Here is a 67,924-nt window from a genome sequence, read left to right on the forward strand (position 1 = left end):
GCTGGTAGCGAATCACTTTTTAGTGATTTGGTCACTATTTTGACCGTAGTTTAAAAATCAATATTTGTATCCAAAAGTAACTAAAGTCACTATTTTTCGGAAAATGATCACTAAAGTCACTATATTCGCACCACCGATTGTAAGAAAGTTCAAAATAAAAATCAATTGCAGGGGAGTGTATCCTGTTCTGTGCCTTTACTCGAAACTTTTTTTCAATTCAATATTAATTTGAGCCAATGTTGTGTTGATTTTTGACCAATTTTTTTTGTACCCGGCCAGGCCCAAAGATTTCTAAGCTGTATTACCCAGTAAATTTGATATATTCCATTTGTTTTCGTAATTAATCATGGAGAAATGACAAAAGAAAAGTGCTTGATAGATGAGGATGCTAGATGGTTATTATAGAGTGCAGATGAAAGACAGCATGTAGATAAGGCGACCACCGAGAGAGCGATCCAACAGAAAAGGCGAGGTGCGTTAGTGACACTTAATGTGAAGATCGCATTCAAAAGCGCAAGCTGGGATGCCATCGCGCTCTCGTTACACCGGCTTAGCCTTCCGGTGGGCCAGTACCGGATTTTGGAAAGCTATTTCCAGAACCGTGTACTATTTAGGAGACCGATTCCGGTCAGAAAAGCGTTCCTATTACTGCAGGAGTTCCGCAAGGTTCAATACTGGGCTCGGTATTATGGAACCTTATGTATGACGGGGTTCGGAAACTGAAGTTCCCTCCTAGTGTTAGGATCGTCGGATTCGCCGATGAAGTAACCTTGGAGGTCTATGAGGAGTCAATTCCCGAAGTAGAACTGACCACAGTACACGCGATCAGCACGGTGGCGGATTGGATGAGCGATAGAGGTCTGGAGCTCGCTCAGCATAAGACGGAGGTATCGTCAACAACCGCTAGTCGGTTCAACATGCAGTGATTCACGTGGGTGAAGTCGCGATCGGATCAAAGCGGAGTTTGAAGCTCCATGGTCGCAATAGACGACAAGCCATGTCGACTATGCGAGACTTCGACTGCTGTTGCGGCATTATCGAGGATGATGTCCAAGAGTTCCAATGTGTGTGCCAGTAGACGTAGGCTACTGGCAGGCGTTGCCATAATTATTCTTAGGTACGGCGGCCCGTCCTGGACGAGAGCTCTGGGGGTAACCAGTTATCTGCGGAAGCTGGAGAGCACGTACCGCTTGATGTGTCTCAGAGTGATATCTGCCTACCGTACGATATCACACGTTGCAGTATGCGTGAATGCGAGCATGATGCCAGTCGGTCTGGTCATCCGGGAAGACGAGGAGTGTTTCGAGCTACGTGACACCAGAGGAGCCCGCGAACGCATCAGGGTGACTTCGGTTCCCAGATGCCAGCGCTAGTGGAATACTCTTCTAAAAGTAGGTGGACCCACCGGCTGATACCTAACATATACCACTCAGATTGGCTACAGCTTGCAGAGAATCTGGAGCAGCAGTCGACAAGCATGACAAACTTGTGATTGGTTAGTTAGAGCGAAAGCAGGCTGAACGCAGGGAAGTGAATGAGAGGTTTGCACATGTCGAGGTAAGAGTGTCGCAGCATGTGGCAACCGCAGTCGCCACCACGAAGCATAGCAGAAGAGTGAGCGCACAGGTGTTAGTATGGACTGCACATGCCTAGCTAGGAGGGTCGTAGTGTAGAACTGTTGGTACCTATCGCTATCGACACCTCGAGGCATGGCAGAAAAGAGTAGATTAAGCACCCAACTCAGCCTCGCACGGCATGTCAGAAGTGAGAACCTAAGTAAGTTCCACATGGTGTGTCAGATCGTGCGTCAGGAGGAGTGGCAGGGTGTGCTAGAGTGAGCACCCAAATAAGTCTCAAATTGGTGTGCTAGGGCGTGAATTAGGTGGTAGAGTGAGCATTCAAGTTGGTCTCACATGGTGTGTAAAGGGTGAGCACCCAAGTTAAACTCATATGGTGCGTCAGAAAGAGTGTCAGCGTGTAATCAGAGGGTATGTTAGAGAGAGCACCCAAGTAAGCCTCATACGGGATGTGTTAGAGCGGCCATTATGGGTAAATATAATAATTTCTCTCGTTTATCGTCTATATATTATCAATTAATAGAAAAAGAACCATCCCTATCTTTTAAATACATTGTATTGGTAATCCAATTCACATAACACAATTGATCGTCAATCGGGTCGGACGTATTTTTAATTGCTAGCGACCGTAGTCGTTTTTTGTTTTTTTTTGTTTTTATTACTTTTTGCATACGTTTTGATTGTCGCGCGTCGGTGTCGTATAGTGATAATGAGTTGCGAAATTTGCTCGCTAGATTCGTCCGAGGATTCAGTAATGTGGACTTGTGTTGGATGTCCTCGTAATTTCCATGCCGCCTGCGTGGGAGTAGCTGTCCAGCGTAGTTCGTTACGGAGGAAAGATAAAAGGGTGACGGATACATCTTCATATGTGTTGCCGTGTTGTGCCTCATGCCAAAATCTTGTTACTGGTAGCTTTGAATTCAATGCACTAGTGCAACAACAGGAGCAATTGGCAGACCAAATTAATAAAAACACTGAAGTGATTCATCGCGCAGCGGTAAATAATACAAGCGATGGCATAATTCATGAAGCCATTGATCGACTCGAAGCTCACCTGGGCGAAATAAAAATTGCTGACATCCAAGAAGATCAACGATTCTATTGGAAATTCTGTAATTAATCAATCGTTGGATATGTCCATGGCACAAGTGACTATAACAAATTCAGTGGAGTCGATGAGAACTGACATTTCCAAAGAAATGAAAATTTTAAACGAAGAAATGAGGCGAATTAGTAGCCTCACCCTGGATTTATCTTCTACAGTAACCATGTGCTCCAACCCGTGGCTGGGGACTGACATTCTAGATGAATTGAAAACGCTTTCAACCAACATCATGGGATGCCACAACGAGAGCCCACTGCAATCGCTCGAAACGGAATTGGCTGCCGAACCTAAAAACACTAATGGTCTACAGTCCCTCGAATCAAATAATCAACCTGATTTGAATCTGCCTCGCCCCATTCCAGAAAAAGACACGTGACGAATTAAATTTCCACGCAAAGTACAAGGAACCGCGCGATTATGACCCACTATGGCGCTGGAAAGGGAGGTGGATATGGAAACAGGACTGGTCGGAGTTTGATGCATGCATTCGTCGACAGAAGCAGAAAAAACAGACAGATCGCGTGATAAGCAGAAACATAAACGGAATTATTGTAACAATAAGACTGATCAACACCACCATACTACCCACCGTGGCGCAGTGACAAACAAAACAGCCATACACCTATACTTCCGCGCGATAGAGAGCTGCTCGCGGCGGCTAAGGAACACTTTTCGCGACCGCCACCACCATCAAGCCAACACCCGTACCGCCCAACCATCGCTTTTCGGAGAGGAGAGGTGTTAAATCCATACTTTGCTGCTAACCATTCAAGAACAACCAACGCAATATCTCCATCGCCGAGGCCCTGTGTCTGTCAGTGTTTTTGCCAGAATTGACGAACTCCTTAGAGGAAAGCAATGGTTCTTCATGCTCCTGCCAACAGACGGGTTTTTAAAGGAATTGACGCAGTCGGGAGATGCAGAATGTGACCAACAAATAGTACTTCCGATCAACTTAACGCACTCATTGGAGGAAGTCGTAGAAAATTGTAATGGTATTGACGAACTACCAAAAACTTCATCAAACGCACAGGCAACAGAACTACTTGTATACTGTCAGAACTTCAATCGTATGAAAAGTGCTATCAAAATGAACGAAATACATAAACAAATTTTGAGTTCCTCTTTCTCGGTTATTTTAGGAACTGAAACAAGTTGGTCAGAAAGCGTTAAAAGCGAGGAAGTTTTTGGTAGTGATTATAATGTTTTTAGAGATGACCGAGATCTCGTCTTAGCGCAAAGAATGTCTGGCGGAGGTGTTCTCATCGCAATTTCCTCAAAACATAATTCGGAGCTCATTGATTCTACCAAATTTAATGAATTTGAGCATGTGTGGGTAAAACGCATATTGATGGTGAAACTCACATTTTTGCAACAGTGTACTTTCCTCCAGATCAAGCTTGTAAATCCTCATATGAAAAGTTCTTCCATAATGCCGATGAAATTATTTCCCATTTTCCTCCTGAATTCAAAGTTCACATTTACGGCGATTTCAACCAACGTAATGCAGACTTCATTCCAGATTCTGAGAATGAAAGTATTTTGCTGCCAGTTGTCGGTGAAAATGAGACTTTACAATTTATTTTTATAAAACTGCATGTTTAGGCTTGAATCAAATCAATCATGTGAAAAATCGACAAAATTGCTATTTGGACCTTTTATTCACAAACACTCTCGATGATTTCTGTGTAAATGAGTCTCTATCGCCGTTATGGAAAAATGAAGCATTTCACACAGCAATAGAATACTCTGTATTTGTGCATCGGAACCATGATCCTTATGGCTATGATTTCGAAAATATTCTCGATTATAAAAATGCAAATTTTGACAACATTAAACAAAAATTGAACAGAGCTAATTGGCAACAAATTTTACAAAATCAAACTGACATTGAATGTGCTGTTACAGACTTTTATGCAATTTTATTAGACATTGTTCGGAATGAAGTACCATTCGTGAGGAAACGTCGCAATTATAACTCAAAAACCCAATATGGTTCAACAAACAAATCAAAAATTTGAAAAACCGAAAGCAAAAGGCTCATAAACTTTATAAACAATACACAAGTCAAGAAAATTTAGAAAACTATTTGAATATTTGCGATCAACTTAGTTTAGCCATGTCTTCGGCTCTTAAGGAGTATAATGCTAAAACCGAAAATGAAAAATCATGTCCAAAAAACTTTTTCAAGTATGCCAAAACCAAGCTAAAATCCAGCAATTTTCCATCGAAAATGACTTTAGATGAAAAATTAGGAGATAATGCTGATGAAATTTGTACTCTTTTTGCAACCTTTTTTCAAGAGACATATACCGAATTTTCCGAAAGTGATCGTGATTATGAATATTTTTCACATTTTCCTGACTATTTAAGCAGTGTTGGTGTAAACCAAATTAATGCAACGGAGATTTTGGCAGCTCTACAGAATTTAGATGTCTCAAAAGGATCCGGACCAGATGGAATTCCACCTATGTTTTTGAAAAAGTTGGCAAGCGAATTTACGACACCTTTATTTTGGTTATTCAAGTTATCTTTAGAAACCAGTAGCTTTCCAAAAGAATGGAAGAAGTCTTTTCTAATACCAATTTTAAATCAGGGAAAAAATCTGATATTAGAAATTATCGTGGAGTGGCCATTATTTCATGTATTCCTAAACTTTTTGAATCAATCATCAATAGAAGGATGTTCAACCAAATAAAACATATAATAACAGATGCACAACACGGGTTCTTTAAAGGACGTTCGACTACAACCAATCTTTTAGAATTTGTAAATTACTCATTGAATGCTATGGACAAAGGTAGTCATGTTGAGGCGCTTTACACAGACTTTAGCAAAGCATTTGATAGACTCGATATTCCTATGATGATTTTCAAGCTTGAGAAATTGGGAATTGAGATGAGACTCCTTAAATGGATTAAATCGTATTTAACTGACCGCCAACAAATAGTACGATTTGAAGGGAAACAGTCGCTTCCAGTCAATGTAACATCTGGAGTTCCCCAAGGCTCGCATATAGGACCTCTTCTATTCATATTGTTTGTAAACGATATATCACTCATTCTTAAGCATCTTAAAATCCTTATTTATGCGGACGATATGAAACTATTTATGGAAATCAAAAATACTGTTGACAATGACATCTACTTGAACGAAATACGCATATTTGATAACTGGTGTAACAAAAGCTTACTACAACTTAATGTCAAGAAATGTAATTTGATCACTTTCAGTAGAAAACGGAGCACACCATCGATAACTGTAACTCTAGGAAATCAACCAGTACAAAAATGTGAAAGGGTTAGAGATTTGGGTGTAATCTTAGATGCTAAGCTAACCTTTACTGACCACTACAACACTATTATCCATAGAGCAACAAATATGCTCAGTTTTATTAAAAGATTTAGTTATAACTTTCAAGATCCTTATACAATTAAAACTTTGTACGTTGCGTATGTCAGATCAATTATAGAATATTGTAGCATTGTATGGTCTCCGTATATGAAATCACATGATGATCGAATAGAATCAATTCAAAAGCAATTCCTTTTATATGCCTTACGCAAATTAGGGTGGACAACATTCCCACTTCCGTCGTACGAGGCGCGATGTATGCTTATAGATATCCAATCATTAAAAAAGCGTCGTGAATTTGCCATGATCTCATTTGTGAATGATATTGTTTCGCACCGCATTGATTCCACCAAACTATTGTCTTGTTTAAATTTTTACACTCCTACTCGGCAATTGAGAAATCGAAACTTGTTTGCCACCTGTCATCATCGAACAAATTATGCAAAATTTAGTCCAATGAATCAAATGATGTCTGTTTACAATCAGTATTGTGAAGCAATTGATTTAGCCATGCCTCGTATGAGCCTAAGAAAATATTTTAGGAACATTAGTTACAATAGAACATAGTTATAAGTTTTTTAATGTAGTCTACATTATGTTTGACGAAATAAATAAATAAATAAATTCAGGTATGTTCGGAGTGTGTACATGATAATATTTTATTTCACTCCAGATTTATGTATTTTATGCACATGATTTATAATTAAATATAAATATAATGAATAATTTAAAATACGTATTGAATGTTACATTAAAAACAATTAAATATCATTGTAACCTGCTTGCAGCTATTATTGATCTTCAGAAGCATTCCATCGTTATTATAAAATAGTGCAGTAAAAAATGATTGATTCATTCATTCAAGAAGTTCTTCCTCGGATTGCCCATTTTCCATTTCTTCTTGTTTTGCGATTTTTCGTGGATCATATTCTGCAAGCAAAAAAAAAAACATTTCAGTAATTGTTATTCGAGAGAGTTTAAAACAAATCTATTTTGGGTTTGCACTATAATACCTAAGCGATTCTGATATTTAAATCACTAAGGTAGACTGACCATTTTTCAACAAACCTTGATCATACTCCTCCGGGGCTCGTGCTTTTCTTTCTTTCTCCAGCATTTGAAGGAACTCTTGTTCCGCGGCGTCACATGCGGCTGAAATCAAAACCAAATTATTCTGTTACAAACATGTCTATTCAAAAAAAAATATTTTAAGCTCTTTTTAGTGGAATGTATTTAACCGTCTAAGACTAGACTAGACAAGAAAGTACTAAACTCGTCTTATACGGTTGTCTATTCCAAATTAAGATGTCTTTTTGTTTTTGGGTTAGGTAAAAAGGTAAAACAAACAGATTAATGCACATAACATGTAAAACGAAAATTAAATTTTTGTGTAGGATCGAATCATCTGCAATAACTAGTAGCCGCCAGTCTATTATATGTGTATATAGATATTATTATTATTATTTATTGTTACATTCATCGGTCATTTTTTGCCTACATGAACACTTACTTGTTAAAACAAAATGTATATAAATAAAATTAAACATTCGACAGTTGATCTCGAGAAATTTTAGCACTAACGTCAAATAATAATACAAATTAAACAAAGAACACATAGCCTCTTACCCAGCAACTCCTATCCCTACCTCCCCGTGGTGCTGGCCGGGATACGAGCAGCCTTAGGAAAGATCGAGTAACCAACCCCGGTGGTAGCTATGGTCGTATGCTGACAGGGAAGGGGGGGTTTGCTCCTCTCCGGAGGTGCAAATCTCATTGAGCGTCTGTTCTCCATGTCAGGATCGACTCACAACAGTGTCTGTTCTCCTTATTAGGGGCGGCGTCCGAGTGCCAGCGAGGGACTCTTAGTTGAAACTGTGCACTATGGTCCACCGGAAATAAGGAGGAATGGTCCTCCGGAAATTTAGGGGGTTTGGTGTCAGGCCCTGCAAGCCAGCCAAAAAAACTCACGCAACGAACAATCAACAAGAGAGTACGGACCGGAACCATCGGCGAAGACCACTGCAACGAAAAGGGACTAGCGATTGGAAACTCGCTTCGTGGAACTGCAAATCTCTCAACTTCATCGGGAGCACACGCATACTCGCCGATGTGCTCAAGGACCGTGGATTCGGCATCGTAGCGCTGCAGGAGGTTTGTTGGAAGGGATCAATGGTGCGAACGTTTAGAGCAAGATGAATACACCACTAGGTGTTCCAATCTGCCAAATTCACGATTCAGCCATCTTGGATTTCAGTATGGGAGAGCCAGCCGGTTTGTTTATGTTTTGCACCGAAAATAAATTTTTCACCCCCGCCTTCTTCTCGTCCATAAATTGGGCAGGCTGCAACACCTAGCTGTGTATTCATCTTGGTTTAGAGGTAATCATACCATCTACCAGAGCTGCGGAAACACACACGAGCTGGGAACAGCTTTCATAGTGATGGGCGATATGCAAAGGCGCGTGATCGGGTGTTGGCCGATCAATGGAAGAATGTGCAGGTTGAGGATCAAAGGCCGGTTCTTCAACGTCAGCATAATCAACGTCCATAGCCCACACTCCGGAAGCACTGATGATGATAAGGACGCATTCTATGCGCAGCTGGAACGTGAGTACGACAGCTGTCCAAGCCACGACGTCAAAATCATCATAGGAGATTTGAACGCTCAGGTTGGCCAAGAGGAGGAGTTTAGACCGACTATTGGAAAGTTCAGCGCTCACCGGCTGACAAACGGAAACGGCCTACGACTAATTGATTTCGCCGCCTCCAAGAATATGGCCATTCGCAGCACCTACTTCCAACACAGCCTCCCGTATCGGTACACCTGGAGATCACCACTGCAGACAGAATCACAAATCGACCACGTTCTGATTGATGGACGGCACTTCTCCGACATTATCGACGTCAGGACATATCGTGGCGCTAACATCGACTCTGACCACTATCTGGTGATGGTTAAACTGCGCCCAAAACTATCCGTCATCAACAATGTTCGGTACCGACGACCGCCGCGGTACGACCTAGAGCGACTGAAGCAACCTGATGTCGCCACTGCATACGCGCAGCATCTCGAGGCAGCGTTGCCGGAAGAGGGTGAGCTCGATGGGGCCCCTCTTGAGGACTGCTGGAATACAGTCAAAGCAGCCATTAACGACGCAGCGGAGAACAACGTCGGGTATATGGGTCGAAGTCGACGGAACGATTGGTTCGACGAAGAGTGCAGACAGATTCTGGATGAGAAGGACGCAGCGCGGGCGGTCGCGCTGCAGCAAGGTACCCGGCAGAACGTGGAACGTTATAGACGGAAGCGGAGACAGCAGACCCGCCTTTTTCAGGAGAAGAAACGCCGCCTGGAAGAAGCGGAGTGCGAGGAGATGGAACAGCTGTGCCGTTCTCAAGATACACGCAAGTTCTATCAGAAGCACAACGCATCCCGCAAAGGCTTCGTGCCGCGAACCGAAATGTGCCGGGATAAGGATGGGAGCATCTTGACGGACGAACGTGTGGTGATCGAAAGGTGGAAGCAGCACTACGAGGAACATCTGAATGGCGCTGAGAGTACAGGCAGTGAAAGTCAAGGAGGAAATGACTACGTCAGTTCAGCGGACGATGGAAGCCAACCAGCCCCCACCTGGAGGGAAGTTAAGGATGCCATTCAACAGCTAAAAACCAATAAAGCAGCTGGTAAGGATGGTATCGGAGCTGAGCTCATCAAGATGGCCCCGGAAAAGCTGGCCACTTGCCTGCACAAACTGATAGTCAGAATCTGGGAAACCGAACAGCTACCGGAGGAGTGGAAGTAAGGGGTTATATGCCCCATCATGTACAAGACGCTTATAAGACCGGTTGTCCTCTACGGACATGAAACATGGACAATGCTCGAGGAGGACTTGCAAGCACTCGGAGTATTCGAGAGACGGGTGCTTAGGACCATCTTTGGCGGTGTGCAAGAAGACGGTGTGTGGCGGCGAAGAATGAACCATGAGCTCGCCCAACTCTACGGCGAACCCAGTATCCAGAAGGTAGCTAAAGCCGGAAGGGTACGATGGGCAGGACATGTTGCAAGAATGCCGGACAGCAACCCTGCAAAGATGGTGTTCGCTTCCGATCCGGCAGGTACGAGACGGCGTGGAGCGCAGCGAGCGAGATGGGCAGACCAGGTGCAAAACGACTTGGCGAGCGTGGGGCGTATCCAAGGATGGAGAGATGCGGCCTCGAACCGTGTATTGTGGCGTCAAATTGTTGATTCAGTGTTATCTGTTTAGATGTAAACTAAATAAATGAAATGAAAAGAACACATAGATCTGATTGGTTCGTTCTGTGCATAATCTGTCCTGTGTTGTTGAAGCCTAAAAAATCTCCGTTGTCTAAGTGGCCGAGGGACAATATTCATGCCGATTTGAGCAAGAATCCAGAAGAGTTTCGGCAACAAATGTGACTCTCATATCGTTCCGTCTCTTCTGCAGTGTATCCATACCTAATAAACGGCATCGGCTCTCATAAGGTGGCAGATCGTTGGGTGTTTGCCAAGGAAGAAATCTAAGCGCGTACTTTAAGAACTTTGATTGAATTTTCTCAATTCTTTCGATCCAGACGTTATGAACAGGACTCCATACCACAACTGCTGTTTCAAGTATAGACCGAACTAAGCTAAAGTAGAGTGACCTCAGGCAGTATGGATCACGGAACTCCGAAGAAATCCGGAAGATGAACCCTAAATTCCGATTGGCGTGGCTGTAATGTTCACGAAAGTTTAATTCCGAATCTAGCATAACGCCAAGGTCCTTTACGGCGCAGCTCCTTTCTAATGGTTCGTTTCCAATGTGATAGTCCCAGACGATGAGAGATTTTTTCCTGGTAAATGATATGATGGTGCACTTCTTCACACTGATGATCAGGAAATTGCGTTTACACCAATCCACAAATTTGCCCATGAACATTTGCAGCAACCGACATTCGTCTGGTAACTTAACGAGCCAATAGACTTTGAAATCATCGGCATAGATAATTTTGCAATTTTGGGGCATGACAAAACAGACAGAAAAGCAGCGGCCCTAGATTGTTACCTTGTGGTACGTCGGAGTTGTTGCTGAAAGGTTCGGACTCAGTAGTTCCCAAATTCACGGTCAGCTGTCGGGCGATAAGGTATGACTCCATCCACCTTACAAAGTTAGTCGCCACTCCTAAGCGATAATTTAGCCAAGAGAATAAGATGATTCACTCTATCGAAGGCTGATTAAAGATCCGTGTAGACCGAATCTACGTGAATTCCAAGCTCCATAGATTTCAAGCACAGTGAAGTAAATTGCACTAAATTTGTTGCTATTGATCTGCCAGGCAGGAAATAGTCCATGTTGGTCTGGTGAGATATACAACTTTGCAGATCGAAATAACTCGGTGCTCACCAAAATTTCAAAGACTTTGCATCCTGCACTCAGTGAAGTCACACCACGGTAGTTCGATGTGTCTCGCTTGTTTCGTTTTTTAAATGCTGGAAATATGATGGATTTTTTTAACATACCGGAAACATTGCCTGAGCCAAAGATTTATTGTAAATTGCTCTCAGAGGCCCACAGAGAACGGTATGACATTTAGTCAGCTCATCTGGCCCAGGGGCATACGAAGGTTTCATCTTCTTAATGGCTCCCAGCCGATCGGAAGAGAACCATCACCAGAATCAGCGAGACAGAACGTGTGTGACTATCAAACGTGTCGGACGTGATCCGCGGTCGTCAGTAGCGAATCGGTGAAATATTGTATGTGACCATCGGAGTGAATATAATTAGTGTAGTGAAAGTGTTCGTGGTTCTTTTACTAAACTGAGAGAATATCCTTCGGGATCTAACATTTTGCATTACACAAGACATCGGCGAAGACGCCATCTTGTTTCCAATCGAACCGTCAAAAGCGGTTCCAATTCGGGTTGTTTACTTTTTGCATCCATAAGAAGCAGTATCATTTTCTCGATTTCATACCTTTTCATACGTTTCCATTTCGAAAGCTTTTCACTCCGCCGGTCTCTAGTTATAGGGTTGCTAATTTCTACTATTTACAATACTTATGTAAGTAAACATAAGGAAAAAAACCTTTATATCTAGTGCATGCAACAATGTAACATAGTCTTTCAACTACGTAACTGTGTACTATGATTTTGATATTTGTTGCTTATTTTGATGGGCCATACTGTACACGTTCTGTACTCACATTTGCATTGAAACAATTTAGGTTTTTCTTCCACATTATCCTCCTGACGATGCAAGCTCCGAACTTTAAGCTTCATTTCGCGTGATTTCGCTTCCAATATTTTTTCGCGCCTATTTTCACGTTCCAGCATCTACAATGATATTTACTTAAACAGGTGAATTCGAATATGAATACGAAAATTTTACCGCCGTCAACAATGGTTTATCATTTCTGATGGACGTCATATTGTCGGACATTTCCAACAGGAAGGTAGCCCCTTTGTTGCTTCCGGCACCAACCAAATATCCACCCTCGTGGGCACGCAAACACTTCAAGCTCTCGTCACAAACTTTAATGCTGAGAATTGGATCGCTCTGCTGCTGCAGAAGGTCCCAGGCGTCCAATACCCCATCCACACGGCTAACGTAGAAAATAGAGTAGCGTGTGGGATTCCAAACGCCATCTGTTAGCATTACCGAGTGATGCTTCGTCCAGATTATGGAACTTTCTCGGCAATCCTCGGACCAAATGCGAGCAATCCAATCACCAACTGTAAGAAAGTTTTTAACGAACGCTGGGTTGCGGGTAAGCGAATAGATTGGTCCTGTGTGACAAGGCAGCTAAAACAAATAAAATATGACACCATTAAAGCATTATAAAATCCAACCAAATGGTATACCCTGTACACAATTTTCTCTTGTGGAGATTTGCCTTTGCGGTTACAGGAAAACAGCATTCCCTGTTCTGTACCACACATGAATCTAGTTGGAATCGATGTCTCATACTCCAAGCAACTGACTCCGTACGAGCGTGACAAATCCTGGTCATCTGATTTTATCGGATCCATCAGTAGCGTATCGATGGGTTGCGACAGTTTTCGAGTGTCCCACCACATGACCTGGCTATCTGACGATCCGGAGAAGAATTCCGTTCCACTCTTGGAGTTGATCCATAAGGTTGAGTTGACCGATGTCCTATGAGAGTGCTCTCGTTCGCTTATCATCACGGGAGACTTCTCGTTTCTTGTGTCCCATGCGGCTACTTGGCCATTGTACATTCCACTTACCAGCGTGGTGGGGTCCTTTTGATTGTATTCAAAGCAGATCATCGAGCTATGAGGAATGAATCTCAACAACGGTGCGTTCGGATTCTCTATCTCCCAGATATAGGAACAAACGGCTTTACCCGATGTTTCTTGGAAGCCCATATTACAATGAGACACAGCAATTTTTGACCCGCCATCAGGCGACCAAGACAGATGGGTTACAGGCTGTTTGTAAATAGACGGATCTCTGTAAACGTTCAGTGTTCTTGAACTACTTTTCTCCATCAACGGGGCGGGATCCAATCCCTCGAAATAGTTCTCGTAAATATTAACCGCATTGTTCTGGTAGATACAATGCTCCATCGGTCTCATCATAGAGGTCAGCTGACTAACATAATTCTCGTCCTTCTCAATCTTCCGGCGATATCTAACCGTCTGTTCAGGATCCAAGTAGTTAACATCCTTGGGCCAACCGCCCTCCGAATGCAATATTCCTCGATTTTCATATTCAGCGCTTTCAGTATTGATTTCGCTCAACGCCATCTGGTGGCTATATTGTGTTCCGATGTCAACTGGATCCCGGAGGATATACTCTTTGAAGAACTCATGATTGGCTGCTTCCGAGAACTCGACCTTGTTTTTATCGGAAAACAGACACTGCCGACCAAACTCTCGACGTTCCTTCTGATATGCGTATTCGATGTCCATCTTTTTTAAGGTTTTTAAATCTTAATAGTCTAAAATGAAGCTCACTATTTTCATCCACTAAACCGACATGAACCCACAGACAAATCTGAAGAAAATTTTATCTTCTTTTGTCAAGGTTGTTTACTTCGTTTAAACTAGCTTTGGTTGTATCGTAGTAACCGCGAAATGATGGATGGATCACGCTTGTTGATTTGTAGCAACGAAGTGCGCCTGTTCCGCAAGCATATGAACGCACGTGTTACAGGATACTGCATGCTACAGGTGCTTATTCTGTGTTGTTATGATTGAAGGTGTTAAGCGATACCACGACACTGTTATTTATTATTGAAGTCACAACTAATGCAATTGTCGTCGAAGTCCCTCGGTATCGATTCACCTTAACATCTGCTTGCGAGCCCATATAGCACAATTGCTTGACAATAGCAGGCAAATCGGGATAAAGGGGACAAACCAAAACAACAACAGATAGATGTAGGTAGAGGGAAACGCAATGAGTGGTTATTAAAACGTGCAGTTGGTGAGATAGCTCCAATCAGAATTATAATTTGATCTTATACCTATAATCCTAAATTTATTAAAACTTAATGCAATTTCGAATCGAAGGTAAAATTTACTATTCTATACTTACATACAAATCTGGCTTATGGCTAAAACATTAATTCAATCTAGATTCTATGAGTACACTTAACCTATAATTAGTACGGAGAGAAGAAATACGAAGCAGTACGGTTGATTGGGAAAAGGTGAGAAACAATAGAATACCTTAAGTAATAATTATTCATGCAAGTATAATATGACTAGGTTTGAGTGAATAGGCTGAATGCAGTAAACGGTGCTAAACTGAAGGAAGACACAAATGCACTAAAACGTAAGAAATTGAGTACAAACAGTAAAAAATATGCCTTAAACTTATATATGTATACCATGCAGGAATTTAAAACGGCCAAACTTCGTACGAATAAAAAAGGTCGCTACGAATTCGGAAAATATAAGTCGTCTTTTTTGACCGCGTTACGCAAGTAACAGCAATACTTGCCCTAAGCTCGATGGTTAAAAAACCCAGATTAATCCACCTAGCGTTGGTGGTGCCTTTCTCGCATTTAGTTGAGACACCAACCTTATATGGAGTATATATGGTCCGATGTACCATTTTCTTCATAACTTTCAAACGCAATGACCGATCGTTATCAAATTCAATAGTGATCAACAAGGCTTTGTCCCCTGTCGAATGAAACTTGTTGCGAGAAAATCGGTTAAGGATTACTATATGAAAAGTTGTCTAATGTTTTTCATAGCTTTTGTGCACACACATACGCACACACATACACACATACATACACACGGACAGACAGACATGTGCTCAGCTCGTCGAACTGAGTCGATTGGTATATAATACTATGGGTCTCAGAGGCTTCTATCAAAAGTTCGTTTTCGGAGTGAAATGATAGCCTTTCGGTACAACTTAGTTGTACGAGAAAGGCAAAACGTTCAGAGGTTTATTACGGCCTCTGATAATAGCGTCTAATGGTTTTTCCCGAAAATAATCTGTGGGTCGAAGCATTGACTTTCATCATCATCCGTCTGCACTTGAGCGATTATCAGAGATAATTGCTCATTTACTCTGCTATAGTATGTATTCAAGATTTTTTATCGATGTTAGTTGAAAATCTAAAGTTTTATATTTCTTTGAAGCAAGTAAAGTATCAGGGTGATCATGTCCGTTCCAGCGAACAATAGCAAGCAAAGTATCAGGGTGATCATGTCCGTTCCAGCGAACAATATTGTCAGATTTTCTGGATATGATATACTGCGCGGCGTTTGTAATGTTCCCAAATGGGTACTTGCACAAAACTTCACGCGGCGAATGACTGTCGAAAGGTACGGCCGCGCCAGACGATACACCGCAATGCTATTCACCCATAAGAATCAAGTAAACGGGATGCAGAAAGCGCGGCGGTACCTTTCCTGAAGGGTACGCCGCGTGCAATTTTGAGAAAATCAGGCAATATATGATTTACATTGAGAACGTCTGCTGCGTCTCCCTCACTCAATCTTCCTTCGTGTGATCCTTTCCATCACACTCAAGGTTAGGGTGGCTCAAATTAGTATGGGAAAAACTTTTTTCAATTTTTTTGATGGGCCGCCCTCTTATTCGATTCTATTTGATGCCCTGATGCTCTGGACAAATTTTCAGCCAAATCGGTCAACGTTTGGCCGGTGCTAAACTCGTTTGAAGTTTATATGGAAAAATGCATGCAGAAACATCCAAAAACAGTGAATTGCAGTTGGACGGCACAACTTACGATGAAGAACTATGATACTCATTCAGATCTTGGAGAATTTAATACAGAATGTTATGCAAAAAACCGCGAGAAGATTAGAGTTTGCCCGACTAAGTTGTTAGTATTTCTCTGAAGTGGGGTTTGAGCAAATTTCGTTTCTTTTACCTTTGAAAAGAAATAAATTCACCCCTACAACACTCCAGTAAAATGCTAATATCTTTGCCAAACTCTAATCTTCTCGCGGTTTTCAGCATAACATTCTGTATTTAATTCTACAAGAACTGAATGAGTATCATGGTTGTTGAGCGTAAATTGTGCCGTCCAACTGCAAATCACTGTTTTAGGATGTTTCTGCCACATTTTCCATATAAACTTTCAACGAGTCTAGCACCGCCCAAACGTTGACCGATTTGGCTGAAATTTTGTCCAGAGCATCAGGGCACCAAATAGAACTGAATAAGAGGGCGGCCCATCAAAAATTTGAAAAAGTGTTTTTTGAGCCACCCTACTCAAGGCTCGTGGCTCCGTTTTGCTTGTAGGTTTCTAGGTTTCTAGTAAGAGTTCTGCATCCTACAACCAGTCAACAAGTCTATTTTTAAATCGTGGACTAAGTACGGCTCTTTCTCCAGATCTAGGAATTGTTGGGCAATCATTTCTCACACTTGCGAATCACTATTTTCCCAATCTTACTGTTTATTTGCACAATTTGAGTGTATTCCCAGTAGGGCAAGAACGCCAACAACGCTTGTAGCGTCAATAAGCATCTAATTCATATTATAAATACGAGCACTCACAAAAAAACTCCGCATGATATTCATGAGTATACACATGGATTTTTGCAATGGGGGTAGCGAAATAGATTCCATATTTTCGACACATATATTCCATGCGCCCTTATGCATTACATGAGTGCTCACACATACTATCCATATGGGTCATAGTATCTTTGTGTAAATTTGTATTCTGCCCACAAGCATGTACTCTGTTTTCGATGATTTTCACCACCAGTCCAAGTTTTGTAGCTTCACGTTTCAGGCGGGTGTACAGTTCTGCCACTTTTCCAAATGTTTGGCCGACAATGTCCATGTCATCCGCGAAACAAATAAATTGACTGAATTTGTTACAAATCGTACCCCCGCCTGTTTCACCCGGCTGTCCGCATGACACCTTCTAGCGCAATGTTGAACAACAAGCACGAAAGTCTATCACCTTGTCTTAGTCCCCGGCGCGATTCGAACGAACTGGAATGTTCGCTCGAAATCTTCATACAGTTTAGCACACCATCCACCGTTGCTTTGATCAGTCAGGTAAGCTTCCCATGGGAGCTGTTCTCGTGCATAATTTTACATAGCTCTACGCGGTCTATACTGTCGAATGCCACCTTGAAATCAACGAACAGATGGTGCGTTGGGACCTGGTATTCATTTGAAGGATTTGCCGTACAGTAAAGATCAGGTCCGTTGTCGAGCGGCCGTCAACGAAGCCGGCTTGATAACTTCCCACGAACTCATTCGCTAATGATGACAGACGACGGAAGATGATCTGGGATATCACATCATCGCTCGAAAGTTCTCACACTTCAGCTTGTCGCCTTTCTTGTAGGTGGGGCATATAACCCCTTCCTTCAATTCCTCCGGTAGCTATTCAGTTTCCCAGATTCTGACTATCGGTTTGTGCAGGCAAGTGGCCGGGCCCATCTTGATGAGCTCAGCTCCGATACCATCCTTACCAGTTGCTTTATTGGTCTTTGGCTGTTGGATGGGGTCTTTAACTTCCCTCAAGGTGGGGGCTGGTTGGCTTCTATCGTCCGCTGAACTGACATAATCATTTCCTCCCCTGCCTCGACTTTCACTGTCTGTACTCTCAGCGCCATTTAAATGTTCCTCATAGTGCTGCTTCCACCTTCCGATCACCACACGTTCGTCCGTCAAGATGATCCCATCCTTATCCCTGCACATTTCGGCTCGCTGCACTAAGCCTTTGCGGGATACGTTGAGCTTTTGATAGAACTTGTGTGTTTCTTGAGGATGACACAGCTATTCCGTCTCCTCGCACTCCGCTTCTTCCAGGCGGCGTTTCTTCTCCTGAAAAGGCGGGTCTGCTGTCTCCGCTTCCATCTGTAACGTTCCACGTTTTGCCGGGTACCTTGCTGCAGCGCTACCGCCTGCGCTGCGTCCTTCTCCTCCAGAATCTGTCTGCACTCTTCGTCAAACCAATCGTTCCGTCGACTTCGTTCCACATACCCGACATTGTTCTCCACTGCGTCGTTAATGGCGGCTTTAACTGTATTCCAGCAGTTCTCAAGAGAGGCCCCATCGAGCTCATCCTCTTCCGGCAACGCTACCTCGAGATTCTGCGCGTATGCAGTGGCAACATCAGGTTGCTTCAGTCGCTCTAGGTCGTACCGGGGAGGTCGTCGATACCGATCATTGTTGATGACGAATAGTTATTATTTATTCAAACTAAGGCCGAAGTGGCCTGTGCGGTATATAAGAGTCTTCTCCATTCGGCTCGGTCCATGGCTACACGTCGCCAACCACGCAGTCTACGGAGGGTCCGAAAGTCGTCTTCCACCAAAAGATATTTTAGTTACCAGATAAAGATTGTCGCTTGGGTTCCCTTTGTTCGGCTGTCCGAAACATGTGTGGTACCTAACTGTCAAATCGTATATATTTTTCCTTCATTGACACACAGAGCAAAAAAAAGTTGGGATTTCTACATTTTCCGCCTTTCATTTCAACAGTAAGGAAAATTTGGTATTTTTGAGTGTTATAATGTTTAAATTGAATACAAAATGTTTAATCTGAATGCTTTTATCTCAGTGTAAAACTGTGGTTTTCACAGTGAGAACAATCAAAACAAAAATTGTAAAATTATCAAAGTTGCTTCCAATTCAAATCTTTCTGGCAACCGTGACATCAACAAAAAAATGACTGGCAGCCCATGACGATCTGTCAAGTCGGAAATTTTGTGGGAAAATGTTTCATGCAATGGTGTTTGTTTACCAAGTTGCGCACCAACCCGGCCAACACGAAAAATTCAAACGCCACCGCGGAGATTTCCTCCCATACTATCGGCCCCAACAAAGGGATCGTCGAACAGCCCACCAGCCTAGGCAAAGGGCAAACCGAAAAAAGGAAACGATAAGGAAGAGCAGCACCCACCGCGAGCACAAGTGGCGACCCGGGAGAGTGAGTATTTTGATTTTGGTTGTAATCCAGCTGTTTTTTTTAATTTGTTCGTCAGCACCTGGCTAGGACCAGGGTGCTTCTAGTTGTAATGAGTAGTTGGCGTTTGTTTTAAGAGAATGTCAGAAAGAAATTTCATTTTGAACTTTTACCATTTGTTTTCCAGCCAATGCCATCGAAAAACGAAACATTAAAAAGATGAGAAGCTGTTGACAGAAATGAACACTAAGCCAAAAACGGTGTTCCGCTTTGAAGCGTCCCCGCTGGCGAGATGCGATGAGATTGGCCTGGGAAAGATGCTGCAGACAACTTTCCTGTTGGGGAAAGGTACGAGGAAGTGCACGCAACAGTATTAACGAGGAATTCATGCAGTCAAGGCGATTGCAGCGGGAAATTATTGAGGAGGAGGGTACCCCGATTGCGTGGATGGATTCGCCTTCACCAAGAGAATCATCCGATGACGAGAAGGAGCAAACCGCGACCAGAAAAGTAAAAGCTTCAAAGAAGATGAAGAAGAAAAAAAAGGGCAGTGATAAGAATGGTAAGAAGAAGAAGAAGAAATCCAGTAAGAAGAACTGCAAAAAGAATAAGCATAGTAAGAAAAGGAAAAAGAAGGTCTTTTCCTCGTCATCCGCGGATTCTTCCTTCGTCATCATCGGGCAACAACGAAGAGGAAGAGGAGTGGATCGAAAAGTCGGGTAGCAATGCGGAAGCCAGAGCCGGAACATCCAAGGGTAGTGGTGGCGCGGACGAGGAACTGGGCGATGGCGTCGTAGGACCGATCAAAACCAGCGGAAATCTAAGCCAGAAGGACTTTGGTCGGGTACTGCTGCCTGGTGAGGGTGCCGCGGTGGCCACCTATGTGACCGAGGGCAAGCGAATAATTGTTCATCCGCGGCGTGGTGAAATCGGGCTTACATCGGACGAGATTGCCAACTTTGAGGACATTGGATACGTGATGAGTGGTAGCAGGTAAGTTTTATCACCTTTTTTTCATTCGGTAAACCTTCTTACTAATTTTGGTATACAGTAGACGTTCGATAACTGCAAGTCATTTAACTGCAATGCTTTTTAACTGCAATTCGATAGTTGCTACAGTTTTGCAGTTATCGGACCGCTAAACTTCAAACTGATGTCAAACTCAATGACAGCTGCATTGCGCTGCACATTTAGATGCACTTTTATTGCATCTGACGTCGATTGACAACCGTTTGACGTCTAGAATGCGTTGCAGTTATCGAACGGCTACTGTACTTTTATTAATGCACTGCTTTTCCATTAAGCTTTTCGTTCTTTTTTAGTTTCATTATTTTTTGTTTTTTCATTCTCGTTTCGGCTATCTTTTACTTTTGCCATGATTTTCATCTTTATATGGATGAACAATTTAAAAGATAATGAATAACATATTTTTCTTTTTTAGATACCGTCCCATGGAGGCGGTCCGCATCCGTAAGGAAAATCAAATCTATTCTGCGGACGAGAAACGAGCACTGGCCATTTCAGCAAGGAAGAACGTCAGAAGCAACCCGCTCCTGTGGCGACCCGGAAGAGTGAGTAGTTGTGATTTTTGTTTTGTACGCAATGCCAAGGGTGTATTCAGAGGTTGGGCCGTAGGGGGGGTTGTAAATAATTCCACAACAGTTTATGGTTTGAAAAATTTGCACGGCAAAAACTGTATTCCTATTTTTCTTTTGCGTTTATAAGGAGAAAACCTTTTTTTTTTAATTATTCGACAGTTTGAAGGTCCGGCTGATCAAATTTTTTACAAAGCACGATTTTTAAAATTTTCATGTTTACATGTCTTTATTATTTGAATTCAATTGAATGGTCTTATATCCTTATCTTTTTAGAGAATGAAAGAAAGATAACGTTTGAATTGAATCTTTAATATTACAACTGTCTAGTACTTTCCATTTAATTCCACCACTTTTTGTTATTTTTGCAGATATATTTGTTTTGCACCCATCTTCATCGAACGACGGAACAGGAAGAAGATGAGGAGCTGTTGGCGTGTTCCACTTTGAAGCGTCCTCGCCGTATATCAAGGCTGGCGAGATGCGAGACTACCAAACAAGAGGTCTGAAACGGATCATAAGTTTTCTGTACGAATATGGAATCAACAGAATTTTGTAGACAATTTGCTGCTGGATTATTTGAAGAACTAGCGAAGCAATCCAGGACTGGCCATTGTTATCGTGCCAAAATTGAAGCTGCAGAACTGGGTCAACAAACTTGGACGGTGGCGTGCGATTTGATTGATTGAAGACCGGGAAATTAGGAATCGTACCAAGAAGGAAAAATCTGTGCTTTCGGAAATTTTGAGGGAATGAGACGGCCAACCGCCTGTTGCTGACGTGATCGCCGCTGCTGAATAATATTCATGAGTTGTGGGCTTTGCTGAATGGCCTGTTGCCGGATATTTTCAACCGCGCAGATGTAAATTCGACGCAAACGATTGCATCGCACAAACTGATCGAACGTTTGCATGCGGTGTTTATTTTTTTTAATTTAATAGTTGTTGAAGCCTTTCCTGCTCCGTCGATTGAAATTTGGAATTAGAGGAGAGACTGCACCGAAAAAAAATCTTTGTTGGACTGTCCAAGATGCAACGCGAGTAGTATTCGAAAATACTTATGAAATATATCGACATTGTGAACGGAGCTGGTATAATGGAAGAGATCCGCCTTCAGAACATTTTGATGCAGCTTATGAGATGCACCCTCACCTGTTTTATGATGCAGAGCTTGGTCCACCATACAACACCGATTATTATTTGTCGAAGAACAGCGTCGTTGGTCGTTTTGGATAACTTGTTAATCAAACTTCAGGAGCAGGGATTTCGAGTACTGGTTTACGTTACCGTATTCGGTCGGTTCGGACGGTTTACGGAATCGTAATTTATTCAAAATGAGTGAAGGTTTGTAGATTGATTTGGTTATTTTGCCGGAATTTCCGCGCTGAAATTTCGAACCCATTATGTAGGGTTATGTTTGTAACAATTCATGGTTGTTTGCATTCCATTTCAGCTGCTCCGGATGATATGTGGACCCCGTTCAAGCACCTCTTCAATAGTATCGACTCGTTCCTGTCGGCGTCCGGCAGTAGCGCTGGGCAACAGTAGGAACAAAATGTGGCCAGTCTGGATGCGCTGCTGCGAAAGCATACGCAGAATTTCACCACCCTACTGCGAAATCCACCGAAGAATGCCAAAAGCCGGGAGACAATCCGGATCGGGATTACGGACGGAATAACGCTGCCTGAGTTTGGGTGGTGGACGAGAGTGTGATTATTTCCGATATGTACGATTTGAACGAGTACATTGCGCTGGAATTGCTTTGCACAGCGCAGCAGCACATGCCGAATCATCCGGGGCTACCGCGGGGCTAAGTGGCAGTATTGCTTAATTACGATGGGAGGAAGTCGCTGATTGCGAGCTTGAAGGAGCTGTTTCAAACCCGGGTTGGTATAAGTTGGTGCACGGATGCGCCGCACGAGATTACGCAGCTGATCACAGCGTACACGAATGGGCTTGTGGCTGATGGAGTGCTGAATAAAATCGTGGATTTGCTGCGGGAGTTGGACGTAATGAAAGAACTGGACGTTCTGGCGACGAATTGGGCGTTGGGTCCGCCGAAGCATCATCGTCAGGTGCTGGATTTGTTCGAGGAGATTCGGATGCTGTTGGCAACGGTTTGTTAACCTGGGCGACACAGTGCGGGCTTCAACAGCGAACGACAGTGAAGTTGATCCGATACTTGACCAAGTACAAGTGGATGATATCGAACGTAGGAGTGAGTGGACAATGTGGCGCTGGCACTGCAGATGGCGTTGATGTACGGGTTGGATATGAGCGTGATTCAGAGGTGGGAGGATAGGGAGCAGGTCGTGAAACGGCTGCCAATGGTGAGGGATCCGGAGCTCATCGAGAAGGTGAAGGATTCAGTGTGTCCATGTTGGGAGTGCGAAGGTTTGTGATCGGTTTTGTTGTTCACGTTTGGATTGGATTTTTATATATTTTTTATATGTATAATTATTTGTAAATTGTTTTTTCTTATTGTATATAAATATAGTATTCTTGAATAAAAATAATAAATGAAACGAAACGGAATATTTATTTTGAATACGTAAAATTTTATGCTGACATTCTAGACTCAAATTGAAAGCGCGCATAACTTGTTGTTTTGAAAGCTAAACTGTTAATTCGAAAGAAGAATACACATTTAGTTTTGAGAGGAAAATGTCATTTCGAAAAGTCAACTCCTGTTACAGTTCTTACCGATGTGACATTCTTGCAATTGTAAATTTAACAGTCGTATACTTTCTACTGAAAATCACTAACGAATTTTCTTAACTTTACTAACGTTTCTTTGACTTTTACCAACTATTTTTTTTTGTGTGCATTTAGATCCCCTATTCTCGCCAGCAAAAGATGTTCCGGACAGCGACGACAGCGACAATGTTTATCTGGTAACTAAAATATCTTTTCTTCCACCTGATCGATCCACCTTGCCCGCTGTGTGCCTCGGGCACAAGAAGACCCGTCGGATCGTTGTCGAGAACCATTTTCACCGGCTTACTGTCCGACATTCTGGCTACGTGCCCGGCCCACCGCAGTCGTCCGATTTTTTCGGTGTGAACGATGGATGGTTCTCCCAGCAGCTCATGCAACTCGTGGTTCATTCGCCTCCTCCACGTACCGTCCGCCATCGGCACCCCAACATAGATGGTACGCAGCACTTTCCTTTCAAAAACTCCAAGTGTGCGTTGGTCCTCCACGAGCATCGTCTAGGTCTCGTGTCCGTAGAAGACTACCGGTCTAATGAGCGTTTTGTAGATTGTCAGTTTGGTACGGCGGCGACTCTATTCGATCGGAGCGTCTTGTGGAGTCCAAAGCACGTACGATCTCCAGCCACTATTCCACCACCGATGCAAACTCGAGGTGGGTGGCTCACATTGTCTTCTCTTGAACCCCTTCCTATCATGTACTTCGTCTTCGACGTGTTGATGACTAGTCCGATCCGCTTAGCTTCCCTCTTCAGTCTGATGTAGGCTTCCTCCATCTTCTCAAAGTTACGTGCCATAATATATTGGCGTAGCCAAATAGCTGGACGGACTTGTTGAAAATTGTACCACTCGTGTTAATCCCTGCCCTTCGTATTACCCCTTCCAAAGCGATGTTGAATAGCAGCCACGAAAGACCATCACCTTGCCGTAACCCTCTGCGCGTTTCGAAGGGACTCGAGAATGCCCCTGAAACTCGAACTACACACATCATCGTCGCTTTAATCAACCGTGTCAGTTTATCCGGAAATCCGTGTTCTTGCATTAGCTGCCATAGCTGGTCCCGATCGATTGTATCATATGCGGCTTTGAAGTCGATGAATAGATGATGTGTGGGCACGTGGTAGAGCGTTCGCTCATAAAACCCGCCTGGTACTGCCCAACGAATTCCCTTGCAATTGGTGCCAGTCAACTAGTGCTAGTGGGAGAGTACCTTGTAGGCGGCGTTCAGCAATGTGATTGCGCGGTTGTTGCTACAATCCAGCTTATCGCGTACCTTATCTTATCGCGGTAGTTGCTACAATCCAGCGGATTGAATATCTCTCCAGCCATCATCAAGAGACGATGCGCCTAGATGCTTCTCCATTGGGAGTGCCACTTCCAGCTGATGCACGTATCCATGTGGCCTTTTGGATATTTTTGCGGGGAAACAAGGTGCTTTGGACTACCATTGTGTAGGAGTCTGTAAAGTTTATGTATCGTTGGCCGTTGTCATTCGATACGGCGTGCAGACTATCCGGTTCGATGACCGGTCTATACATTTCCTCCCTTCCTACCTGTGGGTTCATGTCGCCGATGACGATTTTGACGTCCCGCAGTGGGCATCCATTGCATGTCTGCTCCAGCTGTGCATAGAACGCTTATTTCTTGTCGTCGGGTCTCCCTATGTGTTGGCAGCAGGGAATCAATATTCGAGCAACGCCTAACAATATACTCTTTGTCATCAACAGAGTTTGTTACTGACAAACGCACCTAGCGACAAACCTTTATCCGAACCCAAACACAATATGACAAGATTCATTCGCCTTGCATGCACAGATATTTCCGAGAATACGATGCTAATTTTGTAATCATTATTCGATTCTCGAATATTTCCATAAAACCAGAAACTATGATAGCATAAAACCAAAATTTGCTCTAGAAATAAAGCAAAATTACGGGATTAAAAGTTAGCTACAAGATTGTCTTCTTTGTGTTACTGATAAAAAATTTCGGATCTTTGTCATTATTATCTCCGACAAAAACAAAGCTTTGTCGTTGGTTCTCTTTTGTCGCTTGTTTTGCACGCGTATTCCAGAAAAAAAGATTCCCTGGTTGGTAGTGCACGTTGATGATGCTATAGTTGAAGAAACGGCCTTTTATCCTCAACTTACACATCCTTGCGTTGATTGGCTGCCACCCAATCACACGTTGGCGCATCTTGCCCAGCACTATGAAACCGGTTCCCAGCTAGTTGATAGTGCTATAGATTTGGTAAAATGTGAACCCACACTTTCTGTCCAGCAGATTTCCTGCAGCGCTACGACGTCGAAGTTGCGGGCATGTAATTCATCGTAGATTATCCTGTCGCAACCTGCGAAGACTAACGAGTTGCAGTTCCATGTTCCAAGTTTCCAATCGTGATCCTTTATTCGTCGCCTAGGTCGTTGCCGATTATTTCGAGTCGTATTATCTTCTATTTCGTTCGTAATGGTTGTTTTTAAAGGCGGCTTATTGGGCCTGAGCAAACCTCCTGTCTCGTCGTGTCAGGCCTGTTTAGCGTATCACCTAACACCAGGACTTGGGCTTGTGCGCTTTGAGCGGCACACGGTTGCTTTGGCGGAGCCTATTTGCGGATACATGCAGCTTTTTAGGGCCGATGCCCACGTAGCGTTTTTTCAACGCTGCGTGCACACGGCGTTAAAAGGACGCATGTGTGCATCGGGAAAAAGCGGTAACGCAGCGTCGCCGCACCGATGCACACCTGCGTTTTTTCAACGCCACGTGCACGCAGCGTTGAAAAAACGCAGGTGTGCATCGGCCCTAACAAAGCCCACTGTCAAACCCGAACAACATTCTAGGCAGGCACCACATCTCGCAGATGGCCTGGGGAGGGATCGTCAAGCCCTTGGACATAGTCCCTGCTGTTGACCTGATTCATATAAAAGTTAATTTTAGTCAGTATTTTTAAGGAAAAATGGAAAGAATTGTGATATGATTTAAGTAACGTACTAATGAATTATATTATACAAATTTATATAATTTTATAAGTCAATTGAGGCTTTAATAGAATGGACAATATTCTGTAATTTCCATAATCATTAGTTATTGTTTAATGAATTAATGCAATAGAATATATTATACAATTATTCAATTCGATTTAATATCGAAATTCTCAACTATTATCAGTTAGTAGACTTTTATTTTCAATTCAACATCTTGTGCCTTAGCGATGCAGCACTCCACAATCGAGTAAACCGACTGGAATCGAATGGGGGACTTTCTCTTGATAACCACTTTTACGGCACATCTTTCGAGCAAGAAGCGCCATTTGATCTTTCCCCTTTGAACATCTCCCAATTTTAAAAAGCTGCTTACGCTACAATTCAGTGTATTTTCGGCAGCCTGACTAACCAACCGGCAGTTGCTCAATGTACCAGTGTGATCGGTGATGTCAACCGGAATATCAAAGTACGTGTGAATGTTGTACGGATTAGGCAAACACTCGTCTCGTGGACACTTTTGGTCAGCCATCCGAAGCAATGAGTTGCAGGTTAAGCTGGAAATAGAGAGAGTTATAATATGTAGTTTAAAAGAAGAATAGAAACAAATAAATGTTAGAGATGCAGAAAATAAAATTAAATCTAATGTAGAAGAAAAGCCATATCAAATTGTTGAAATATGAATAAATTGTACCATTTGCGACTAGTAATCTTGGAACAACCATCTAAGTCGAGTTTCGAAACTACTGCGTAGCATAATGCCGTAAACTGATCCTCATCGCCTTTGAGGTCACCTTCAGCGCGATCCAAAATTTGCTGCACTGTCATGACAGTCGTGATATTAATCGCTACAAAAAAAAGTAGAATAAATTTAAACATTTTGCCAAATTGATAATCGTAGGTACTTAACGATCAATTGTGCCATCCGACAGTGAGCGAGCAATCTCTGAATCATTGAGTGGCATTTTCATGACTTGTAAAAGCAGTTGATCGGCTTCTTCAATTGCTGGATCCTCGGTTATAATAGTCTTACCACTCATACCAAGACAAATTGATTTGTGAAACTCGTTGTACTCAACCCTGACGTCCATAATCAAAAGCACTGTCGTCATCGGAATCCACTTATCAATCCGCTCAACGTACTCGTTGTTCCAGAATTTCATGACCATTCCTGCGTGGCTGGCATCCATCACAACTACTTCGCGCAGATTCTTAAGCTTTCCCGTTCTGGAGATGACAATCTGCTTTCTGGGTCGGATGGTGCGGACTACAACCAGCGTGTTGACACTTTGGCCACAAATGCTATGACCTCCAGATGCTACGTCAGCGAGAGGATATGTTTCCGACGACAGAACGGGGGCAACCGAAACCAACTTCCTGAATCGTTCCAGCCCTGCACCTTCATAAAGTTTGATTCCGCTTTCTCCACTTTCTCCTAGACTCAGACTGTATGGACAAGTAGACCTGGGGTTAAACTGCTCTGATTTGTCATGGGACGAATGCAAGACCCTTGGGTTCGTCACGTTCACGACATCTCCAATATGAAATAATCCATCGTAGGATTCAATCATGGGCTGTGATGCCCAAACTGTACAGTTGATCGTGTCACGGTCACTGTCGCGGACAGTCAGTGTCAGAACGCCACGGACCGATGAAGATTCGTGCTCAGCAGCACGGCGACCGGAAGTAGATTCGAAAAACTTCGGCTCGTTCTTACCAATAATGACCCCGGTGAAGATGAAATTGCGCGAATCTTGCGTGATCTGCGAGATGCGCTTTGTCACAAGAATATCGGAAGACATTGTTTAGAATTTCGTTAAAGTTTTAGGCTGGAATTTTATGTTATAAATTTATTTCTTTATTTCAATAAGTAAGGTTTAGCGGATCTTTTAAATTTTCAATATATGTACCTTGCTTTGGTCAGTCACGTTGTAGGTTTAGCAGGCAGTTACACACACCACGTGGCAGTCAAATGAATATTTATATTCCAAGCGTGAAGATCGTGCGTGGAAAATCCGCGTCGCAACATATTCTAGTACTTCACTATTACGAATTGGAGAAGAATTAGTGAGTAGTCTTTGGGCCGATGCCCACGTAGCGTGTTTTTAAGCTGCGCGCACGCCGCGTCCACGCAAGGTACTCAGCATCAAATGTAGTCGTGCACGTAGCAGTTTTTCACTTTGTTTTTCAAGCTGCGTTGACCGTTAAAGGCCACCTTACACCTCGGGAAAATTTTCCGCCGGATTTTGGTCCCCGTGCATTTTAAATGGGACCGGGATTTTGATTTTCCGTGCCCAAATCCCGGAAACATCACATATGTAAAAATGCATGGGGAAAAATTCCGCGAACCAAATTCCCGAGGTGTGAGGCTACCTTGGTCTACGGATTTTTTCCCCATGTATTTTTATATATGCGATGTTTTCGGGATTTGGGCACGTAAAATGCACGGGGACCAAAATCCGGCGGAAAATTTTTCCGAGGTGTAAAGAAGCCTTTACTCAGCGTTGAATCAGGCTTCACAGAAAAAAAATCCGTGGTTAAAACTACTATTTTGTAGACTACGCTATGTTTTTAAAACTACCATGATATTTCAGTAATTTTTGCCATGGTTTCAGAGAAATTCACCACTGTTTCAGTTCATGTGACAACATTCTACATGGGCCACAGTTGATTTTTACTTCTCACATGGTAAAACCAAACGGGTTTGTTTTCTGCTGAAAATCGTCGGTGCATATTCTTAAAATAACCCTCGGAATGGTATTTTCGACTGCAATATTTTTTTTCGTGTGGGGTTGCACATAACACGCGGTAATTTGCCGCAAAACTTCTACCGTCAAACCTATCTATCACGCCAAATGTCATCCGGCTGCCAGCTGTTGTCAGTCTGTCATTTTCCATTCTCTTAATATGAATCGAGTTATCAAATCACATATCTGATATTCACATGGACAAGACATCAAACGTGAAATATCGAGCCTTAGGGTAACTGTCCTATTTTGGACCCCTAGAGGAAGTGCATCCCAATATATGCTTATATCTATTGAACTACAGGTCCGATATGGGCAGAAATGACACCATTTCAAAGATGAAAGTCTTATTTATGAAATATAAATTCGAAATGAGCTTCAGTTATTGATAAATCTGTGAAATTTGCCATTCTCTGAAATGAAAATATTCTTCGTTTTGGACAGTGCAACATATTTTGGACCCCCAAATGTACACATTTTGGACACCCCCAATTTAGTCTCTTCAAAGTCGAATTTCTACTTTACCCTGGTAAATTGAGTCAAAGCCAAAGTCTTATCTTTCGATTGGCATGCATCAATGAGAAGATTCCTGCGTTTTAAATTCACAATTTCGACAAAAACTTATTGTGTACGTTCTTAGATTTTCAGTAACGCTCGCCTTTTTGAACAAACTAATTTCCTCGAAATTTCATCTAAATATCGCTTTTTCGCACGGGAAACTAGTGAAATAGATGCTGAACAATGTTAATTTCCTGAAGCCAATGGGGGAATTAGCAGCGGCATTGTTTTTAGTTCAGAAATCAGAAAAATGTCCCCAGGAGGGTCTAAATCAAGTTGGTTACCCTACACCTCGGGAAAAATTTTTGCCGGATTTTGAGCCCCGTGTATTTTAAATGGGGCCGAGATTTTGATTTTCCGTGCCCAAATCCCGAAAACATCGCATATGTAAAAACACATGGGGAAGAAATCCATGGACCAAATGGTGAGGCTACCTTAAGGAGGAGGTGTGAGGCTACCTTAATGCACACGAATACATGTGCACGACTACATTAAATACATAAAATTTTGATGCTGGGTACATTGCGTGGACGCGGCGTCAACGCAGCGTGAAATCCACTACGTGTGCATCGGTCGAAACGAAGAGGACATGCATTTCAATCAAAGTTTCTGATTATATTTATTGATAATAGACTCTGGTTTCAAGCTTTTTTTTAAAACGTCCTCTATGTAACAAAAGCATAAGCGGGGCAAGGATGTTATCGATCATTTAGTAATTCGCGTTCGGTCATTTAGTAATTTGTCAATAACTCATTCCAAAAACTGAATTTCAATATGTGTTGTATGGTGGACTTCTAGTGCGAAGGTTTTCCTACAACTCTGCCTATATAATGGTTTGTTGTTTGAATTCTACTAATAACGAAGCTGTAGCTTTAGCTTCAGTAACTTAGACGAAAGGATAACAAAATTCCAATAATTTAGTTTTACTTACTGTAACTAGCGCCATAACATTGTTATAAGTTGAATTCTAACAACGAACCATTAGGTAGAGTTGTAGAAAAACCTTCGCACTAGACGTCTACCCTCCTTAGCCGTGCGGTAAGATGCGCGGCTACAAAGCAAGACCATGCTGAGGGTGGCTGGGTTCGATTCCCCGTGCCGGTCTAGGCAATTTTCGGATTGGAAATTGCCTCGACTTCGCTGGGCATAAAAGTACCATCGTGTTAGCCTCATGATATACAAATGCAGAAATGGTGACTTGGCTTAGAAACCTCGCAGTTAATAACTGTGGAAAAGCTTAATAAACACTGAGTTGCGAGGCGGCAATGTCCCAGTGGGGGATGTAATGCCAGTAAGAAGAAGAATAAGAAGTCTACCATACAACACATTTTGAAATTCAGCTTCTGGAACAAGTTATTGACAATGGATCAATCAAAGTAACTCATTTTGCACTCACCGCATCGAATCAACGGCGACACTGTATACGCATATTTCTATTCGTGTTGTTTTGACAGAACATGTCTACGGTGGCTCGATCTGTTCGTTTCATAGCGGCAGTTTTTGCTTATTGATTGATCCATTGTCTAAACTACTAAATGATCAAACGCAAATTACTGAATGATCGATAACATCCTTGAGCGGGTGTCCACGGTACATTCTAAAGTCTGTCTCATTTCCCGAATTAAACACGAAAGTGGCAGATCGAAAACTAAAAAAATCACTCAGTCATAAGAATGGTTGTCAATATTATTATTTTTATGTTCAATATTGATATGTTTTTTTTTTAAATTTATATTATTATGTTCAACACCAGTAACAATAAAACATTATTGATAAAAAAATATTCGATATTTGTCAAAAGTAATCTTGCTCTGCGAGCAGTGTTATTTGAAATTTATTGAATTATCACTTTTAAGTTTAATTTGACTTAAATCCGCGAATCGGACCAAAGCCCAAGTTTAATTTGAGTTTAATTCGGAAGTGAGACAGAATTTAGTAAACCAGAAAAGTAGATATAAAGCGAATTTACTGTTTGATTCTATTACTTCCCGCAGTTCCAGTCCTTCATCAGTCTTTTTAGGCTCTCTCCTTCAATGGTATTCTCTCTCTATTTTTGCTTTGTTTTGAATCGCGTCTTCTTTGCAATCTCCTCCGTCATAGCTCGTGTGCAGTTTGTCACGTAATCCATGCTGCTTTCTTGTGGATAAGTGACCTGGTTGTGGACTCGTAGTTCATCCACCTTGCCAGATCAAAGCACACGAAGACGATCTTCCACTTCCTGGTTTCATTCCGTAGTTTATGGATTAGTGCTCTTTTTACATTGTTGTGACGTGATCTTATCGAACAGAAGGTTGAAAACGCGAATGAAAGTGGGATCAGTACCGCGCGAAGATTAGGACAAACGGCACAGGTACCATGGCGGCGGTAGCAGTCGAACAACCTTCCGATGTTAAAATCGTCAAGGCAAAACCCGTGCGGAAAGTGTTCAAGGGGGCCACTCGAGTTATTAACAAAATCCCTCCGTCGCTGCTCAACGATCCGGAGCTGAATGCCGCGATTAGTGTTCTCCCCGCTAATTACAACTTTGAGCTACACAAAACGATTTGGCGAATTCAGGAGATGAAGGCCAAACGGGTGGCCTTGCAATTGCCCGAAGGTAAGCAACTTTTGTTTTATGAAAGAACTCGCTTACAGAAAATGATGTTTTTAGGACTTTTAATGTTTTCGTTGGTGATAAGCGACATCATCGAGAAATTCACTGAAGCAGATACGATAGTTATGGGAGATGTCACATATGGCGCGTGTTGTGTGGATGACTTCACTGCCAAAGCACTCGGAGCAGATCTGTTAGTTCACTATGGTCACAGCTGTCTCATTCCTGTGGATCAAACTACCGGCATAAAAGTGCTGTATGTATTCGTGGACATTAAAATAGATGCACTGCACTTTATTGAAAGCGTGAAGCTAAACTTCCCCAAACATCGCAAACTGGCGATGGTCAGCACAATTCAGTTTGTGGCCACTCTCCATTCAGCAGCTAAAGAGCTGAGAGAAGCAGACTATGACGTTGTAATTCCACAAAGCAAGCCGCTAAGCCCTGGCGAGATTTTGGGTTGTACGGCTCCCAGGATACCGGACGAAAGGACTCTAATTTACTTGGGAGATGGTCGGTTTCATCTAGAAGCGGCTATGATCTCCAATCCATCACTGGAAGCTTACAAATATGACCCTTACGAGAAGAAGTTCACACGGGAGCACTATGACCACGCGGAAATGCGCCGGAATAGGAAAAGAGCCATCGACGCCAGCAGGGGAGCGAAGAAGTTTGGACTTATCTTGGGTACGCTGGGGCGTCAAGGTTCCAACAAGGTGATGGAACATTTGCAGAAAAGATTAAAACATCACAACCGGAAGACGGTTATTATTTTATTGTCGGAAATATTCCCCACGAAACTGGAACTGTTTAAGGATGTCGATGCGTTTGTACAGGTGAGTCATTTTTATCTGTTGTCGGTGATGTGAGAATGGGTCGGGGGTATACATATATGTTCCATAAACAATAGAACAGCAAAGCAAACAATAATTTCAAATGGTGAAAGCAAAATACAGTAATATTCCGATTTCCGATGTGACAAAATCAAATAAAAAAAATCAATTTTTTAATTCATTCCACAAATATGAATCAGTGTATGCCTTGGAAACGTAAAATGCATGATTGGCACCCGTTATTTCTTGTCGAAAAGGTTTAAAAAGTGACAAAATCGGGTGTAAAACGTGACAAAATCGGGACGTGATAAAATCGGGTCGAAAACATGACAAAATCGGGGGTAGACAAAATCAGGGAGTGACAAAATTGGGTCGACACTGCGTAATAATTTAAAGTAATCCATTTAGAAGGCTGAGGCAAGAATTACCTTCTTTTGTCCTTTTGGTATTTGTACAATGAAGTGGAGAATGAAAAATAATATTTAATAAATTGATCAAATCGCACAATATTTAATGTCAAAATAACAATAGAAAAATAAGGGAGAAATATTGTTTTTTTTATTCCATTTTCTGCTCATGGAAGCTACCTTTTTTATCAATTTCATTTTTTGTGTTATTTAAATAATACTGTTGACTTTTGACCTAATTCTAAAAAATGTGCTTTAGAAGAATAAATTATCAGATTTTTTGCCACATTTCAAGCAGGATGTAATTTCTTGTTTTTCGTCTTAAATGCCTTATAATACCGATTCTCAACCTGGGGTACATGTTCCCCTGGGGGTACCTTCGCCGGGCCCAGGGGGTACCTCGGACAAAAATGCATAATGGCGGATTTATTACAATTTTCATCGAAACTTATCGAGACTATCGAATCCTACCCTCCACAACCAGAACAGAGGATGAAGGGCTGTGGAACAAAATATCAAAAGGACAGGACGACGAATGAACAAATTTTAAAAATCTTCTATGTAATCTTAATCTACCTAATCGAAACAAAATGTTGAACAATATGTTAAGAATATGCTTCTCAACTAAAATTTAGAGCTTACACGTTTTTAAGCCTCCATTTAAGAGTCATGGAGGTTTTTTTTTCTGAAAAGCTCGGTTGCTTCGTTGTAAGAGGATTGGAAGCATCTTTCTACACTTCTCGAAAGCCACCTTCTAAGCACCTCGGAGCAATCCTTTCAAGAGGCTAGGAAGCCTCCTTTCTGTGGTATCCGCCCCTAGCTACACCACTGGCTGTCTGGTACAGCAGTAGCGATCGATGAAATAAAAGATCAGTTTTATCACTGACTGCACACCCGAGCAGACGCGCGTTTACCTGTATCACTCTAGTATCACGGTCTCGATAGTAATTAGTTTAAAGAACCCAATCTCCCACGAGTATATTACAGTGGCGACGAGGTGGAGATTTTGTTTTCGCGTCCCGGGAAGTGCTTATTAGTGCAAGTAGTCCGGTTTTCCAGTGAAATTGGTGTTTTTCACTGCTGTTTGGACGAACCTGCGAGCGAGCCATTCATCCGTTCGGCGATTGATTGGTTTATTGCCTACGGAGGAGCAACAGTTTGCGCTGCGCGGTAGCAGTACCTACACTGCAGGAGTTGGTTTGTTTTGCTGTTTCACACAGGTTTGCTGCAAAGTAATATTGAAAAGTGGAAATAAACAGAGAAAATCGTGTTTTACTTTGCATGCGTTAAAGTGTTGAAATCAGTTTATGAGCCATTTTCTTGTGCCTAGCAAGTAAAGAAATTGTGTTTCATTTTGTTTCCGTACAGTGATCCGGCTTTGTGCACATAAATAATAGCTAATTAGAACTTGTTTCATCACAGCCGAAGAGTTTGTCACGTACGAGAGTTTGTTTCATCAATAGTGTGGTGCAATGTACAGTATATATCAGTTTGTTTGCAATTTGTTTCGCGATGCTGATACGGTTGTATTTGTTTTACGCTCATGTTTAATAGCAACTACAGTTCATGCTTGTATTGAGCAACAATATCGTTTTGTTTTTTGTGTTCCACGTTTGGTTTGTTTCGTTGATAAAGTTTGTCGCTGAATACGATTGATCCGAAACGGTTGAAGTTTGTTTGGTTTGACACAGAAAGCAGTTTATGTTTTGCACTGTGGAGCAAATTGTTTAAAAAGTTGAACAAAAAGGTTTACAAAATAGTTTTGAAAATTTTGTTTTAAATTTGTCAACTGTTTGTTTCGATCAAGTTTATTGGATTATTACACTGAAAAAAGTTTTTAGTTTTGTTTTGTGTGATAATTTGACTAATCGTTTTTAACAGTTTTCGTCGTTTTCATCGCTGTCAGTATGCCGTTAGTGAATCACGTTGAGCCGTACATACCCGGTACGATTCCGTTTAGCCAGTATCTGGAGCAGATGGACTGGATTTTCATCGATAACAAGATGTCGGATGCGAATGAACAGAAGGCATCGTTTCTGGCGGCATGCGGAAAGGACGTTTATAGCGAGTTGAAGCTTCTGTTTCCTGGAAAGGATTTGAAATTGGTGTCGTTTAAGGAGATCACCGATGCGTTGAAGAAGCGATACGACAAAACTGAAAGCGACATGATCCAGCGTTACAAGTTTTATCAACGAGTGCAAGGTTCTACTGAAAGTGCGGAGGATTTCATTCTCGCGGTGAAGCTACAAGCGGAGATGTGTGAGTTTGGCGAATTTAAGGACATCGCAATCCGCGACAAGCTTGTGTGTGGCATTCGCGACCCGGATGTTCAACAACGTTTGTTTGATGAGGAAGGTCTGACGCTAGCCAAGGCGGAAAAGATCATCATCAACAGGGAGCTAGCTGGAGTGAATCGAAAGCTGGTTTCGCGAGAGTCCGGTCGTGTGAGTGTGTTGAACAGGCTTGGTAAGCGAGAAGAGAGTGTTGTTTCACGTAGTAGATCCCGTGGTAGAAGTCGTGGACCAAATAAGCGTTTTAGGAGCCGTAGTCGTTCTGGTTCGTTTGATCGTGGACATCGTTCTTCATCCCGATCGCAGAAGTTTCACTGCAGTTACTGTGGCAGAGATGGTCACACACGTCGCTTCTGCTATGACTTGAAGGATAAGGTTAAGAAATCTGTGAAGTTTGTGGATTCTCCAGCAGCAAAGCCGAAGTTGACAGAGTACCAGAAGAGTTTGCGTCGTCGGTTGAACAGATCTATCTCGGATGATGAGGAGATGGATTGTATGTTGATCTCTTCCATCGGAAAAATCAACGAACCGTGTTTCCGTACAGTTTTGGTTGAAGGAGTACGAGTAGATATGGAGATAGATTGTGGAGCTGCAGTTTCCGTCGTCAGTAGAGAGACGTACGAGGGGGAATTCGCCGATATTCCGTTGCAGAAGTGTACGAAGAAGTTGGCAGTGATCAATGGAAGTCGTTTGGTTGTTGAAGGACAGATTCCGGTAACGGTTGAGCTTAACGGACGACGAAAGGTCGTTAAACTGGTTGTTTTACGCTGTGGAAGCTCGTTTACACCGTTATTTGGCCGAGATTGGTTGGATATCTTCTTCCCTGAATGGAGGAAAACGTTTGGCAGTGGTGCTAACCTGAACCAGCTGTCTTTGCCAACTTCAGAGGAACGTGTCGTGGAAGATATCAAAAGTAAGTTTGCCAATGTGTTTTGTAAGTCTATGTTTACTCCCATCAAAGGTTTTGAGGCAGATCTAGTGCAGCACCGATTTTCAAGCGTGCCTATGACGTTCCATTACGTTTAAAAGACAAAGTAGTCGAACATTTAGAGAGTTTACAGAAAGATGGCGTCATAACACCGATCGATGCAAGTGAGTGGGCATCACCGGTGATTGTTGTAGTGAAGAAGGATGGCGGAATCAGGATGGTGATCGACTGTAAGGTTTCGATCAACAAAGTGATCATTCCAAACACCTATCCGCTGCCGTTGGCACAAGATATGTTTGCTTCACTAGCTGGTGCTAAAGTGTTTTGTTCCTTGGATCTGACCGGAGCGTATACACAGTTGTTGTTGTCGGAAAAGTCGAGAAAAATTATGGTGATTAATACAATCAAAGGTTTATAATCGTTTACCACAAGGTGCTTCTTCAAGTGCTGCTATATTTCAGCGAGTCATGGATCAAGTTTTGAAAGGCATTGACGGAGTTTATTGCTACTTAGACGATGTTTTGCTAGCTGGTGAGGATTTTGAAGACTGTTTAAGAAAGCTTAATTTGGTTTTAGAGAGACTTTCTAAATTCAACATTAAAGTCAACTTGCAAAAATGCAAATGGTTTGTGACTAGTTTGCCATTTCTGGGTCACGTGTTGACTGATAAAGGTTTGTTGCCGTGTCCAGAAAAGGTGGAGACAATTCGTAGAGCCAAGGTTCCGAATAATGTCACCGAGTTGAAGGCGTTTTTGGGTTTGATAAATTACTACGGTAAGTTTATACCCAATTTATCCTCACGTTTAAGCTGCTTATATGGTTTACTCAAAAGACGTTAAGTTTGTCTGGACTGATGAGTGTCGTCGTGTGTTTGAAGAAAGTAAGCAGTCGTTGTTGTCTTCAAAACTTCTGGAGTTTTTTGATCCGCAAAAGCCTGTCGTTGTTGTGACAGATGCTAGCAGTTATGGGTTAGGTGGTGTGATTGCTCACGAAATCAAAGGAGAGGAGAGGCCTATTAGTTTTACCTCTTTCAGTTTAACTAACTCGCAAAAATCCTACCCAATATTGCACTTGGAAGCGTTGGCCGTTGTGAGTACCATAAAGAAGTTCCACAAGTTTTTGTTTGGAAAGAAATTCACTGTGTATACCGACCACAAACCGTTGATAGGCATATTTGGTAAAGAAGGCAAGAATTCGTTGTTCGTGACGCGTCTGCAAAGATATGTAATGGAACTGAATATATACGACTTTGACATTGTTTACAGACCGTCATCGAAAATGGGCAATGCAGATTTTTGCTCAAGGTTTCCTTTGCCTGATGAAGTGCCAGTTTCGTTGCAACGGGAGTTTATCAAGAGTTTGAACGTTTACGATGAGTTTCCTTTGGACCATGTTTTGATTGCATCTGAAACAGAGCAAGATGAGTTTATTCAAAGAATCGTTTCCTACATGAAGCATGGTTGGCCAAAGAAGTTAGAGCGTAGTTTGTTGGATGTTTATGCTCAGCATCAAGATCTTGAACTGGTCGATGGTTGTTTATTGTACCAGGATCGTGTGTTTATTCCTGCTAGTTTACAAAAGCAGATGTTGAAGTTGTTGCACAGGAACCATTCAGGAATCACCAAGATAAAGCAAATGGCAAGGAGGACAGTTTACTGGTATGGCATGAACAGTGACATCGAGAGTTTCGTCATGTCATGCAGTGTTTGTTGCCAGTTGAATGCAGTTACGAAGCCAGTTTCAAATTCTAGTTGGATTCCTACTACAAAACCGTTTACACGTATTCATGCAGACTTCTTCTACTTCGACAAGAAGGTTTTCCTGGTCATTGTGGACAGTTTTTCAAAATGGATTGAAGTTGAATACATGAAGTTCGGAACAGATGCCAGGAAAGTCAAGACCAAGTTTTTGAACGTTTTCGCAAGGTTTGGGTTACCTGACGTAGTTGTTACGGATGGCGGACCACCGTTTAGCTCGAAAGAGTTGATTGATTTCTTCGAGAAACATGGAGTCAAGGTGATGAAGAGTCCACCGTATAATCCATCGAGCAATGGTCAAGCGGAACGTATGGTCAGGGTTCTGAAGGAAGGTTTGAAGAAATTTCTGTTAGATCCGGATTTGGCTGGTTTAAGTACTGAGGATATGGTGTCGTACTTCTTGTTTGGCTACCGGAATACTTGTTTGGAGGATGGATATACGTTTCCTTCCGAAAGGTTGTTTAGTTTTAAGCCGAAGACGCTGTTGGATTTACTCCATCCAAAGAATAGTTTTAAGCATCATTCGACGAAACCAAAGGAAGTGGATAAATGTATTGTAAATAGTCCTAGTCCCAAGAAACATGACTGGATTGACAAGTTGCGTTCTGGAGATATTGTTTACTATAAGAATTTCAGACCTACGGATATTCGTAGATGGTTAGAAGCCAAATTTCTCAGACGTATCTCCTCACGTGTTTTTCAGGTTTCCGTTGGAGGGAGAGTTTACTCCGCTCATCGAAATCAGCTGAAGCTGGTGGGCACCCCAAAGCGCCGAGGTTTGTTCTTGGGGAGGAGCGAGAGGGTCCAGCGAAGAAAGCGTGCTAGAGAGGACGATGACGAAGACGTTAGGTTAAGCGACGACGAAGGCGACTTTTATGGTTTTCCTTCGGATTCTTTCATCTACGGTGACGGGGATGGTAGTAACGGGGTCACGGGTCGTGGTCCTGAGGCAAGGTTTGGTGTTTCGCGCCGTCGAAGTGAGTCGTCAGTAGACGATGATCAGCGAGGGTCGTCGAGTTTAGCGCCTGAGCAGGTTGATCCGCAGGCTGGTCCATCGAAGCGAGTGTCGAGCCGATCGTCACCATCGAAGAACCGTGTGGAAAGTGTCCGACGTTCGGAGCGACTAAAGCGTCTCAAGAAAGATGTCGATTTTAAATATTATTGAACTGTTGTGTTTAAAAAAATGTTTAACTGCCACGAAGGCGGTCAAAAGTGGACTAGTTTATCGGTAGTCATGTTTTGCCGAGTTCAGAGTTTGTTTAGCGGCAGTTATGTTTTGCCGCTTGTTGAAATGTTTACGGCAGTCGAGTTTTGCCGATTGTTTTATGTTTAAGCAGTAGTGAAGTTTTGCTGCAATCGATTGTAAATATGTACAAACTAAAAGGGGGAGAACTGTGGTATCCGCCCCTAGCTACACCACTGGCTGTCTGGTACAGCAGTAGCGATCGATGAAATAAAAGATCAGTTTTATCACTGACTGCACACCCGAGCAGACGCGCGTTTACCTGTATCACTCTAGTATCACGGTCTCGATAGTAATTAGTTTAAAGAACCCAATCTCCCACGAGTATATTACACTTTCAAGAGGCTCGGAAGCCTCCTTTAAAGAGGCTCGGAAGCCTCCTTTCAAGAGGCTCGGAATCCTCCTTTCAAGAGACCTCGGAAGCCTCCTTTCAAGAGGCTCGGAAGCCTCCTTTCAAGAGGCTCGGAAGCCTCCTTTCAAGAGGCTCGTAAGCCTCCTTTCAAGAGGCTCGAAGCCTCCTTTCAAGAGGCTCAGGAAGCCTCCTTTCAAGAGGCTCGGAAGCCTCCTTTCAAGAGGCTCTGGAAGCCTCCTTTCAAGAGGCCTGGAAGCCTCCTTGCAAGAGGCTCAGAGCCTCCTTTCAAGAGGCTCGGAAGCCTCCTTTCAGGAGGCTCAGGAAGCCTCCTTTCAGGAGGCTCAGGCCTCCTTTCAAGAGGCCTGGAAGCCTCCTTTCAAGAGGCCTGGAAGCCTCCTTTCAAGAGGCCTCAAGCCTTCTTTCAAGAGGCTCGGAAGCCTCCTTTCAAGAGGCTCAGAAGCCTCCTTTCAAGAGGCTCGGAAGCCTCCTTTCAAGAGGCTCGGAAGCCTCCTTTCAAGAGGCTCGGAAGCCTTCTTTCAAGAGGCTCGGAAGCCTTCTTTCAAGAGTCTCGGAAGCCTCCTTTCAAGATGTTCGGAAGCCTCCTTTCAAGAGGCTCGGAAGCCTCATTTCAAGAGGCTCGGAAGCCTCCTTTCAAGAAACTCGGAAGCCTCCTTTCAAGAAACTCGGAAGCCTCCTTTCAAGAAGCTCGGAAGCCTCCTTTCAAGAGTCTCGGAAGCCTCCTTTCAAGATGTTCGGAAGCCTCCTTTCAAGAGGCTCGGAAGCCTCCTTTCAAGAGGCTCGGAAGCCTCATTTCAAGAGGCTCGGAAGCCTCCTTTCACGTGCCCCAGAAACCTTCTTTCAAGCGCCCCAGAAGCCTCCTTTCAAAAGGCTGGTAAGCATACTTTCAAGAAACTCGGAAACTTATTTTCCAGTGGTTCGGAAGCCTCCATTCAAGTTGCTCGAAAAACTTCTTTCAGGAGGCTCGGGAGGATCGTTTCAAGTTGCATGGAAGCCTTCTTTCGAAAGGCCCGAACGCCTCCTTTCAACAGGCCTAAAAGGGTACTTTCAAGAAGCACAGAAGCTTTCTTTCGAGATGCTCGGAAGTCTCTTTTCAAGGGGCTTGGAGATTATCTTTCTAAGGGCTTGGAAGCCTACGTTTAAGGTCACTCCTGGCGGAATCCAATTTTCAAAGTACTCGTGTTTTCAAGGACACACCATTCGATACGGAAGCAACGCACAACTGTCATTTTTATTTTTTCACGCATGCTGCGACGCAGCAAAGCTGAAAATACTTTGAAAATTGGATTTCGTCAGGAGTGACCTTAAGAGGCTTGGAGGCATCATTTCAAGAGGCTTAGAAGCCTCCTCTTAAGTGGAAGCCTCTCTTCAAGAGCTCGGAATAATGAAAATTTTAGCCAACTTTATGGAGACTCATATATTCCGTTAATTTTCAGTTCCATTTTTCATTTATCTTATGCAATGTACACACCAGTCAAGCAGTTTGACGAACATTGACTCCGCTGCTTGGTTTGAACGTGTGTGAAGTTGTTCGAACAACCATTTGACAGTTGGTGGCTCGGTTGGAAAAAATTAAAACGGTTTGATTTTGGTTTGAGTTGTCGGGGGTGGAGTCAAGGTTCGCCGAACATGTTTGAGCATTTGTAGTGAAGTTGCACAAACCCCCATATATTTTCTGATGGTTGTTGCTCAAGTTGGCGCTTCGGTCGTTCGTGTGTGATATTGTTGGTCGAATAAATTGATTGTTCGTGACGGTGTTGGTAAAACTTGATGGATGTTTGAATAAACGAGAGGTGGAGTCAATGTTGGTTAAACTGCTTGACCGTGTGTACGTTCCATTACGAGTTACCCTCATTTTCATTTACAGCAAAAACTACGGGGTGGGGTATCTCTCAAGAAAAAGGTTGAGAACCGCTGCTTTAGATTTATTTTTGTTATGCAGTTTTCCTACGAGTTTTCTGACTTTACTCATACGCCTAAAACATCAATATGACAATCGGCTTTTTGCGTATCTGAAACTTCATGATTTCGTTTCTTTAATGAGCAGATAAAGAATAAAGTCTTTAGAAGGAGTTGGAAGGCGAATGATATTCAAAAAACAAAGTCAAGTTTCCTGCACAACAAATTTTATTTTTACGGCTATATCAAAAGCTATACTTTCTTAAAAAATAAAACATTTTCGATATTCCTACTAAGTCAGGGCTAGTTCTCATCCCCACTGAAAATGCTCATGAATAGAGATTGGGTATCGTGCATGCGTTCTTTCGACCTCTGTCTGGCGATTACTTTCAGAAGATCAGCTCCGGATAAAGAATTTCCGAAACTGCCATCATCGTAGACTTCATCTTCATTATGTGCCCCTAAGTTTTTACTCATTGAACCATTCCCCAAACGCTGTTGGTCGGCGGCTTCATCGACGTGGGCAAAATATTCATCTCCACTGTACTCAGCTATGTCATTTAATTGTGTCCGATTCCCATGCTGCCTGTCGGGTTTCGCTCTTCTGACAGTCACCTTCGAGCAACCGATATCGCCGAAACCTTCTTCCTCGCGCTCATTTTGCGTTAGACAAAACATTTTAGCCAATTCATTCTGGTTCGACTGAGAGTTGAGGCCACTGTCGCCGATGGCACGTTCCATAACATGCGGTCGCTTCGCAGTACCTCCACTAGATAATTCCAAGCGTCGTTCGCGATGTGAATGAAACGCCATCTCCGATTTGGTGCCATGGAAGGAACGCCCATTGGCCAAAGCAGGATTTTCTGCAGAATTATTTCTAAACAAATCCGACGGCAAAGCAGCGCTCTTGCTCTTACGTAACTTGGTTCTTTTACTTTTTGGCCGCACCTTCTCCAATCGCTGCACTTTGTTGAGTAATTTATCGCGCCTAATGGAAAGATTAAATGTGGTTTTGATAATTTTCAACCTTAATTACAAATACTTACTGATTGATAGTTGCATTACGTTCTTGCATCGCATTATTCATCTGAAGAGCAAACTGTTCCTGTTGCAGGTGCAATTGATTTTGCAGCTGTTCGATAAGCAATTGCATCTGAGCCACCTTGTTTCGCTCCACTGATAACTGGTGCTGAAGACAAATAAGCTGTTCGGAAGCTTTAAGCTTTATCGGTCCGGGTACCTGAGTTTCCGGCACCGATTGACTACTGTCAGATGATTCCACCTCTTCCCCTAATTTTATGCGTATTTCATGGAGAGCTTCATTTGAGATACCCGAATTGCTTCGTATATCAAATTTCTTGATAGTTTTGTTAAAATTCAGGCAGTCTACTAGCAATTTTGCACCGGAGTCTGTCAAACCACAGTTCCTGAATAATACTTGCCGGATCCATTCGTCGTCTTTGAGAACCTCTGTTAACTCTTTAAGTCCTTCATCGCCAATACCCGTGTTGGAGCTGAGTGACACGATTCTTAATCCCTGCATTTCCTCGACGTCAACATCTCCATACCGCAGCGAGTGCTCCCAGCTTTGAGCGAATCGTTTTATTTTCTGGTATTTTACCAATTCGGCTACAGCACGGCATCCTCTAGTCGTCAATTGGCACGCAGACATGTTAAGTGATTCAAGTTTGTGCAAATGCATTACAACACTACAGATGGCTTCACAGCCTTCGTCACCGATTGCACTACGCGACAAGCTGAGCTGAGTTAAGGACCAACTATGTTGCAAACCCTTCAATAACATGAAATTTTTAAAGTAATATAAATAGTTAGTAGCACCACTGCGATCATATTTGTATTCTACTTACGTCAACGAAAGCCGCCATGTGTATACCTTGAACGGGGATGGCTTCAAGAATCAAAACGCTTACGCTCTGGTTGTTCTTCAGAAAGTTCTGCAAACTATCCACCAGTCTAGTAAATAGGCGTTTTGTTAGAATAACGGGTCGATCAGCCACGCCGTCTATTCTATGGTATCCGTTCTCGACTATTTCGCCGAATACCTTGCGAAGGCGAATGCCCAGCACTTCCAACGACGAGTCCTCGCCCAGTGCATCGATAATCAGCTGCCAGTCCACTTCTCTGAAACGATCGCCGAAGAAATCTACCGTTCGGCACGAATGGTTCACTTTGGACTTGTGAACACCGGAACCTCCTCCGCCGGCATTGCCAGCCAGGTCTGCTAACGGAGCCACATTTTTCGCCCTGCATAGCGTCAAATATCGGCGGTAAAAATTTCGCGAACGACGACGATTGCAGCTCGATGTTATGCAGTCGGAATTCATTTTCAGTGGGTGTGGGAGGCAATCAAAAGAAAATTTGAACCGATTTTTATAGTACTTTATCGAAGAGCAAAACTCAGAGATGTGACAGCCGATCAATATGGGGCTTGAAAAATGCCATTTGCCGAGAGTCGATTGCTGCGATGCGTATGAATAATATTATGTCTTTGATCTGCTTTCGATCTCAGATCTGATGCAGTAATTTTTGTACATACAAAAACAAGGCAGGCTCGGATCTATATACGTGCAGTGGTCTTCCTTTTTTGTGTCCCTGTCACATCTTTCTACTACTGTTTGTGACTGGCACTGGCACTGGTGTAATTATTATACAAATTACATAAATTAGACTATATACTAGGATTACTTACTCAATACTTGAAACTTGTAAAGCTACAGCTCCTACTCGATGAGCCTACGCTGAATGGAGTCTCCTTCTCCACTGGGCTCGAGTTAAAACTCCTGAGCCAATTGCTTCCAGTCCTACTCAACGTTCAACGCCCTCAGGTTCTTTTCGACTGCAAAATGGCATGGCATGTACGCGGCCTATCACGAATCCGGCAGCCTCCTCCGTGTTTTCTACTGAATATTATCTTCGCTCGACTCTCTTCCGACCTACAAACAACGTGCCCAGCCTATCGTAGTCTGCCATGTTGTATAAGCTGAACCCTTTCCCTTCCACGATTTTTTCAAAGATTTCAAGAATCACCTTTGAAAAAACAAAATTATTTGCCATAGCTGAAATTAGAGGAAAACGAAAAAAAAGTTGATTGTTCTCAAAAGTTTCACTATATTTTGAAACAGTTTTATAAAAGTTGGAATGTGCAAAATTTGAAGCAGCTCTACCATGGGAAGGAAAGGGTTAACAATATTCATTCCTTCATACGCCTGGTATAATCCGTGACTCATGCGAGCCCTCCTTTAACGTACATGTTTCATGGCTATATAACGCCACCAGAAGAATCAGCTTAGTATGCAAAGTGAATTTCGTATTCGTTCGCAGACTACGGGACTAAAGCTGGTTACAAAGTCCGTAATAAGCCCTATTCGCAGCTGCAATATGCCTTTTCCCTAAAGCATCGTTACCGCACGTCACTAAAGTTCCAAGGTACACGAATTTTACGAAAGTGGCCTTAGATTGATGATCGATCACACCTACGTTCAGTAATCGGTTCTGGAAAAAACGGAAGGTTGGCCATTTTTATATGTACAGAAATACAATACAAACACTGCGCAACGATGCGTTTGATTCACCTTCTTGTAGAAAATATGCCTAGAACTATTTCAGGTGATGTTTAAAAGGGAAAGTCATGATGCAGTCAATATACCTACAGATTTCCTAGGTTCTCCAAATCGTTTTGGAGTTCAATCCATTAGTTTACCAAATCAACTACGCTTGGTACAAAACCGATAACAAAGCATCCTGTCCAGACAGGACCTTAGAGGCCATGCTTACGATTTATGATCCGGATATGCTCATATAGGATGTTCTAAGTTCTCCAAATTGTTCTGGAGTTCAGATCAATTAGTCTACCAGGTGAACAACGCTGCTCGTCGTGGTCAACCTCGGATTGACGCATGATTTCAATACCTCTTATGAATCCGTATCTTTCGATTTCCGCAAAGCCGACCATCATAACATCGCTGAGCTACTGTCTTCCATCGATTGGCGTAGCATTCTGGACCTAGAAGATGTGAATATCGGAGCGCAAACTTTTTGCAATGTCTACGTCCGACGCGTACGTCATTGATCAACACGTTCCAAAGAAAGTTTGTCGTAAGATAGTTAGTCCTCCATGGTACTCCAGCTCGCTGCGACGGTTGAAAACTACTAAAAAAGCTGCTTTACGGCAGTTTTCCAAACATCGTTCAGTCTCACTGCGCAACCATTATGTTAGGCTCAATTATGAGTACAAGCGAGCCAGTAAGGAGTGTTACTCTCGATATCAGCTTAATATTCAACGCAACCTCAAATCGCATCCTAAACGCTTCTGGCAATACGTCAACGAGCAACGCAAGGAATCTGGATTACCTTCCTCCATGACGCTCAATGACAACACGGCATCTACGACCCAGGACATTTGTTCGCTCTTTTCCGAGAAGTTTTCGAGCGTGTTCTCAAACGAGGTACTAACAGCCGTGGAAATTGAGAACGCTGCGATTACTGCTCCGACCGTCAACCAAACTCTTGGCGCCTTCGACATTGATGCAATGATGGTTATCAGTGCTTCTTCTCGGCTTAAATGTAACTTCTCTCCGGGACCCGACGGTTTTCCCTCGGTTCTACCGAAAAGACATTTGGACGTTCTGGTGACCCCGATACTTCTTCTCTTCCAAGCATCAATCAATAGTGGTATTTACCGCGGGATCACTTTGTTAAACGCTGTTTCCAAATTATTCGAGCTGGTTATTTTGGAGCCACTTGAGGCCCATTGCAAACCGTTTCTCAGTAACGACCAACATGGCTTCACGTTTGGGCGATCGACAGCTACTAATTTGCTCTGCCTGACTTCCTTTATAACAAATAGTATGGTACAACGTGCGCAAACCTATGTGATTTACACGGACCTGGCCGCTGCTTTCGATACAGTGAATCACGACATTGCGATTGCAAAAGTGAACAAGTTCGGCATTAACGGTAGCTTCCTACATTGGTTCCGTTCATACCTCACAGACCGCAAGACCGCGGTTATCATTGGAGATAACCAGGCTCCCAGCTTTATTTCAACATCAGGGATACCTCAAGGTAGCCACTTGGGTCCATTCCTTTTTCTATTGTACTTCAATAACGTGCATCTAGCTTTGAAGGCACCACGATTGTCATTCGCTGACGACCTCAAGATGTTTTGTCTAATTCGCTCAACAGAAGATTGTTGCTTTCTCCAACAGCAGCTTGAATTGTTCGCTGATTGGTGCAGACCCCAGGTGCAGACTCAACCGTATGATGGTACACCCGAAGAAATGTTCAGTAATTTCCTTTTAGCGGAAAAAAAATCCGATTCACTTCAGCTACCGTTTGTTGAACGCAGATATCGTACGCGTGGACAATATTAAGGATCTGGGAGTTATCTTGGATTCCCAACTCACATTTAAACAGCATGTATCGTATGTTGTAGCTAAAGCTTCTCGATCCCTCGGATGCATCTTCAGAATCGCCAAAAACTTCAGCGACATCTACTGCCTGAAAGCGTTATACTGCTCTTTATCGCGCTCCATCTTAGAATACTGTTCTAAAGTCTGGAGCCCAAACTACAACAATTGCGTTGAGAGAATCGAGTCGGTACAACGCAGGTTTTTTGGTTTCATATTGAATCGGATGTTCCAAATTCTCCAAATTATACTGGAGTTCAGGTCGATTGGTCTAAAATGTCAACTACGTATGATGAAAACCAGACAACAATGATTTATTATGAGTAGTATGTGGAAAAGAAATCATATTCATAGCGGTAGTAGTGTTAGGGCGAAGCCAGAGTAGTCATATGAATAAACGTTCGGGACAAACTGTCTTTTGTTCTTTAATACTCAAACAGAAGTGTCATCAAATTTATCTTTAAGAAAAGGCCCAAATGTAGACATATTAGCTATGTCTTAACCAACGATGTTTGAATTCATTCAAGAATCCTTAATCCTTATTATATCCATTCCCTGAACTGTAGGTTTTTCTATCTATTCTATTCAGAATGCTTGCTGCGCGTATATCCTTTGACCCGTAACCTTTAAGAAAAATGTTTTGCTGGTTTCTTATTCGGTTAAAACGCGCAATATGTACAGATTATGTATTATATGAAATTCTCAACATGCATTTCATTTATCCAACCAACACCTGTTTCCTTCCTTTGCAGGTGGCATGTCCACGCCTTTCCATTGACTGGGGTACGGCATTCCCGAAGCCACTGCTCACGCCGTACGAGCTCTCCGTAGCGCTGGGTGACGCAGAGTGGCGACTACCCAATGACAATAAAATCTCCACCAACGGACAGCACGTGACGAACGGGGGCTCATTGGAGCCATCGGCAAATGCAGAAGCAACAGTACCGGAGGAGGTCTACCCAATGGATTTCTACGCTAACAAGAGTCTCGGTGAATGGACACCCAATCACAAGCCGTTGGATATTTGCGAAAATTCTCTAGATGGTGGTTGCTGTGGTCGGTGTACGGAAGAGAAAAATAAGGAAAAGAAACTAGGTTTGTAATTTGGCATTCTGTGAGCATCAACGTCGTTGTATGCACCTACCTATCTCATATTGTGCGGATAAAAAGATAATTGAACACAACAACCATTTGTTGAAACTTGAATACCGCTTGCACACCATATCTATAGATATCACTGCCATATGATTTATATCCAGCTTAAACCTTTCAACGTTTCTCACCATCATCGTCGCATTCGCTTAAATTTGGTTACCATCCAAAAATATTTTCAACAGTAGCATCTACGAAATTTGTGCCGTGAATGGGGCATATACGATCCGTAATTTACACGTTTTAGCGGTACCGATTTACTTTAGCCATAGGCGTTGCCAGGGTTAATATAAATGAGAGAGGCCAGGCATCTTGAGGGCACAAATTAATAATACTTATCTCATCTGTGGTAAAAAATAGGAAGATTGTCGCTGTCGTCATAAGCGAAACATCTTCTGCTGGCGACGATAGGGCGCTAAATGTCAACGAAGAAAAAATCAGTACGTTTTGACAGTTGTGTACCCAACATGTTTGGGAACGAAAACAAAGGGAACCGCATTGACAGACGTCCTCTATGGTTTATTACCTCTATTTCTGGCACTTTGTAATATATGTGTATTGGGACTTTCACATAAGGCTGAACATGAAAGGCTGAAAAGTAAAAATCTTACATAAGGCTGAAATAACAAAAAGCCTAAACTCGAAAGGCTGGAATTCGTGAGAAACATATTTCAATAAAAAAATTAACATTTGACGTTAATAGGGGCACAAACGGAAATAAATCGAAATCTTCTTACTTTCTCCTTGTTGTCTTTCAGTCTTGATATGGTGGTTTTTTTCTTTTTTTGTCTTTTCAGCAAAAGAAATTTAAAAGTAGCATAGAAAGGAAAAGTACTTCATTTATGGTTCTTGGTTCTTGGATTTGATTTCCAAGATTACTTCTATATTTTTTATTCATGCTTTCTTCTACCTTCATCTTCCTTCTTCTTTCTTCCTGATTCCTTCTTCCTTGTTCCTTCGTTCTTTTTCGATTCTTCTTCCTTTATCCTTCTTCTACCTTCTTCCTTCTTATTTCTTCATTCTTCCTTATTTTTTGTTACTTCTGCCTGTTTCATATTCCTTCTACTTTTTTCCTCCTTCTTCCTTTTCCTTTTTCCTCATTCATTCCTCTATTTTCCTTCTCCCTTCTGTCTTCCTTCTATCTTCTTCTTTCCATCCTTTTTTTCTTGCTTCTTTCTTTGTTCTTTCTTCTTCCGTTTTTATTCTTTCCTTTTGTCTTCTTCCTTTCTTTCTTTCTTTCTTTCTGCTTTCTTTTTTCTTCTTTTTCCTTTTTACTTATTTCTTCATTCTTCCTTTTACTTTTTCCTTCTTCCTTTTTGCTTTTTCTTTTTTCCATCTTCATTCATCCATCTTTCTTCTGCCTTCCTTATACCTTCTTCTTCCTTCTTTCTTCTTTATTCTTTCTTCTATCTTCGAGATGAACCGGCCTAGGGCCGAAAATCTCGTAAATAAAGATAATTCAATTCAATTAAATTTGTTCATCTTGCTTCTTCCTTATATCTATCTTCATTCTTCCTTCTACTTTCTTCATTTTTTCTTCCTCTTTTTTTCTTGTCCTCTTCTTTTCTTCTTCCTTTTCCTTTTTTTACATTTTTCATTCTTCTGTTATTCTTTATTTCTTATTATTTATTCTTTATTCTCATTTTTTTGTTCTTTAATTTTTATTAATTATTCACTATTCTACCACTTCACTTGTACATACGATTGGGATTCATTTTATCTCAGAAATCTCAGCCTTTCGTGTGGTGAACTTATATTAAGTATAAAAATCAGAAAAATAAAGATAAAAATTTCAGCCTTTCGATACGTTTCAGCTTTGGGATACTTTACAGCCTTTTGAGTTCAGCCTTATGAGTATTCAGCCTTCCGTAGGACACCCAAAATCAAACCCTTCAGTCACTCTGGTCTCTGGATGTGCCTATGACTCAAGCGTCGATCCCATATATTGTCACCTCTTAAAATTTTTGAGGAAAAGCCGTTTGCTCATTTTCGAATGTAAAGACAAATATGTAGAAAACTGAATCACCAAACTGGCTGCTGGCCAACATCACAAAATGTCTTGTCACCCATATGACAGAGCTCAATATTATTTTCAAAACGTGCAACAGCGTGGCGGTGTCATTCAAGAACACTGCAGTAGCACTGCCGCGTCTCTTTTCGGCTTGAAAACTTCATCATGGCCAAATAAATTGCTTTCACTCATTTGCGAACGCTATGACAAACTCATTAAGCGGGTTGTTTATTTGAAATGCAGACGTTTGCTGGTTAATTAATATCCTTTCACGTTGAAATGTTAGCATTTCTATTAGAAGAATTCAAGAAGCATTCGTCGGTGGGTAGGCAACTTTTTTACGTGTTAGACGCTAAACATCAAATACCTTCTAAAATAATGTTGCTATACCCTGCACCCAATATAATAGAAGGTTATCATCAGACAGGACATTTGTCTACCGGTTCCAGATCTCCAGAAAATCCAGGAGGAGATCGAACGGCTGAAAAACAACAAAGCCCCTGGGGTTGACCAACTACCAGGAGAGCTGTTTAAATACAGTGGTGAGGCACTGGATAGAGCGCTACACTGGGTAATTACCAAGGTTTGGGAGGATGAGGTTCTGAGTACAAAAAAGGCGATAAACTGGATTGTGGCAATTATCGCGCAATCACAACGCTGAGCGCCGCCTACACCAATTGTAAGAGACGATTTACTATGGATACATTATTCCCATGTCGAGAATGTTCCCACTCGAAAACATCATAGACCGGACCGAGAATCGAACTCGCCATCTCCTGATTGGCAATCCTACGCTTTTGCTCGCAAGGCTAACTGGAGACCGAGAGATTGATTGTCATGAACGACAATTCCTAGACGACCGTGGAACAAGTCTAGGCATCTATCCAACTCGTCGATCGTCAACTGTTCATCTGTACACTTCACATCTCTCCGAATCGGACTCGTCATTTGGAGCTGATTGATACACATTGCCGGTCTGTCTCCTTTGTGTCTAACGAAGCTGCCACGTGTAACGAATTGATGATACTTGGAGACTTCAACTTCGCGGGAATCGCATGGTCACCAAATTACCGCCGGTCTCTATCTGGTTCTCTGTTGAATTGTTTTCGCTATTTTTATTTCGACATTCGCACTAAGTGACCACACCGCTAAAGTCTGCAGTATTGTATACGATTCACAATAGTTTCTTTGTACACTTGATACAGCTCGTGATTCATGCGTCTGCATCAGTCACCATTTTCTAGTTTCCCTCCGAGTATTGTACGCAGAACTTTTCGCTGGAAATCCCTGAAAGCTTTCTGCTCCTCCTTTTTTTACGTGCGCACTTCATGGCCGTAAAGGGCCAATGGTAGAATCAGAGTTTTACACAGGGCAAATTTCGTATCCATCTGCATGTTTCTTGTCTTGTTTACGTAATCCACAGAACGCTCTATTCGCAGCAGCAATACGGCTTTTCACTTAACGGGACACGTCATTGTCACATGTCACAAGCATTCAGAAGTAAACAAATTTTTCAACAACTTCGAACCCTTCATACACATCCCCACCAAGCACTATTTCAGCACCAACACAACTAGGTCTCTCTCTATCTCTTTCCGTAACCATGTACTTTATCTTGGTAGAGTTAATGATTAAGCCTATCCTTGCCGTCTCCCACTTCAGTGGGACAAATGGCTCCACTACTGCTCTGCTAGCGATTCCAATGAGGTCAATGTCGTCCGCAAAGCCTGGGAGCATGTGCGACTTGATTTTGAGCCATCAAACGTTGCACATATCAGCCTAATCATTTTCGTCAGAAACCCATGTTTAACCATAGAAAACCATAGTGCTTCAAATAGACATTATCTGACACAGCTCACATCTGCCACAACTGAATCGTACGCTGCTTTGAAACCTATGAACAGATGCTGAGTCTGCAAATTGTACTCCCGGAATTTATCAAGAATCATCCACAGGCTAAACATTTGATCCGTCATTGATCGGATATCACGAAAACCTGTATGGTATTCGCCGACGATGCATTCCTCAAGCGGACTCAGTTTGATAAACAGACAACGCGAGATCGATTACTGCAGCTGCTCACTTATAAGTTTGAAGAGCTCGACCGAAATTTCGTCCTTTCCAGCAGCTTTACTGTTTTTCAGCTCATTTACAGTTTATTTGCCTCTTCCAGCATTGGTGGTTCCATAGTCGCCGACTATGTCCATCCTGCTCCTTAATACACTTTCGATTTCACCGTTTGACTAATCTTCGTGCTCCTTCCACGTGGCAGCCACTGTCTGTCAGCATATTTCCCTCTCGGTCATTGCACATGGCCGCATTATGCATCGCATACATCAAAGAGATTCAATGAATAGAATTTACTCTTGATAGATGCATCCCTTTGCGCGAGAATAATAATAGGGTAGATGTACCAGTCGTGGCATTATGTGCCAAGTGGCACATCACATCACCACAAAACGTTTTCTGATCAGTGAATCATATTCATATGACACGATAACACCTTTAATCTCCTCCAAATGAGCATGAGCATGAGCATGATTGACCGCCCACGGTTGCTACTCCGTTATTGCCAGGTCAGCTGTAATTACACAGAGAATCAACAGATGAAGTTTGGGACAATAACACCTTTAATCTCCTCCAAATAAAATAAAACATAATTGTAAAAAATGATTTTGCTTAATTTTTGTCGTCCTTTGCACCAGTTGTCCTACTATGGCCAATCCCATAAAAACCAATATGGGATTTGCCATAATAGGATCCAAATTAAGAATAGTGCCACAACTGTACATGCGTTCCTATTATGGATAAAGCCATTTTGGGTACTTTTACGAATCTTAATGCGGTTTTCACATTTATTCTAAGGAACAGGAAGAGAAACCTTCCGCTTGACATATCAACACCACCCATATGCCTTTTATTTATATTTAAAAAAATAGTTGTTCTTAACTATGGCGACGATTAGTACACCCACCGAGTATAATTAGATAAAGCTCACCGAATTATAATTCCCATGAACAATTATTAACCCTTAAAAGGCCGGAACGACAGTCACCTCCTTCGAAGTACTCGTTCTCAGTAAAGCGTTGACCAAATTTCATGACCCCGGACTTCTCTCAAAGAGGATTAGTAGGGCTTTCTCTTGACTTAGGTGCCGCCCCGCTAGACCCCTCCCCGCGTTCATGAGTTTTGAAAATGTCTGTGTTTTTTCCTTATTTTTTGCTATGATTGCCAAATTTGTTCAGTAATCAAGTGCAATAAAGTTCTGGCGTCATAAAATAAAGCAGATACATGAAATATATCAAGTCGAAGTGATTTTGAACGTTTCCGAGTTATCTGATTACTGTAATTACCGATATTGAAAGCCATATTCCTGATCTAAGAGTTGTAGTCATATATTTTTTAAATCTGATCACGAAATAAACCAAATTGTCCCAGACAGAAGGGAAAAATATCACAAAATTTGTGGACATATATGTTATCAATTGTATGTGTTGAATATACTATTTTGGAGCATTCCAAAATAATCCAAAATATCCGTGAGTTCAGGTCTTGAATTCTACCATAGAAGCGAAAGGTAATGTGCAAATAGAAATACTCAGAGTACCTCCTACTCAGTTCAAAGATATCAAATGGCTCATGGGAAACTTTTCTGCGTGCCCCATTGTGACATTCTAGAATGCGCGAAATGTTCTGAAGTTCGGCTCGTAAGATCTACGCAACAACGGCCTCGAAAATGTTTTCGGCAGCTATCAAAATTCTTCCCAACAGATCCTTAGATACCTGCTAAGAAACGTTATACCAATCTATCTGCATTTCAATACACTGAAGGCCATCCAAAACGTCCTTGAGTTCAGGTCGTCAGATCTACAATCAAGTAGAAGCGCAATGCGTGTTTCAAATCAAGCTCAGGTCATCCTGCCCAGTTCAAAGAAATCAAATGACTTATTGGAAATCCGTCTACGTGCCCCATAATGATATTCGAGAATGCGCGAAATGTTCTGAAGTTATGTCGTAAGACCTACGCAACAATGGCCTTGAAAATGTTTTCGGCAGCTATCAAAACTTTTTCCAACAGATGCTTAGAAACCTGCCAAGAAACGTAATACCAATCTATCTGCATTTCAATACACTGAAGGCCATCCAAAACGTATTGAAATGCAGATAGATTGGTATAACGCTTCTTGGCAGGTATCTAAGGATCTGTTGGGAAGGGTTTTGATAGCTGCCGAAAACACATTGGAGGCGTGTGTTGTGCAGATCTTACGACATAACTTCGGAACATTTCACGCATTCTAGAGTGTCATTGTAGGGCACGCAGAAAAATTTCCAATATGTCATTTGATTTATTTGAGCTGGGGAGAATGACCTGAACTTGATTGAAACAACCATTGCGCTTCTACTTGATTGTAGATCTGACGCTTTGGATGGTCATCAGTGTATTGAAATGCAGATCGATTGGTATAACGTTTCTTGGCAGGTATCTAAGGATCTGTTGGGAAGCATTTTGATAGATGCCGAAAACATTTTCAAGGCCATTGTTGCGTAGGTCTTACGAGCTGAACTTCAGAACATTTCGGGCATTCTCGAATATCATTATGGGGCACGTAGACAGATTTCCAATAAGTCGTTTGATTTCTTTGAACTGGGCAGGATGACTTGAGCTTGATTTGAAACACGCATTGCGCTTCTATTTGATTGTAGATCTGACGACCTGAACTCAAGGACGTTTTGGATGGCCTTCAGTGTATTGAAATGCAGATAGATTGGTATTACGTTTCTTGGCAGGTATCTAAGGATCTGTTGGAAAAGGTTTTGATAGCTGCCGAAAACATTTTCAAGGCCATTGTTGCGTAGGTCTTACGAGCCGAACTTCAGAACATTTCGCGCATTCTCGAATATCATTATGGGGCACGTAGACAGATTTCCAATAAGTCATTTGATTTCTTTGAACTGGGCAGGATGACCTGAGCTTGATTTGAAACACGCATTGCGCTTCTACTTGATTGTAGATCTGACGACCTGAACTCAAGGACGTTTTGGATGGCCTTCAGTGTATTGAAATGCAGATAGATTGGTATTACGTTTCTTGGCAGGTATCTAAGGATCTGTTGGGAAGGGTTTTGATAGCTGCCGAAAACATTTTCGAGGCCGTTGTTGCGTAGATCTTACGAGCCGAACTTCAGAACATTTCGCGCATTCTAGAATGTCACAATGGGGCACGCAGAAAAGTTTCCCATGAGTCATTTGATATCTTTGAACTGAGTAGGAGGTACTCTGAGTATTTTTATGTGCACATCACCTTTCGCTTCTATGGTAGAATTCAAGACCTGAACTCACGGATATTTTGGATGAACTGGAATGCTCCAAAATAGTATATTCAACACATACAATTGATAACATATATGTCCACAGATTTTTGTGATATTTTTCCCTCCTGTCTGGCACAATTTGGTTTATTTCGTGATCAGATTTTAAGAAATATGACCACAACTCTTAGATCAGGGATATGGCTTTCAATATCGGTAATTACAGTAATCAGATAACTCGGAAACGTTCAAAATCACTTCGACTTGATATATTTCATGTATCTACTTTATTTTATGACGCCAGAACTTTATTGCACTCGATTACTGAACAAATTTGGCCATCATAGCAAAAAATAAGGAAAAAACACAGACATTTTCAAAACTAATGAACGCGGGGAGGGGTTTAGCGGGGCGGCACCTAAGTCAAAAGAAAGCCCTACTAATCCCCTTTGAGAAAAGTCCGGGGTCATGAAATTTGGTCAACGCTTTACTGAGAACGAGTACTTCGAAGGAGGTGACTGTCGTCCCGGCCTTTTAAGGGTTGATAATCCTTATCGGACAAGTCTCATTTCAACAATCAAGGATATTTTCAATCAAATAAGCACATAAATAGATATGAATATTGTTTTATGTTGTTTTACCGAGCAAAGTATCAAATGACAGCTAAAAAGTCGCTTGATGCGATTTACCAGAACTCCGACCAAATATTGTATGTCACGTTGGATTCCTTGACGATATGTTTTGGAACCTCTGGTACATAAATACTATTGGCGCTTTGATGTTGCATGAAGAAGAAGAAGCAGAAAGATGATAATCGAAAAAATCTCCACGGGAAACCATACGAAGAAGTTTTTAAAACTCTTCTCAAAAATTCTAAAAGCAATTTAATTAAAAACGGTAAGCAGTACGGGGTTGGACTTTTCTTCTACTGTATAATAAACACAATATTTTTATTCGGAATTTTATTTTGTGATATTACACATAATACACAGTAGAAGAAAAGTCCAACCCCGTACTGCTTACCGTTTTTAATTAAATTGCTTCTAGAATTTTTGAGAAGAGTTTTAAAAATTTCTTCGTATGGTTTCCCGTGGAGATTTTTTCGATTATCATCTTTCTGCTTCTTCTTCTTCATGCAACATCAAAGCGCCAATCGCTGTGTCGTAGGACAGTATCCAAACACTGATCTTTGTTCATGATGATGTCACATTGAAATAATCTCTAGAAGAGTGATGAAGAGCACTTGTTGATTTTTTCGTAATATGCAATTTGGAAAATATGTCTTGTTAATGAACGGTTTTGCTGTTTGGCGCTGCACCGTACGACAACTTCAAGAAAACAGGTCACTATAATAACAACAAGGAAAATTTAAATCGTGCACATCCTGAAAAGTGGGACGAATTGTAATTAAATAATTGCTTTTCAAAGCACATGGCATTAACTCTGTGAGAAATGTTTTCAATGTTATTTGGAGCACTTATAATATTTTTTGTATTTTTGCTTGATATACTTGCAATCTTCCGTCTCATAATTTGTATACTTTAAAACAGCAAATATCTTCCCGCCATTGCCTAAAACTGATGTTACAAAGAAACATCAGTCAAGGAATGTCTCTGAGCAAAAAACTGCTACTCGCACTTCCAAGAAAAGAATCTCGTCCAAGCGAGGATTGATATCCTTTAAGGACCTTGTGGATCGTATTTTAAACTTATTCAATATTCCGAATTCATTGAGGCCAATCATTGACCTCTTTATTCCAACAGTTGAAAGTTATCTGAAGCAATTGACTGTTTCATGGCCCCTTCTTGCAGGAATTGTATCTTTCGATGGATAGTACCACAGAGAACAGACGTTTATCTTCTTTTGCGTGGTTGTGTAAAAGTTTGTATTGGTCATTTTTAAGTATGTCGTTATGCCTCCGTTGCGCGGTGCTAGTGTGCTGATGAATATGGTTAAAATGTGCCGTGTTTTGCTTTTTAGCGCTAGTGTTCAATCCGAATGGCTCATAGGTGGCAGCACTACATTGTTTATGTAATGTATGCCAACGCCTTCGCTTAGTGAGATTGAGTTTTTATGTCGGGCAGCCTACGTTGGTGGCGCTGAGGTGCGATTTAAATCTTTACACACGTTTTTAATGAAATTTTGTTCGAGCATCCATGTTTGTTCTCTGTGATAATACGGCCATACAAGATACAATTACTGTGCTGCAGTGGAACTGTCATAGTCTGAAACAAAAATTGGACGTGTTTAAGTTTTTAATTCGCAACTCCGATTGCGATATATCTAACTCTGTGACACATGACTCTCTTCTCCACGATTTTAACATTATTCGCCAAGATCGGAATGATCATTATGGTGGCGTTCTATTGGGAAAAAAAAGTTTACAGTTTCAAAAGAATTCCCATTCCAACTGTTAATGGTTTAGAAATCGTCGCTTGCCAAGCAAATGTAAAAAATAAAGACCTTTGCATAGCTTCATCTTTGGAGCGGCATCTTTGGAGCGCAGCCTCTTTTATCATCCCCAGTTTTAATACTGGGTGATATGAATGCACATAACACCCGAAAGTTCTATGGGCGTAAGGGCCACGTGCCACAGCCTGATATGTGTAAGGACATAAACGGGAACCTTCTTACGAATGAGCGTGAGGTGATCCAAAGGTGGCGGCAGCACTTGAATGGCGATATGGGAGACGAACATGGCGGTATGGTGATGGACCTAGGAGAACGCGTGCTGGACATAATTTTACCGGCTCCGGATCTCCAGGAAATCCAGGAGGAGATTGGCCGGCTGAAGAACAACAAAGCCCCTGGGGTTGACCAACTACCAGGAGAGCTATTTAAACACGGTGGTGAGGCACTGGCTAGAGCGCTACACTGGGCCATTACCAAGATTTGAGAGGAGGAAGTTTTGCCGCAGGAGTGGATGGAAGGTGTCGTGTGTCCCATCTACAAAAAGGGCAATAAGCTGGATTGTAGCAACTACCGCGCAATCACATTGCTGAACGCCGCCTACAAGGTACTCTCCCAAATTTTATGCCGTCGACTAGCACCAATTGCAAGGGAATTCGTGGAGCAGTACCAGGCGGGTTTTATGGGCGAACGCTCCACCACGGACCAGGTGTTCGCCATTCGCCAAGTACTGCAGAAATGCCTCGAATACAACGTGCCCACACATCATCTATTCATCGACTTCAAAGCCGCATATGATACAATCGATCGGGACCAGCTATGGCAGCTAATGCACGAACACGGATTTCCGGATAAACTAACACGGTTGATCAAAGCGACGATGGATCGGGTGATGTGTGTAGTTCGAGTTTTAGGGGCATTCACGAGTCCCTTCGAAACGCGCAGAGGGTTACGGCAAGGTGATGGTCTTTCGCTTTGGAAGGCGTAATACGAAGAGCAGGGATTAACACGAGTGGTACAATTTTCAATAAGTCCGTCCTGCTATTTGGCTTCGCCGACGACATAGATATTATGGAACTTTTAGAAGATGGAGGAAGCCTACATCAGACTGAAGAGGGAAGCTAAGCGGATCGGACTAGTCATCAACACGTCGAAGACAAAGTACATAATAGGAAGAGGTTCAAGAGAAGACAATGTGAGCCACCCGCCGCGAGTTGTTGAAGAATTTGTGTACTTGGGCTCACTGGTGACTGCCGAAAATGATACCAGCATAGAAATTCGAAGACGCATAGTGGCTTGCAATCGAACGTACTTTGGACTCCGCAAGACGCTCCGATCGAATAGAGTTTGCCGCCGTACCAAACTGATAATCTACAAAACGCTCATTAGACCGGTAGTCCTGGGACACGAGACCTGGACGATGCTCGTGGAGGAAGAACGCGTGGAGGAAGTGCTGCGTACCATTTATGGTGGGGTGCAGATGGCGGACGGTACGTGGAGGAGGCGAATGAACCACGAGTTGAGTGAGCTGCTGGGAGAACCATCCATCGTTCACACCGCAAAAATCGTACGACTGCGGTGGGCCGGGAACGTAGCCAGAATGTCGGACAGTAACCCGGTGAAAATGGTTCTCGACAACGATCCGACGGGCACAAGAAGGCGAGGTGCGCAGCGGGCAAGGTGGATCGATCAGGTGGAAGATGTCTTGCGGGCCCTCCGTACACTGCGTGGTTGACGACGTGTAGCCATGGACCGAGCCGAATGGAGAAGACTCTTATATATCACACAGGCCGCTTCGGCCTTAGTCTGAATAAATAAAATAATAGTCATCAACACGTCGAACGCGAAGTACATAATAGGAAGAGTCTCAGGAGAGGTCAATGTGAGCCACCCACCACGAGTTTCTATCTATTCGCCTTATACCGGGCAAACGCGTTCATTTGAAGAAAGCATTATCTCCACTGCAAACACATCCTATTGAAAGAGACATTATCACCCCCTTACTATATTTCGTAGAATAGTAGTTTTCCTGGTAATAATGGGGTGGAATGACAATTTTAGTTAATTAGATGAAAAATCTACATTGTTGGTTAAACAATTGGTTCAATGCGTTTTTCCAAGTAACTCTAACTCTTTTTTATTCTTTGCAATATCATGATATATGTCATGATACTGGAAATCTACAGATTCGAAATGTTTTAGGGGTACACAATTCGCTAGGAATGGCCACTTGTACGGATGTTCCGGATATCCCGGAGGACCGTCCCTTAAGCATTTGTAGGTCACAGAAGACTTTCACTATTGATTGCAGATTGCACCAATAATTTGTCAGGACTGATTGCTACAAAATTACCTTTTTGTCGACCGGTTTCGGGCTCGTTGCTGCCCATCTACTTCGTTTGTATGAACCATAAGTGTTGTGTCCAGTCTCGCGTCGCGTTTTTTGTATGCGAATTTATACTACTGAGTGGTTTAGTACAGATTGAGAAAAAATTGTGTAACACGCTGTAAAGTAGTTGTACCGGCACGTCAAAAACAGCTGAATAGATTCGCCAGATTTGCTGGTGGAAGAATTGAATGAAAGTTCTTGGTCATATGTGCAGCACACATATCATCTTGAAGCCGTATAGTAGAGTATAGACGAGTTGAAATAACATTAACATTGACATTAAATGTTAGTTGGGAATCCTCGTTTAACCAACTGGGATCTTTACACAGAGTTCCTCATGGATATCTACCATCCATTGAAACTCTTTCCGCCCTGAATGATGCCTTTGATACTATAACGTTGCACATCGTGGAAGCTTTCGAAGAAGCTTGCCCTTTGCGTTCTGTGAAAACCTCGAGCGGAACCCCATGGTGGAATTCCGATTTAGCTAAGCTCAGGAACCAGTGCATAAGGAGTTAAAACATACACCATTCAGCAGGGACGGAGTCTTTCAAGTTGGCTCGAGAAGCATTCAAGAACGCTCTACAAGCGGCTGGAAAAACTGAACGATCCGGCTGCAAAAACCTTTGTGCAAATGTTTCCAATTTTAGTGAAGCCGGTCGGTCAAACAAAATTCTTGCGAGATCCAAGGTTCTCCAAGCTGGCGAAATCCGCAAGCCAAATGACGCTCAAACTTCTTCTGACGAAGAAGCGTTAGAGCACCTATTTGATAAGCACTTTCCTGGGTGTGTCGATATAGCGATAATGACCATTTTTATAGACGTTCCGCTTTTCGGAAGACCGTCTGGGGGCCACATACGGTCATAGATGAGTAAGAACTGCGAATTAACTCCAAGGTCATTGTCAAAAATGATATAGAAAAAAACGGACTACTTTTAAATTGTTAATGAAATAATTCATTATTGTTCACTTTTTCCAGTGTTCCTGTGTCTTTTATTTAGTTATATTTACTCGAGCCTTCTATGCAGTTAATCGGGTAACTAATATTACCAGAAGAAAAAAACTAGAAACTCTTTCAAAATGTTGGTTCCTTATAATAATACAGCCATTCAAGTAGACTGTGGAAAGGCCATTTTACGGCCGAAATAATGTTTTATTACTCTGACATGTTGAAATAAAGCATAAGTAATGTTTCGCTGCATTCGTAATGCTGAACTAGTGTATCGTTGCCTGACAGTTTATGAATAAAAGCATCTTTACATCGTTAAAACTAATCTAATGAAATCAGCATTTGTTATGATGATTTGTGATTGATAACATGCAATCATTAATGCTTGGTGGTTACTTGGGTGACAGATCAAATAGAACTTATTCATGCCCTCAATGTCGATATACAGGGTTTGCAGAAATCGCTCTCAATAGATAACGAACAACTATAAAAAAGCGGCAAAAACTGTTCCGAATCATAACAAGCCATGATAACAAATTTATCAAATTTGTATACAAGTGCGAAAAAACAAAATCGGATAGGCAGCCCCCACAGAAAAATGGTGATTCTCGCTTTGTTTTCGCTCTTTTCATGTTGATTACTGCACAACTGTTTAGAACAAGTTGAAATGCATCATCAGAGCCAGTGCTCCCCGCATTTGGAGCTTTCTAAAAGAAATTTATCATGGGGTATAGCCCAGGTGGGTGGCACGACGCCATGTTCTTGCAGTCAACATCTCAGTGTAAAATTCATGATAGTATGTGTTAACATTACATATGATTCTCATTAGGATACAGAACTGTCAGTGGGATACGGTCGCGCAATGTTGGCTGCAAAACAAACCTATTGTGTGAGATAGGGATGCCACCGAGCTGGTATAGCCTCCCCAATCAGTTCTCTATCATGACAGCTTGCACACCACATTTTTTTCGCCGAAAATCAGCAAAATTTTGCTGAATTTTGCCGAACTGAATGATCAGCAATCATTTCAGCAAAAAGAAATTACTGAAAATTTCAGCAAAGTGATCTGACATTTCATTTGCCAACTATTTGCTGGATAATCAGCAAATTCGAAAAGTTTGCTGAAAAATTCAGTTGGTTTGGCCGTTGCAGAATTTGACAGCACCATGCTGATAAAATTCAGCGAAATATGTTTAATTGTTGATGTCAGCAGATTTTTCGATCCAAATTAATAAGAAACTAATTTTTAATTTTTTTCTTTTATTTTAGTTTATTTTAAAGCACACATTGGAAATTTTAAATCATTTTAATAGATATACACATTCATCGGATCTGTGTGAATGAAAGGACCTAGAGCGCTAGGCATCCTCTTCGTTTGGATTGGCTGAAAAATATATTAAATTTATATCATTATTCAATATTAATCTTAAAGAAATGACATACAATATGACTTATTAGAAGAAATACTTACCAGTACATATCATGTTGGATTGAGCGGAATTCAGTGATTCATTAAATAACACAAATCAAAAACCTCGCCATAAACAGTAAATGGAAAAGCTGCTGCCTAAAATGAAAATGGCTTCTTTTCTTCTGTTGAATTGTCAAGTAGATGAGAAATGCTGAACGATCAGTAATCTGAAGAAGTATGCTGATTTTCCAGAGGGGGGACAACGGATTTTTTTTCATATGGAGTTTGGCAAGTATGACAGTACCCTCTTTTTTGGCGCATAAATTTATACTCCAATGTCAAAATGCTCATATACTATTATAAATTGTGGTGGTATTTGTAAAAATTTGTATTGTTTACCGTTTTTACAAGAGAGAGTGGTGTCGAAAGCACATATTAAATTAAAGATCGCAACGAACAAAAATACACCAAATCCGTAAATATGTAGGGGAAACTGGGGTAATATGCACCCCCGGGGCAAAACGACCCTTTGACGTTTTTGAGGACATTTTCGGTAATTTTTCGAGAATATTTGCTACAGCGCATGTAGTTCGGATCTCGAACTACTAGTCCAGCAGTAAACATTTTTGAAAATATGTCTAAGACATCGCCAAAAATGCCAAAAGGTCGTTTTGCCCCGGGGGTGCATTTTACCCCAGTTTACCCTAGTGTTTTCACTTTATTCCTTACGCGAAATATGCAGATAAATAATTATGTTGGTAGAAGAAACTCTGTGCTGAGCAGAAACAGTTGTTTCTTGCATTATCCAAACTTTGTGCGTTTCAGAACATTCTCACTCACTGCAGTGTTTATTTTTCATAGACTACGGCTTGGTGTTAGTGCCGTCGGCATTCGCTCGATTGGTGGCAACAAAAATTTGACAGCTTAGCACCCGCCTGTGATTTTCAGTTAAGACAAAACAAATAACTGACTTTCAGTAATCTCCGAAATTGCTGATTGATTTTCAGCAAATCGTTTTGCTGGAATGCTATTTAAGATTTTGGTGTGTGCGAAGTCTCTCGCGGTATGCTACATATCGTATATGTATACAGAGATGATAAGTGAGAGACTTGCTCTTTCTCTTTAGGATTCAATCCCTGCACGCTTAAAGTAAATTACACATCGCATGAATAATTTTCACACATGACGATGATGACACGAGAGAATAGCAATCTGTGTGAAAATTATGTGTAAGACATGCACAGTCGCTGTGTAATGTCTTTTATTCTTTTAATATGTGTAAGAAACTTTGCTTCGAACTGTCAAGTCCATTTTGATCGCCATGATGGCGGTTGCGTCCGGCATGCATCGCAACGAAAATTACTTTTTCTGAGGATTTTCGTCATGTTTCGATACGATACAACTAAAATGTGCGACTATAAGCATCACACTTTAGTTTGGTCATATAGAAACAAATGGGGACTCCTCTGAAATAGTATAAAAATGTTGCGATAATTTTCAATTTACATGAAAAAATATAATTGAGGTTAGGTCCGTTTTCCGACCGCTCTCTCACTGTGTGAAATGAACTCATCGGAAATCGTTAACCGTCAATTACACTAAAATGAGTAACATGGCAGTTACTCATAAAATGTGTTGTTCCAGATTAGGCCCGTTTTGTGTGATCGAAACACAAAATTGTGTGAATGACTTTAAGCGTGTGTCGATATACACTCCATCCAGTTCAATGAGCATTTGCACCGAACTAAATCTTGAGTTTCTTGAGTTGATACTGAACAACCAGACCAAATTATCAGCTAGATCAACTGGCAGAACAATTTGTGTATTTACAATGTGTGTGTGCTGTATTCGTTTTTGAGATATCTTCAGAATTTCTATATGTATACAAAATCCAATTCAATTAGCACAATAGGACAATTTCTTTTATTGTAAGACTAGCAGACCCGACAAACTTCGTTTCGCCTAAAATCGTTTTATACTCTGATTAGTTATCGAGTTGTGTAAAAATGTCTGTTTCATTTGTATGAGAACCCCCCTTTGCAAAGGAGGGAGGAGTCTCGAACCATCTTAAGAACCTTCCCTGGCCCTAGAAACCTCTGCATACAAATTTTCACGCCGATCGGTTCAGTAGTTTCCGAGTCTATAAGGTTCAAACAGACAGAAATTTATTTTTATGTATATAGATATATAGATTTTCAAGGTTTCTAAAACATTCTTCAATAAAATCATTGTAACTATCAGATTAACCAGGACTTTTGTATTTACATATTTTTGGTCCTGCGACATTGTGTTTCTAGATATTTTTTCAAATTCTGTCCATAATAGTCCACGCAGTCCAGAATAATTTGGACGACACAGAACATCCCAAAAAATATTTCAATGCATTTTTGTTGTTTAATTATCCCCTCCTCTTCTCGAATCATTCTTTCTTATTACTAATATTGTCCGAGTTCAGTTCGGACATAATATGTTGGCCTCTAAATAACACGAAATAAACTGTGCGTTAAAACAGTGCGACTAAGTTTATGCCGCCACATTTCATAATCACCTTTTGTATGGTTCGTGTGCCGCGCAGTAACGCATGCCAAGAGATCAATTTGCCGCTCTAGATTTTCCAAGCGAAATTATAAATACCACCTTCTTTCCTACATAGCTACACACGTGGATGCACCCATTCATCGGGAGCGGTAAAGTGGGCAGATGAAAAATGATAATTGCGGTTGCAGACGGTTTGCGAGTGTGAAAAATACCGTCCTTCAGCAGAATTTGGCCGACAGATTATGGGACAAAGGCGGACCCGCCCTCAATCACGGATCATCTGGTGCGACTGAGTCATGAATGGTTCGGATGAAATGTGTTTGGTTGAAACATCTTAATAATGTAATAATGTCTCATCTACATTATTTTCAATGAAGAATACTATAAGTTCAGCTTATTTATTCTTCATTTTCCTCACCGATTCCTTCTAAATTTTCGAATCGTATGAGTTAATTCACAGAACGGGTCACAATGATTCCAGATTCCGTTTGGATCAGTATGTACCACATACTTCATGTGAAATCAAAGCAATTATGGGAATGATATTTTCCGTAGGACCTATGGAATGGACAATGCTGGGTCGTTAGGCCAAAGGTTATTAGGGCGAAGGCACATAGCGAAGGTCATTAGGCCGAATGAGAACTGAAGAGTGAGAAGTGAGTAGTGCGAAGTGAGGAAGAAGTAGAACGGTAAAAGAAAAAAAAGGAAAAAGAAGTAAGAAGGAAGAAGAAAGACGGAATAAGGAAGGAGAAAAACGGAATAAGGAAGAAGGAAGAAGGAATCAGTGAAAAGGCAGAAGAAAGATGGAAGACGGAAGAAGAAAGAGGAAAGAATGAAGAAGGAAAAAGGAAAAAAAGAAAAACGAAGGAAGAAGAAAGAAAGAAGAAGAAAGAAGGAAGAAGGAAGGAGAAAAAAGAAGGAAGAAAACGGAAGAAAGGATAAGGAAGAAGAAAGAAAGAAGAAGGAAGAAGAAAGAAGCAAGAAAAAAGAAGGAAGAAGAAAGGAAGCAGGAAGAAGGAAGATGGAAGATGGAAGAAGGAAAAAGGAAGAAAGAAGAATGAAGAAGGAAGAAGGGTGAAAGATAAGGAAAGGAGGAAGAAGAAAGAAGCAAGTAGGAAGAAGAAAGAAGGAGAAAGGAAAAAAGAAGGAAGTAGGAAGAAGAAAGAAGGAAGACGGGAGAAACAAGGAAGAGGGAAGAAGAAAGAAGGAAGAAAAAAGGAAGAGAGAAGAAGAAAGAAGGAAGACGGGAGAAAGAAGAGAGAGAAGAAGAAAGAAGGAAGAAGGAAAAAGGAAGAAGGAAGAACGAGGTAGAGAGAAGGAAGAAGGAAGAGAAAAGCAGGATGAAGGAAGAAGAATGAAGGAAGAAGGAAGAAAAAATAAGGAATAAGAAAGAAGTAAGAAAAAAGGAAGAGAGAAGAAGAAAGAAGGAAGAAAGAAGGAAGACGGGAGAAAGAAGAGAGAGGGAAGAAGAAAGAAGGAAGAAGGAGGAAGGGAGAAGGAAGAAGAAAGAAGGATGAAGGGAGAAGGAGGAAGGAATAAGGAAGAAGAAAGAAGGAAGAAGGAAGAAAAAAGCAGGATGAAGGAAGAAGAATGAAGGAAGAAGGAAGAAAGAAGAAGGAATAAGAAAGAAGGAAAAAGGAAGAAGGATGAGGGAAAGAGGAAGAAGAAAGAAGACAGATTGAAGAAGGAAGATGCAAGAAGGGAGAAGAAACACAAAGCTGGTCATTAGGCCGAATGGCCATTAGGCCGAATTAACAAAAAGAAGCAGTAAGGGAAAATGATAAGTTCTTTTTTCAACTTGAAGGGGTAAGTCCATGTAGCCAGAAGTTCTTTTAAGAGTAAGTTTTTCGCTTAAACAGCTTACTTGGGCGGTAGCGGAGGCCAGTGTGTCCAAAAAGGCTTTGTTGCAATTGCGGAAGGTGCCGATGAACTCCGTTTTTTTTCGGCAGACAGGAAGACTCATTTGTACCTGAGGGTCAGCAAATATTTTATATTTTC

The 67,924-nt window shown here is 41.9% G+C and overlaps 4 protein-coding genes and 1 pseudogene across 6 annotated transcripts; 2 read left to right on the forward strand and 3 right to left on the reverse strand.

Moving 5' to 3' along the window:
* Positions 1-6,691: 6,691 nt before the first annotated feature.
* On the reverse strand, positions 6,692-14,281 carry LOC134226105 (dynein intermediate chain 3, ciliary-like). Its single transcript, XM_062706656.1, has 5 exons — positions 12,898-14,281; positions 12,425-12,838; positions 12,240-12,369; positions 7,105-7,188; positions 6,692-6,966 (listed from the first exon to the last, which is right to left on the reverse strand). The coding sequence occupies exons 1-5, from the start codon at positions 13,969-13,971 to the stop codon at positions 6,893-6,895; spliced, it is 1,776 nt and encodes a 591-aa protein (XP_062562640.1). The 5' UTR covers positions 13,972-14,281; the 3' UTR covers positions 6,692-6,892.
* Positions 14,282-19,291: 5,010 nt separating this feature from the next.
* On the forward strand, positions 19,292-20,999 carry LOC134222319 (NKAP family protein CG6066-like; annotated as a pseudogene).
* Positions 21,000-26,768: 5,769 nt separating this feature from the next.
* On the reverse strand, positions 26,769-28,723 carry LOC134226106 (protein hold'em). 3 transcript variants are annotated; one of them, XM_062706659.1, is made up of 5 exons: positions 28,614-28,723; positions 27,614-28,532; positions 27,398-27,551; positions 27,116-27,260; positions 26,784-27,044 (listed from the first exon to the last, which is right to left on the reverse strand). In XM_062706659.1, exons 2-5 carry the CDS (start codon positions 28,503-28,505, stop codon positions 26,928-26,930), a joined length of 1,308 nt encoding a protein of 435 aa, XP_062562643.1. In that variant the 5' UTR covers positions 28,506-28,532; positions 28,614-28,723; the 3' UTR covers positions 26,784-26,927. The 3 variants fall into 3 exon arrangements, with proteins under 3 accessions (XP_062562641.1, XP_062562644.1, XP_062562643.1); XM_062706657.1 differs by having other exon boundaries at positions 26,769-27,260; XM_062706660.1 differs by having other exon boundaries at positions 26,769-27,260; positions 27,614-28,478; positions 28,614-28,683.
* A 3,364-nt stretch (positions 28,724-32,087) lies between these two features.
* On the forward strand, positions 32,088-48,964 carry LOC134220362 (2-(3-amino-3-carboxypropyl)histidine synthase subunit 1). The gene is made up of 3 exons (XM_062699409.1): positions 32,088-32,604; positions 32,659-33,437; positions 48,511-48,964. The coding sequence occupies exons 1-3, from the start codon at positions 32,364-32,366 to the stop codon at positions 48,859-48,861; spliced, it is 1,371 nt and encodes a 456-aa protein (XP_062555393.1). The 5' UTR covers positions 32,088-32,363; the 3' UTR covers positions 48,862-48,964.
* Positions 42,511-45,170, reverse strand: LOC134220361 (protein Cep78 homolog). The gene is made up of 3 exons (XM_062699407.1): positions 44,198-45,170; positions 43,376-44,121; positions 42,511-43,317 (listed from the first exon to the last, which is right to left on the reverse strand). Exons 1-3 carry the CDS (start codon positions 44,672-44,674, stop codon positions 42,633-42,635), a joined length of 1,908 nt encoding a protein of 635 aa, XP_062555391.1. The 5' UTR covers positions 44,675-45,170; the 3' UTR covers positions 42,511-42,632.
* Positions 48,965-67,924: the final 18,960 nt, after the last annotated feature.

This window comes from Armigeres subalbatus, chromosome 3, assembly GCF_024139115.2.
Source record: "Armigeres subalbatus isolate Guangzhou_Male chromosome 3, GZ_Asu_2, whole genome shotgun sequence".
NCBI lineage: Eukaryota > Metazoa > Arthropoda > Insecta > Diptera > Culicidae > Armigeres > Armigeres subalbatus.

What these genes read in the sequence shown, in the direction of transcription:
- LOC134226105 (XM_062706656.1), bottom strand. Translation starts at nt 13,971, where the DNA reads ATGGACATCGAATACGCATATCAGAAGGAACGTCGAGAGTTTGGTCGG. An exon ending in ATAAACCATTGTTGACGGCG is followed by an intron (nt 12,370 to 12,424) that starts GTAAAATTTTCG and finishes ATATCATTGTAG; the next exon opens with ATGCTGGAACGTGAAAATAG. An exon ending in CCCGGAGGAGTATGATCAAG is followed by an intron (nt 6,967 to 7,104) that starts GTTTGTTGAAAA and finishes TTTTGCTTGCAG; the next exon opens with AATATGATCCACGAAAAATC.
- LOC134226106 (XM_062706657.1), bottom strand. Translation starts at nt 28,505, where the DNA reads ATGTCTTCCGATATTCTTGTGACAAAGCGCATCTCGCAGATCACGCAA. An exon ending in GTCGGATGGCACAATTGATC is followed by an intron (nt 27,552 to 27,613) that starts GTTAAGTACCTA and finishes TTTTTTTTGTAG; the next exon opens with CGATTAATATCACGACTGTC. An exon ending in AAGATTACTAGTCGCAAATG is followed by an intron (nt 27,261 to 27,397) that starts GTACAATTTATT and finishes CTCTATTTCCAG; the next exon opens with CTTAACCTGCAACTCATTGC.
- LOC134220362 (XM_062699409.1), top strand. Translation starts at nt 32,364, where the DNA reads ATGGCGGCGGTAGCAGTCGAACAACCTTCCGATGTTAAAATCGTCAAG. An exon ending in GGCCTTGCAATTGCCCGAAG is followed by an intron (nt 32,605 to 32,658) that starts GTAAGCAACTTT and finishes TGATGTTTTTAG; the next exon opens with GACTTTTAATGTTTTCGTTG. An exon ending in ATGTCGATGCGTTTGTACAG is followed by an intron (nt 33,438 to 48,510) that starts GTGAGTCATTTT and finishes CTTCCTTTGCAG; the next exon opens with GTGGCATGTCCACGCCTTTC.
- LOC134220361 (XM_062699407.1), bottom strand. Translation starts at nt 44,674, where the DNA reads ATGAATTCCGACTGCATAACATCGAGCTGCAATCGTCGTCGTTCGCGA. An exon ending in ACATGGCGGCTTTCGTTGAC is followed by an intron (nt 44,122 to 44,197) that starts GTAAGTAGAATA and finishes ATGTTATTGAAG; the next exon opens with GGTTTGCAACATAGTTGGTC. An exon ending in CGTAATGCAACTATCAATCA is followed by an intron (nt 43,318 to 43,375) that starts GTAAGTATTTGT and finishes TCTTTCCATTAG; the next exon opens with GCGCGATAAATTACTCAACA.